Consider the following 72,089-nt stretch of genomic DNA (forward strand, 5'->3'; position numbering starts at 1 on the left):
TCTTGTTTCTGCAAGATTAGGGAGGTCTCCACCCTTCCCTTGTGGGCCGTGCACATATAAGCTGTCCTCCACAGCGTGTGCACATTATTATTATTATTATGCATTTATATAGCGCCATTTATTCCATGGCGCATTACATGTGAAAAGGGGAAATATAGACAAGTATAATAAACATGTGTAAGACAAAGGACATACAAGTACATAAGGAGAGGGGACCCTGCCCGCGAGGGCTCACAGTCTACAGGGATGGTGAGGATACAGTAGGAGAGGGTAGAGCAGGTCTTGCTGTGGTTCTGTAGACCGAGGATCATTGCAGGCTGTAGGCTTGTCGGAACATGTGGGTCTTCAGGTTCTTCTTGAAGGTTTCCGTTGATGGTGAGAGTCTGATGTGTTGCGGCAGGGAGTTCCAGAGTATGGGGGAAGCACGGGAGAAGTCTTGTATGCGGTTGTGGGAAGAAGAGATAAGGGGGGAGTAGAGAAGGAGATCTTGAGATGATCGAAGGTTGCGTGCGGGTAGCTACCTAGAGACCATGTCACAGTTGTATGGAGGAGACAGGTTGTGGATGGCTTTGTATGTCATGGATAGGGTTTTGAATTGTAGCCTCTGGGCAATAGGAAGCCAGTGAAGGGCCTGGCATAGGGGGGAGGCTGGGGAATAGCGGGGAGACAGGTGGATTAGTCGGGCAGCAGTGTGTAGGATGGACTGGAGCGGAGCCAGAGTGCTAGAGGGGAGGCCAGAGAGTAGGAGGTTACAGTAGTCGAGGCGGGAGATGATAAGAGCATGCACTAGTGTTTTGTGGTTTCGTGGTTGAGGAATGAGCGGATCCGGGAAATATTTTTGAGTTTGAGGCGGCAGGAGGAGGTGAGGGCTTGGATATGTGGTTTGCAAGAGAGCGCAGAGTCGAGGATCACCCCAAGGCACCGAGCGTGCGGGACTGGGGAAAGAGAGCAGCCGTTGACATTGATGGGATAGGTCTGGTGGAGGGGTAGAGTGAGATGGGGATTGATGATGAATTCTGTTTTGTCCATGTTCAGTTTGAGAAAGCGAGCAGAGAAGAAGGCTGAGATAGCAGACAGACATTGTGGGATTTCAGTCAGTAAGGAGGCGAGGTCGGGTCCAGATAGGTAGATCTGCGTGTCATCGGCATAGAGGTGATACTGCAAACCGTGGGATTCTATGAGCTGTCCCAAGCCGAAGGTATAGATGGAGAATAGTAGGGGTCCTAGGACAGAGCCTTGGGGAACACCGACAGACAGGGGGCGAGGTGAGGAGGTGGTGTGTGAGAGGGAGACACTAAATGTTCGGTCTGTTAGGTATGATGAGATCCAGGATAGGGCCAGGTCTGTGATGCCAAGATATGAGAGAGTCTGTAGCAGGAGGGAATGGTCTACGGTGTCGAAGGCAGAGAACAGGTCCAGGAGAAGGAGGACAGAGTAGTGCCGCTTGCTCTTGGCGGTTAGTAAGTCGTTAGTGACTTTAGTTAGGGCAGTTTCAGTTGAGTGATGTGGTCGGAAGCCAGATTGTAACCGGTCAAAGAGGGAACAGGAGGAGAGGTGGGAGGACAGTTCAAGATATACATGCTGTTCCAGTAGTTTTGAGGCGTAAGGGAGAAGAGATATTGGGCGATAGCTAGACACAGAGGATTGGTCAAGGGAGGGCTTTTTGAGGATGGGTGTGATTGAGGCATGTTTGAATGATGAGGGAAAGACACTATTTGTAAGTGAAAGTTTGAAAAGGTGTGTTAGAGATGGGATGAGGACTGTGGCTATGAGATGATGAGGGATGAGGTGAGACGGGAGTGGGTCGAGGGCACAAGTGGTGAGGTGTGATCTTGACAGAAGGGTGGAGAGCTGATCTTCTGTCATGGTGGAGAAGCTGGCTTTTGCAGAACAGGGCAGAGCGGCTAAGATGGGCATTGGGGGCTGCGGGCCAAAGTTTTGTCTGATTGTGTCGATCTTCTGCTTAAAGAAGGAGGCAAAGTCTTCAGCAGAAATGAGAGGAGGGGGAGGAGGTGTTGTGGGACGGAGTAGAGAATTGAAAGAGTTGAAGAGCTGTTTAGGGTTGTGAGACAGGGAAGATATGAGAGATGCATAGTAAGTTTGTTTTGTGGCAGAGAGCATGGACTTGAGGGGGGCAGCCGAATGGAGCGGGGGTTGCGCAGTAGGAGAGGAGAGGGAAGAGAATGTCAGTAGGTTGTGGTCAGACAGGGGGAGGGGTGAGTTATTGAGATTAGTGAGGGAACAGAGACGAGTGAAGATAAGATCCAGTGTGTGACCATCTTTGTGAGTAGCTGCAGAGGACCACTGAGTGAGGCCGAAGGAAGCCGTGAGCGATAGAAGTTTAGAGGCAGCCGGGGTGGAAGTGTCAATGGGGATGTTGAAGTCGCCCATGATGATGGTAGGGATGTCAGCAGAAAGAAAATGGAGTAGCCAGGTGGTGAAGTGGTCGAGAAAGGTGGAGATGGCTAGTTCTGGGGGGCAGTAGATGACAGCCAGTTGGAGGTTGGAGGGGGAATAGATGCAGACGGAGTGCACCTCGAACGAGGGAAGAGTAGCGGAGGGTGGCAGAGGAATTGGGGTAAAGGAGCAGGTATCAGACAGGAGCAAGCCAACTCCTCCACCACGTTTGTTGCTGGGGCGAGGGGTGTGAGAGAGATGGAATCTGCCATAGGAAAGCGCAGTTGGAGAGGCTGTGTCAGAGGGAGTGAGCCAGGTTTCAGTGATGGCGAGGAAGGAGAGTTTGTTGGTGATAAAGAGGTCATGGATAAATGATAGCTTGTTGCAGACAGAGCATACGTTCCATAGGGCTCCAGGTAAGGGGGTTGAGGGAGTGGGGGCTGGATGAATGGGTATGAGGTTATCATGGTTGCGAAGACGTGTAGAGGATCGTGGCAGGGTGGTAGAAGTGAGTGTAGGGATGTGTTGAGGAGGGCCAGGATTTGGGGATACGTCACCAGCAATAAGGAGTAGTAGACAGAGCATTAGAAGGTGAGAGCAGGATAGGACATGATGTGGCCGTGTGTGTCTGGAGAAAAAGGATTGTATGTGGAGGAACAGTTGTGAGGAGAAGGTTAGGTGGCAGGGGAGAATGGATCGGACATTACCTTTCAGATTCCTGCTCATATAGGTACCATGCACATGGTCAGGTTTTTAAATACATCGGTTAAGGACTGCGCTGATATGGGTATACCTTGAGGTTTGGTAGAGCGGCTTAGTATACATTTTTTGCAAAAAACGTATCAACAAAATACCCTGTTTTGTTATCTTTTTATTAGCACTTGCTGTTTACTGTTACTTTTTTACAACAGAGTATTTTTATACATTTGTTATTCTGTGTTTTTCTGTGTTTCAGTCTTTTGGTGGTGTGAACACTGTCCTACAGACTTGTTCACTGTGTGCATGGCCCATGTGTTTATATTCAATTGGTTTCTTGTTTCTGCAAGATTAGGGAGGTCTCCACCACTCCCTTGTGGGCCGTGCACATACAGTGGGGAAAAAAAGTATTTAGTCAGTCAGCAATAGTGCAAGTTCCACCACTTAAAAAGATGAGAGGCGTCTGTAATTTACATCATAGGTAGACCTCAACTATGGGAGACAAACTGAGAAAAAAAAATCCAGAAAATCACATTGTCTGTTTTTTTTTCATTTTATTTGCATATTATGGTGGAAAATAAGTATTTGGTCAGAAACAAAATTTCATCTCAATACTTTGTGATATATCCTTTGTTGGCAATGACAGAGGTCAAATGTTTTCTGTAAGTCTTCACAAGGTTGCCACACACTGTTGTTGGTATGTTGGCCCATTCCTCCATGCAGATCTTCTCTAGAGCAGTGATGTTTTTTGCTTTTCGCTTGGCAACACGGACTTTCAACTCCCTCCAAAGGTTTTCTATAGGGTTGAGATCTGGAGACTGGCTAGGCCACTCCAGGACCTTGAAATGCTTCTTACGAAGCCACTCCTTCGTTGCCCTGGCGGTGTGCTTTGGATCATTGTCATGTTGAAAGACCCAGCCACGTTTCATCTTCAATGCCCTTGCTGATGGAAGGAGGTTTGCACTCAAAATCTCACGATACATGGCCCCATTCATTCTTTCATGTACCCGGATCAGTCGTCCTGGCCCCTTTACAGAGAAACAGCCCCAAAGCATGATGTTTTCACCACCATGCTTTACAGTAGGTATGGTGTTTGATGGATGCAACTCAGTATTCTTTTTCCTCCAAACACGACAAGTTGTGTTTCTACCAAACAGTTCCAGTTTGGTTTCATCAGACCATAGGACATTCTCCCACAACTCCTCTGGATCATCCAAATGCTCTCTAGCAAACTTCAGACGGGCCCGGACATGTACAGGCTTAAGCAGTGGGACACGTCTGGCACTGCAGGATCTGAGTCCATGGTGGCGTAGTGTGTTACTTATGGTAGGCCTTGTTACATTGGTCCCAGCTCTCTGCAGTTCATTCACTAGGTCCCCCCGCGTGGTTCTGGGATTTTTGCTCACCGTTCTTGTGATCATTCTGACCCCACGGGGTGGGATTTTGCGTGGAGCACCAGATCGAGGGAGATTATCAGTGGTCTTGTATGTCTTCCATTTTCTAATTATTGCTCCCACAGTTGATTTCTTCACTCCAAGCTGGTTGGCTATTGCAGATTCAGTCTTCCCAGCCTGGTGCAGGGCTACAATTTTGTTTCTGGTGTCCTTTGACAGCTCTTTGGTCTTCACCATAGTGGAGTTTGGAGTCAGACTGTTTGAGGGTGTGCACAGGTGTCTTTTTATACTGATAACAAGTTTAAACAGGTGCCATTACTACAGGTAATGAGTGGAGGAAAGAGGAGACTCTTAAAGAAGAAGTTACAGGTCTGTGAGAGCCAGAAATCTTGATTGCTTGTTTCTGACCAAATACTTATTTTCCACCATAATATGCAAATAAAATGAAAAAAAAACACAATGTGATTTTCTGGATTTTTTTTTCTCAGTTTGTCTCCCATAGTTGAGGTCTACCTATGATGTAAATTACAGACGCCTCTCATCTTTTTAAGTGGTGGAACTTGCACTATTGCTGACTGACTAAATACTTTTTTTCCCCACTGTATAAGCTGTCTTCCACAGTGTGTCCACATCGAACATTACCTTTCTGAATCCTGCTCATATAGGTACCATACACATGGTCAGGTTTTTAAATACATCGGTTAGGGACTGCTCTGATATGAGTATACCTTGACTTTTGGTAGAGCGGCTTAGTATACATTTTTTGCAAAAAAAAGTATCTACCAAATATCCTGTTTTGTTATCTTTTTACTAGCACTTGCTATTTACTGTTACTTATTTACAACAGAGTATTTTTTATACGTTTGTTGTACTGTGTTTTTTTGTGTTTCAGTCTTTTGGTGGTGTGAACACTGTCCTACAGACTTGTTCACTGTGTGCATGGCCCATGTGTTTATATTCAATGGATCCGGAGTAGGTGGAGCAGCCCAGACTCGGACTCTGCGTTGATCTGGAGTAGGTGGAGCATCCCGGCTCGGACTCTGCATGGATCTGGAGTAGGTGGAGCATCCCGGCTCGGACTCTGCATGGATCTGGAGTAGGTGGAGCAGCCCAACTCGGACTTTGCGTGGGTCTGGAGTTGGTCAAGCAGCCCCGTACCTGACTCTGTGTAGATCCAGAGTAGGTGGAGCAGTCCCGGCCAGAACTTTGCGTGGATTCAGAATAGGTGGAGCAGCCTGCTCGGACTCTGCGTGGATCTGGAGTAGGTGGAGCATCCCGGCTCGGACTCTGCGTGGATCTGGAGTAGGTGGAGCAGCCCAGTTCGGACTTTGCATGGATCTGGAGCAGGTGGAGCAGCCCGACTCGGACTCTGTGTGGGTCCGGAGTCAGGGCGTTCCTGCTGAAGCTGGAATGTGTCTGAGTCACTTCCTGGAGATGATAGAACATTCCTGACATTCCGGGCTCAATTATACAGAAGCTGCTCCACCTGAGCAGAGACACAGTGAGGGCGTATCCCAGCCTCATGCATACTGTGTGCCCACAAATACATGACCAACACCGGCTGTACCACAGAAGCTTACAACCCAAGTCACCGGCCCAGCACAGACACCCAGATCCTGAACCCTTGAGAGATCTGCAGAGCATCGCTCCTCCTGATCATTGCTGGGTTAGAGTCGGTATATTTGAGGTGGGGGTGCGGTCCTCACCTTGGTCATCTAGTTGTCATGGAGATGAGATAAGAGCCGCAGTGATCACACTGCCCAGGATGTGGTGTCTCTGAATATTGGTGTTTTACTCCTCGCTCTATAAATATTCTCTGTACAATAAGTAGAAGGGTCATATGACCATGGTCTGATATGTACCTGAACACGGGGGTCAGAGGTTGCTGTACCCAAGCACAGAGTCAGAGCTCTCTTTTGGTAACTTTTGTGTCCTAGATGAAAAACAGGTGACAGCTAATGCCTGTTTGTATCTCACTGCCTTCATGAACACCACAGGCTTTGTCCCCTCTGTGCTCCCCCCCGGGCACTGCCATCCTGAGCGCCGTCATGTCTGTCTCCTCTGTTCTCACCCTTGGGCACTGCCATCCTGACCGTAGCCAGGTCTGTCTCCTCTGTATTCACCACAGGGTACTGCCATCATGTCTGTCTCCTCTGTGCTCACCCCCGGACACTGCCATTCTGACCAACGCCAGGTCTGTCTCCTCTGTGCTCAACCCCAGACACTGCCATCCTGACTGATGCCAGGTCTGTCTCCTCTGTGCTCACCCTCGGGCACTTCCATCCTGACCACTGTCAGGTCTGTTTCCTCTGTTGTCACCCTCGGGCACTTCCATCCTGACCGCCGTCAGGTCTTTTTCCTCTGTGCTCACCGCAGGGCACTGCCATCTCAACCGCGGCCAGGTCTGTCTCCTCTGTGCTCAGCCCCGGGCACTGCCATGCTGACCGCCGCCAGGTCTGTCTCCTCTGTGCTCACCGCAGGGCACTGCCATGCTGACCGCTGCCAGGTCTGTCTCCTCTGTGCTCTCCACAGGGTACTGCCATCCTGACTGCCGTGATGTCTGTCTTCTCTCTGCTCACCCTTGGGCACTGCCATCCTTATCTCCGCCAGGTCTCTCTCCTCTGTGCTCACCCCGGGCACTGCCATCCTGACCACCGCCAGGCCTGTCTCCTCTGTGCTCACCTATGGGCAGTGCCATCCAGTCCGCTGCCGGGTCCGTCTCTTCTGTGTTGGGGCTCACCCTAAACCAAATGCATAAGACACACATACTTTCCTGCTCCACTGCCACCAAAATCGGAATCCCAGAGGTGCTAGTAGCTACTTGGGCCTGCAGGTGGCACACTCCGCTCTCTAGAGACCCCCGTCCTGGCAGAGATTTCTTTATCTGGCAGATTTTCATTTTGCCCATTGTGTTTTATGGCTGCATCAGAGGGTGGCACCTGAAGAAGAATCTGAAACCGCCTGCGCCTGCGGCAGAGATATGAAGATGGTGGCATAAGCTCACTGTGGATCCACTGGGTGCTGAGAGCGAGAAACGAGACGACATTAAACAGTATCACACAGGAAGAGATACATATCAGTATCACACAGAAGAGGATTAGATACACTGCTCAGAACAGAGTATCACACAGGATAGGATTAGATGCTCAGCAGACGGTATTACACAGGATAGGATTAGATACTTGGCTCAGAACACAGTATCACACAGGAAAGGATTATATACATAGCTCAGGACACAGTATCACACAGGATATGATTAGATACATGGCTCAGGATACAGTATCACAGGATAGGATTAGATATACGACTCAGTAGACAGTATCACACAGGAAAGGATTAGATACACAGCTTAGGACAGTATCACACAGGATAAGATTAGATACACGGCTCAGCAGACAGTATCACACAGGATAGGATTAGATATACAGCTCAGCAGACAGTATCACACAGGATAGAGGATTAGATATACAGCTCAGCAGACAGTATTACACAGGATAGGATTAGATACACAGCTCAGCAGACAGTACCATACAGGATAGGATTAGATACACAGCTCAGCAGACAGTATCACACAGGATAGGATTAGATACACAGCTTAGGACAGTATCGCACAGAATAGGATTAGATGCACGGCTCAGCAGACAGTATCACATAGGAGAGGATTAGACACACGGCTCAGCATACAGTACCACACAGGAGATTAGATACACGGCTCAGCAGACAGTATCACACAGTATAGGATTAGATACACTGCTTAGGACAGTATCGCACAGAATAGGATTAGATACATGGCTCAGCAAACTACCACACAGGAGAGGATTAGACACACGGCTCAGCATACAGTACCACACAGGAGAAGCTTAGATACATGGCTCAGCAGACAGTATCACACAGGATAGGATTAGATACACGGCTCAGCAGATGGTATCACACAGAGGATTAGATACATAGCACAGGACACAGTATCCCATAGGATAGGGTTAGATACATAGCTCAGAACACAGTATCATGGAGGAGAGGATTAGATACATAGTTCAGAACACAGTATCACACAGGAGAGGATTAGGTACATAGCTCAGGACACAGTATCACACAGAGGATTAGATATATAGCACAGGACACAGTATCACACAGGATAGGATTAGAGATAGGATTAGATACATTTCTCACGACATAGTATCACACAGTATATATAGGATTAGATACATAGCTCAGACCACAGTATCACACAGGATAAAATTAGATGTATAGGGTCCTCTCTGGGTCAGTTCTATTGCAGTAATCTCGCCATCATTGAAATAATATTGCTCTGATCCACAAGACTGAATTAACTTCTACGGGTCCATCTACTCTACCTGAACAGATTCACAACCGACCTATCATCACCTATTACCACCAGGGACATAAAGAATTTATGAATATTATTTGCAAATATTGGTTTATCCTACAGGGTGATAAGACAGGAGGTGACCTTTTGCCTGAACATCCAAGATTTGTGTTCAGGAGAGCCCAAACTGTGGGAAATTTGATAGCCCCCACTATCAAACCTACTTTACTCCCATTATCAGGTGCACCCCCTAGGGGTTTCATACCCTGTGGCACATGCTCTTGCTGCATTCGTACCAATTTCAAGAAAACAGTACAAACCTCATTTAATGATTTTCATAATAAATTCTGGTTCAGGATCAGAGATTCCATTACATGTTTTACTACCGGTGTTATTTATCTAATCGGGTGTCCGTGCAACAAAATTTATGTTGGCTGCACCAAACGTAAATTAATGGATCGAGTAAAGGAACATTATAACAATATCGAAAAAGGCTTCAATGGCCATCCTCTTTCCAGACATTTTAAAGATTATCATAAAAAATCCACAAGAGGAATATTGCTCTGTGGTATCCAGGTAGTACGCAATAACAAAAGGGGCGGTGACTATCTCAAACGTATGTCCCAGGTGGAATCCCAGTGGATTTTCACCTTGGATAGTTTAGCCCCTTGGGGCCTCAATCATGAGATAGAACTTTTAGCCTTCTCATGATGGGTGAAAAAAATTACTCTTATCTACATATTCTTATTAATCTACTGTATTTTTATTCCCATTCCTTATCTAATAAAGGTCAGTCCCATATATTTATTGATTGATTGAATTTAATAACTTTTAAAATAATTTATTATTTTTTTTAACGTGATCATCTTTTTTGTTTTTTCCCCTTTAACTTTTATATTTTTTACATATGCCTCCATAATTTTGGGCAAGTGACACCATGCTGTATAGCTATCTCTTACTTTTAATCAACTTCAAATATTAAATCATAATTACCGTATTACATCCTTTTTCCCATTACCATGTTCCCCCTTTTTATTACCATTCTAACTACGTACATGCTTTAAGCTTCACCATGCATACTCTCACATTCATATACCAGCATGAAGCACTTTTATCATTCACCTTTTAAAATTGCACTTTTTATGGTGGCGCTAGGTGGGGGGAGGTGCGTTTCAAGTTATATAAAGGGTTGGATGCAACCGGGGCTGATAGCCCTGACGAAGAAGGTCCGTGAACCTTGGAAACGCGCTGGCAGTTTTGGCCCACTCGCACTCCCTTCCACAGCCGCGGTGACATCACCCGGACTCCGCTCCCTCATCCCTGCTGGCTACCGATGGCGTCTCTCGGCCGGAGCACGCCGCCACTTCTTACCCACTCCAGCATCTAGCAGCACCGGAGGCACCGCCGCACCAGCAAGTGGGGACATTCCCTTGGTGCGGCGCTACCACTTCTACTACCCCCCTTCAGTGATTCCAGCCATCACTCCACATGCCAGATGAACGCCATCTGCCTGCAGCCACCGCACTTCTTCACTAGAGTAAGTGTACTGCAATCTATGTTTTTACTCTAATTACTCCTAATTGGTGGATTTATTATTCATTGTTTATAGCTATCACTGCACACTTAACTGATCTCTCTATATGTATACATCACATTTGGTTCTGGCACCAGTTGTTTAACCAGTGATTTATTTTACTAATTTTGTAATATTTATCAGGCGGACCTCTCTAGGGGGATCTTTGTGGTACATCACCGTTATTTTAACAAATAGCTAGCACAGGTTTTTCATATATTTACATAACTTTACCTTTTATTGCACAGACTCTGTCTTGATACCAGCAGCTGCTATTTTGTTTTATCCTTCTTTATTTGATTCCCTCTTTTCCCTCCTCTGTTGTACCCAGGAGCGCCAGTTTTTGTTATATTTATATCATTGAAATATTGTCTCTTCTTGTTTTTGATGCATTTATGTCATTTTTTTTATTTAAGAAATTATCTAAAGATAAAGTGTTTTTCTTCATTCTTGTGGCTCAGTATTTGTCCGGTATCTTACTACGGGTTGAGGGGTTGTGGTATTAATTGATCAGGGGGCATGACGCATCTCATATCATATATAGGTTTATTTAAGAAATGTTGATGGTTTTATTATTTCAAGCAACTTGTAAATCTTCAGAGTCAGCAGATTATATGCAGGTCACAGACAGAGCCACAGTGGAAGGATCCACCAGCAGCACAGAGTATTTCAGAAGAGGGGTGTGCTGATATTGTGGGAGGTCACAATATACGCGGCAGTCTCGTTGTGGTGGTCTTTATGCAGCGGTCTCTTTCCTGGTATCTCTGTGTTAGGCTCTATGGTGGACTTTCTGTGGTGGTCTCTTTGTGGCGGTCTCTTGGTCATCGCTGAGGTCTGTGGCTTTCACTGGTCACAGAACATTCAGCGGACATCTGGAGAGGGCTGACCTCAGCTGGCATCACCATTAAGGCTGTGTGCCCACGTTGCGTTTTTGTAAGCGTTTCCGCAGCGTTTGTGCCGGCTCAGACGCTGCAGAAATGCTTACAAGATGCTTCGAATTCATTTGCATGCGTTTTTGGCTTTTTGTGCCAATGCATGCGTTTTTAACCGCTCAGGAATCGCTTAGCGGCTAAAACCGCAGCATGCACATTATTTTCCGCATAGCTGAGCGTTTTTAGCCATCCCCAATGTTCCTAGAAATCGCGTGTCAAAAAACGCGCAAGAAACGCGCGTCTTTTTCCACGCGTTTTCTGGGAAAGGGGATCTTTTTCCTGAGCGTTTAAAAACGCTAGCGTGGGCACATAGCCCAACGCTGCTTCCAGTGCGTCCAGGCCTCACCATCCTCATACACCGCTGTGAAACATCTTACAGGGGCAGTCCTGAAATAAAGCGGAATTATATAACATGAGCACTTATTGCAGATGTCGCTATCGTAACGCTCGGACACCATCGTAGGTGCTGGTAAGTAATGCGTTAACAAAGAGTTGCTTCTCTGGTTGGGAGCCGTATGTGGGGGGATTCCTGAGTCCTCAGAGATGTGTTCAGACACATTGACATCTGGGGTAGGTAGGCTGCAGGAAGGTCATGGACAGACCCCCGGAGGTGGTGCCTTCACAGGAGCTGCAGGTGGGGGCGCTATCACAATCCGCACTTACAGATCTGTTGTTCCCCAAAAGCATAAGGCTGAACCGGACTCACATCCTCCATATTTACAATCCTTTGATTGGACCCCAAATGTGTGTTTACATAAACTAACTGCCAAAAGTAATCTGTAAGTGATCTACTCACAGGGACTCAACTGTACCTCATTGATCCCCCATTCCTCAGTGATCCGCCTGCAGCAATCCCCTCCCCACCATCCCTTTGTGATCCTCCATCAGTGATCCCCCTGTTGTCCTTCAGTGATCCCCCCACCATCCCTCAGTGATCCTCCAGCAGTAAATGTCCTGCTGTTATTTGTAATCACCCAGCAGTGATTCCCCCACAATCCCTCAGTGATCCCCCACCATCCCTCTGTAATCCTCCAGTAGTGATCCCCAAGCAGTAATGCCCCGTCCCTCAGTGATCCTCCTGCTGTCCCTCAGTGATTCCCCCAGCAGTGATCCCACCACCATCCCTACGTAATCTTCCAGCAGTGATCCCCCCAGCAGTAATACCCCCTGCCCCTCAGTGATCCTCCAGCAATGATCCCCTGCTGTCTGTCAGTGATTCATTTGCATATCCCACTTTCCAGTTCCAGTTCGGAACTTGCAGCTCTCTGGCGCCTCCTTACCCTCAGTTCAGTCAGGGAACTACACCTAGGATAAGTAGTCACCAGAAAGGCTGCCTTGCCGTGTACTGGCTATTGGGCACTCTGCAGTGAGGGTGGTATGTATATCCCCAGTCTCAGGCCAGAAATACACACATAAGCCTCCGTTCCGTCACTGCCAGGGTCTCTCAAATCCCCCAGAACACTTTGCTGCCACCAGCTCCTCGTTTGAATGAAAACCAATATCGGGTCAGGAGCCCACCCCCTAGGTAGCGTAATTTAGCTCGGAGGACCTGGTAGTCCATTCATAGAGCAAAGAAAACGAAGCTAGTAAATTTTATAGATTTACTCCAGAAAATAAAGGCAGTGTTTACAAAAATACAAAAGATGTTACAAAAGAGACAAAATACAGTATACAGCTCTGGCAAAAATTAAGAGACCACTGCAGTTTTATACAAATCAGCTTCTCTACATGTCTGACAGCCATTCCATTCCAGTGTCAGTTGAATTCCAACCAGAGTACACCTCATTCTACTTAATGTGCTCCTGATTAGGTGACCACCTGAACCAAATCTTATTTATCAAAGGAAAGTTTAAAAAACCCTGCTGTGGTGTTCAAAATCCTCTTGCAATAGGACAAGCTGGATGGCAAAACAAGTGCTAGTAATATCCCAAAAGTAATAGGAATGAAAAAAGAACTTTTAACCATGCCCAAAGAGTTGAAAAGTCTTGAGTGAGCAGCACAAGCACTGGACGTGTACATAGAATTTTAGGGATTAGTCATATTTTCCTGACACTGTCCCTCAGTGATCCCACAGCAGTGATCCACCACCATCCCTCAGTGATTCTCCAGCAGTGATCCCCAGCCATTACTCAGTGATCCCCACCATCTCTCAGCGATCTTCCAGAAGTGAACCCCCAGCCATCACGCATTGATCCTCCAGCAGTGATCCCCTGCCATCACTCAGTAATCTCCCCCTGCTGTCCCTCAGTGATCCTCCATCAGTGATCCCCCACCATAACTCAGTGATGTCCCCCTACTGTCCCTAAATAATCCTCCAACAGTGATACCCCCACCATCACTCAGTGATTCTCCAGCAGTGATCTCCCCCTACTGTCCCTCAGGGATCCTCCATTGATCCCACCCACTATCCCTCAGTGATCCTCCAGCAATGATCCCCGCCATAACTCAGTGATCACCCCTACTGTCCCTCAGTTATTCTCCAGCAGTGATCACCCCGCCATCACTCAGTGATCTTCCCGCTGTCCCTAAGTGATCCCACCACCTTTACTCAGTGATCATCCAGCAGTGATCCCCCCATCATCACTCAGTGATCCTCCATCAGTGATCACCCCACCATCACTCAGTGATGTCCCTCGCTGACCCTCAGTGATCCTCTATCATCCCTCAGTGATCCTCCAGCAGTAACATATTAACATAGTTAGCAAGGCCAAAAAAGAGATTTGTCCATCCAGTTCAGCCTATATTCCATCAGAATAAATCCCCAGATCTTTGTCCTAAAGAACCTAATAACTGTAAGATACAATATTGTTACGCTCCAGGAAGACATCTAGGCCTCTCTTGAACCCCTCGACTGAGTTCACCATCACCACCTCCTCAGGCAAGAAATTCCAGATTCTCACTGCCCTAACAGTAAAGAATCCTCTTCTATGTTGGTGGAAAAACCTTCTCTCCTCCAGACACAGAGAATGCCCCCTTGTGACCGTCAGCTTCCTTGATATAAACAAATCCTCGGAGAGATAATTGTATTGTCCCCTTATAAACTTCTACATGGTTATTAGATCGCCCCTCAGTTGTCTTTTTTCTAGACTAAATAATCCTAATTTTGCTAATCTCTCTGGGTATTGTAGTTCCCCCATCCCCTTTGTTAATTTTGTTGCCCTCCTTTGTATTTATATTAGCTTTTTCCTCGTAATCTACAACCATTATTTCCTTACAATTTTTTAACAGGGCCTACACTTTCACTTTTGATTCTTTTACTATTGATGTAGTTGAAGAACAGTTTGGGATTAGTTTTACTCTCCTTAGCAATGTGCTTTTCTGTTTCCTTTTTGGCAGCTTTAATTAGTTTTTTAGATAAAGTATTTTTCTCCTTATTTTGTAGAGCTTCAACGGTGCCACCCTGCTTTAGTAGTTCAAATGCTTTATTTTACTGTTAATTCCCCCTCTTACTTCTTTGTTTAGCCACATTGGGTTTTACCTATTTCTTGTCCTTTTATTCCCACAAGGTATAAACCGCTTACAGTGCCTATTTAGGATGTCCTTAAACATTTCCCATTTATTATCTGCATCCTTATTTCTGAGGACATTGTCCCAGTCAACCAGATTAAGGGCATCTCTAGCGGGTCAAACTTTGCCTTCCTAAAGTTCAGTGTTTTTGTGACTCCCTGACAAGTCCCCCTAGCGAAAGACAAGTGAAACTGTACAATATTGTGGTCGCTATTTCCTAGATGCCCAACAACCTGCAGATTTGTTATTCTGTCAGGTCTGTTAGATAGTATTAGATCTAAAAGTGCTGCTCCTCTGGTTGGATTCTGCACCAATTGTGAAAGATCATTTTTCTTGGTTAATAACAGAAACCTGTTGCCTTTATGGGTTTTGCAGGTCTCTGTTTCCCAGTTAATATCCGGGTAGTTAAAGTCCCCCATAACAAGGACCTGATTAAGGATTGCAGCTTCATCTATCTGCCTTAGTAGTAAACTTTCCATGATTTCTGATATATTGGGGGTTTGTGACAGACCCCAATGAGAATTTTGTTACTAATTTTTCCCTACATTTATTTTGACCCATATGGACTCGACATCCTCATTCCCTTCGCTAATATCTTCCCTTAAAGTGGACTTTAGACAAGGCTTTACATAAAAACAAACCCCTCCTCCACTCCGATTTTTACGATCCTTTCTAAACAGATTGTAACCCTGTAAGTTAACTGCCCAGTCATAGCTTTCATCTAACCATGTCTCGGTTATTCCCACTATGTCATAGTTACCTGTAGACATTTCTGCTTCTAGTTCTTCTGTCTTGTTTGTCAGGCTTCTGGCGTTTGCGAGCATGCAGTTTAGAGGATTTTGTTTTGTTCCAATCTCCTCCCTGTGGATTGTTTAAGAAATTTTCTTATCTCCCTTTTGAGTATGTTGTCTTGAGTCTTCTTTGCTGCACCTAATATCTTTTACCAGTATATTTTCTGGCTTCATGTTCGTGTCTAACGTTTTTCTTCCCATTCCCTCTTCTTCTAGTTTAACGCTCTCCTGATGAGTGTAGCGAGTTTTCTGGCGAATGCGTTTTTCCCAGGTTTGTTGAGGTGTAGTCCGTCTCTGGCGAGGAGTCTGTCGTACAGGTAATTAACACCATGGTCCAGGAATCCGAATCCTTGTTGTCTGCACCATCGTCTTAGTCAGTTGTTCGCATAAAGGGCATAGTAAAGTACTGCAGTGCGCAGGCGACGGGAAAAGACAGAGGTCCAGCGCCTGCACACTGCAGTACTTTACTCTGCCCTCAACAGGGCAGATAAAGTACGCTTGCGCAGGAGCCACAACAGAAGTAAGAAGGAGGACGGCATCGTATGAAGATGGGAGGCGCCGGACCGGACGACACCTATCGGACCGGACCCCAGGGTGAGTAGTAACTTGTTTTTCTTATCTTTCAGGTTACATCGGGGGCTTATCTACAGCATTACAGAATGCTGTAGATAAAGCCCCTGATGGCGTTGGCCACAGCTGATAGGGCTAAAATGGGGTGACAGACTCCCTTTAACAACTCTGTCCCTGACTGGTTTGGAGATCTCCTTGTTCATCAGAGTGTTGTTTGGAGATATCCTTGGTCTTCATAGTGATGTGTGGAGATCTTCTAGGTATTCATGGTGTTGTGTAGAGATCTCCAAGGTGGTGTTTGGAGATCTCCTTTGTGGTGTTTGGCAATCGCCTTGGTCTTCATGGTTTTGTGTGGAGATCTCCTTGGTCTTCGTGGTGTTGTGTGGAGATCTCCTCGCTCTTCGTGGTGTTGTTTGGAGATCTCCTCGCTCTTCGTGGTGGTGTTTGAAGATCTCCTCGCTCTTCGTGGTGGTGTTTGAAGATCTCCTCGCTCTTCGTGGTGGTGTTTGAAGATCTCCTCGCTCTTCGTGGTGGTGTTTGAAGATCTCCTCGCTCTTCGTGGTGGTGTTTGAAGATCTCCTCGCTCTTCGTGGTGGTGTTTGAAGATCTCCTCGCTCTTCGTGGTGGTGTTTGAAGATCTCCTCGCTCTTCGTGGTGGTGTTTGAAGATCTCCTCGCTCTTCGTGGTGGTGTTTGAAGATCTCCTCGCTCTTCGTGGTGGTGTTTGAAGATCTCCTCGCTCTTCGTGGTGGTGTTTGAAGATCTCCTCGCTCTTCGTGGTGGTGTTTGAAGATCTCCTCGCTCTTCGTGGTGGTGTTTGGAGATCTCCTTGCTCTTCGTGGTGTTGTGTGGAGATCGCCTTGGTCTTCATGGTGGTGTTTGGCGATCTCCTTGGTCTTCATGGTGGTTTGGTTAGTGGTGCCTCTTGTTAATGGTGTTGCAGCCTCTGTGGCCTTTCAGAGAAGGTAAAGTGTATATACTGACAGATGTGTTAACACTTAGATTGCATACAGCAGGACGTCCTGTCACTAAGCATGGGACTTATGGAAAGAATTGCTTGAACCCAAAATTTTTTAGGTGCTTCTTCGCAATAGGGATGACTACATATGCACATGCCAATTTTTAGTTTTTTGATCCTATAAATTAAATTTATGCCTATGTTTCTCACTTCACTTGCGCAGACTATTTAGTGCTGATGCGTCACAAACAAATCAGATTACAAATACACAGGCTGTAATGTAACAAAACAGGAAAAAAGCCAAGGGGGTGAATACTTGTGCAAACCACTGTATATCCCAGCAGTGATCCCCCATCCCTCAGTGATCCCCCACCAACCCTTGGTGCGGTGTCTGGTTGGACTCCGATCAGAGGAATATTCTGTCCTGTAATTTACATTCCTCGTGTTGTGTGGGGAAGTCACAGCTTCTCGGGGCTGTAATTACCCCGCAATGAGGGCTCCTCCTTGTATGTGGGGGGGGGGGGGGGAGCTCATCCTCACATCTGCAGCCAGCATGAGCGTCAGTTTTTGTGTCTCTTTGGACTATGGAGGTGCTCAATATTGGAGGTTCATGTATCTACCGTCCGGCGCGAGGGGCCTCAGGAGTATTATCTGAACATGTGGAGTTGACTTCAGTGTTGCGACGTTCAAGAAATGATCCGTAATCTGATTATTGTAGCACGGAAACTTCCACCCAGTAGAGAGGCGCACCCCCCACAGACCCAATGGCAGGTGCGCCCTCCCCCCCAGAGACCCGACTGCAGGCGCGCTCCCCCAGAGACCCGATGGCAGGCCTTCCTCCCAGAGACTTGACTGCAGGTGCCACCCCTACAGCAGGCACTCCCCCCTCAGAGACCCGACTGCAGGCATCCCTCCCCACCAACCAGAATGCAGGTGCCAGGGTGAGAGCACTTCAGCCTCTGCTCCCGGTTATCATCTACCATGCAGTCTCTTTCTGGACCATTACCTGTGTGATCAGAGTCCGTGTCCCCACAGACCCAAACTGTGCTCAGCACATTCCTCACATTTTGGGCTACGTTGGCTCAGACTGCCGGAGTCTGTAATTATAATCCATCACGAGGTAGAAGCCGCGATCGGGCGTAACCAGCACCATGGTGGGGAGGGCAGCGGCCCACGCACCCCAGACTTCACGTCCTCAAATTCATTCAAGCAATTAAGGAAAACCTTCCCCATCTGTGGCCCCCAAATCTTCCCACGGCCTCGGGATCACCTTTAGGTAACTCTTTGGGGAGCCCGAAGCATTGTCTGGATCCACTAGTAACAAACCCTCAGCTGTGTGAGCCATACAGCAGGCTGGGCTGACAGCAAGCAGAGATCTAAGGCTTTGTGCACACGGTGCGGATTCTGCTGCGGATCTGCAGGTGATGTACAGTACCATTCTAGCCTATGGAAAATTGAAACCGCTGTGCGGATTTTTCCACGCGGTTTTTGCTGCGGTTTCAAATCCGCAGAAAGAATTGACATGTCATTCTTTTCTGTGGATTCCGCTGCTGTTTGCCATCTCCTCCATTGTGGAGGTGATAAACCGCAGAGCAAATCCGCAGGTCTTTTTACCTGCGGCTTTTGCAAAATCCACGGGTGAATCCGCACCGTATGCACATAGCCTTAGTGTGAATTCAGACATAAGTGACACGATGCAAGTGTGGACTGATGTCGGGTCCACATATCAGGGTCCATACTTGCTGGTGTCTGAACTCGGGCCTAGCAGTAAGGAATTAGACCCACAGTCTGGGAATCCTCTTAATGATGGCGCCTCAGTTCTAGAAATGGTCGATGCTATAAACGAGACCACCATCAGATCTCAGACTTCCCAGGCCGGCTGACCACTGTATAATGTGGATAGTATGCAGCGACGCAGATGATGCAACAAAGAGCACTGCTCCTGAATCCAGAGGAGAAAACAGTATAAAGCGCGCATCAGAAAGCTGATAACAACAAGGAGGAAAAGTCACAGCCGTCCTCCCCGATCCCCGGCCGTCACTACCCAGCTTCACTGCCATTAATAACATCTGTTTCCCACGTATCCGACTGCATCCAACAAATACACTGCTCAATAAAATAAAGGGAACACTTAAACAACAGAATATAACTCCAAGTAAATCAAACTGTCCACTTAGGAAGCAACAATGATTGACAATCAATTTCACATGCTGTTGTGCAAATGGAATAGACAACAGATGGAAATTATTGGCAATTCTCAAGACACCCTCAATAAAGGAGTGGTTCTGCAGGTGGGGACCACAGACCACATCTCAATACCAATGCTTTCTGACTGATATTTTGGTCACTTGAGTGTTGGTTGTGCTTTCACACTCATGGTAGCATGAGACGGACTCTACAACCCACACAAGTGGCTCAGGTAGTGCAGCTCATCCAGGATGGCACATCAATGCGAGCTGTAGCAAGAAGGTTTGCTGTGTCTGTCAGCGTAGTGTCCAGAGGCTGGAGGCGCTACCAGGAGACAGACCAGTACACCAGGAGATATGGAGGGGGTCGTAGGAGGGCAACAACCCAGCAGCAGGACCGCTACCTCAGCCTTTGTGCAAGGAGGAACAGGAGGAGCACTGTCAGAGCCCTGCAAAATGACCTCCAGAAGGCCACAAATGTGCATGTGTCTGCACAAACGGTTAGAAAAACTCCATGAGGATGGTCTGAGTGCCTGCCGTCCACAGATGGGGGCTGTGCTCACAGCCCAACACCGTGCTGCCCTCCAAAGAAATGCCACCCCACACCATTACTGACCCACTGCCAAACCGGTCATGCTGATGGATGTTGCAGGCAGCAGATCGCTCTCCACGGCGTCTCCAGACTCTGTCACGTCTGTCACATGTGCTCAGTGTGAACCCGCTTTCATCTGTGAAGAGCACAGAGCGCCAGTGGCGAATTTGCCAATCCTGGTGTTCTGTGGCAAATGCCAAGCGTCCTGCACAGTGTTGGGCTGTGAGCACAACCCCCATCTGTGGACGTCGGGCACTCAGACCATCCTCATGGAGTCGGTTTCTAACAGTTTGTGCAGACACATGCACATTTGTGGCCTGCTGGAGGTCATTTTGCAGGGCTCTGACAGTGCTCCTCCTTGCACAAAGGCTGAGGTAGCGGTCCTCATGCTGGGTTGTTGCTCTCCTATGGCCCCCTCCACGTCTCTTGGTGTACTGGCCTGTCTCCTGGTAGCACCTCCAGCCTCTGGACACTACGCAGACACAGCAAACCTTCTTGCCACAGCTTGCATTGATGTTTCATCCTGGATGAACTGCATTACCTGAGCCACTTGTGTGGGTTGTAGAGTCTGTCTCATGGTTCCACGAGTGTGAAAGCACAACCAACATTCAAAAGTGACCAAAACATCAGCCAGAAAGCATTGGTACTGAGATGTGGTCTGTGGTCCCCACCTGCAGAACCGCTCCTTTATTGAGGGTGTCTTGATAATTGACAATAATTTCCATCTGTTGTCTATTCCATTTGCACAACAGCATGTGAAATTAATTGTCAATCATTGTTGCTTCCTAAGTGGACAGTTTGATTTCACTGAAGTTTGATTTACTTGGAGTTATATTGTGTTGTTTAAGTGTTCCCTTTATTTTTTTGAGCAGTGTATAAAGCCTGTCTGTGGTATCCCACTGTGGGACTACAAGAATCAACAGGATGGCACAGCAAAGTCCTGTATCCAATCCTCTCCTGTGATACTGACTGCTGAGCTCTGTATGTAATCCTCTGTGTGATGCTGACTGCTGAGCAGTGTATCTAATCCTCTCCTGTGTGATACAGTGTGCTGAGTCATGTAGTTTACATGAGGACCCCAGAGATACTTGGCCCCTGAGAGTCACTCGCTCTCCATGGGGAGCCGTTCTCTGGTTGTCATTATTCGCCACCATGCAGAATAAAAACGGCACAAGGACTAGAACTTTTTGGAAAACTATTTGCAGGTTTATTTCTGAGAATCTTATAATCGTCCAGAAAACCCATAATAAATATAAAAAAATAAATAATTGTGAAACAAACGTACAGCGATAATACTGGGGAGTGTTGCAAGTACAAAAAGGCACAAGAATAAGTTAGAAAACAAAAAATCTCCCTCGTCAGGCACTTAGAGAGGTGGCCGGACGGGCTGTCACCCGGAGGTCACAGCAGAGAAAAAAAAAAAATATGGGCGAGCGACTCGTGCAATATCCTGCACAAGATCCAGGGTCGGAGGTTGGTGCAGTCACATCGCCCGGCAGTCTTTAGGAGGAAAGGGGGGGATGGGCCTAAATGCCCAGGGGCCGAGCCACACCGCAAACCTCACATCTGTGCCCCGAAATGTGGCTCCTGGCCTGTACCGTGTCACAGAACTGCACAACTACAAGGATCACTTCTCCTCAGACACCAACGTTGGGCAGTCCTTTACCCACGATGCCTAAAGGGGCAGATGTCTGCGTCTCAGGGAGAGCGGGGGCTGCAGAACACCAGGAATTATTCCATACTTATGTCTATATAGAAAGTGCTGTCATGTCCAGAAACTGCAGAATCCCTATCAGCAGGGGTCCCGATGTCAGGTGTCTGCAAGACGCTGCGTGACCCCCGCAGAAGAAAAGTAAGAAGCGGGGGCCCTCCGAGCAGCACACACGGTCCTGGTCCAGTGCCATGTCGGGCCCTGCCGTCTGACAATGGGGTGGTCACCAGTAATGAGTGGGCACCACTTCTTAGATAGGGATGCCCATTTGGCTCGCCTGTTCCTTCAGCCCCAGGATGCTGAAGGCGATGCGTTTCTGGTGGCCCGGGAGGCGGATGCCCAGCTGCTTGACATCACTGTAGAAAAAACACAGGAAAGGGTTAAAGGACCTGGATATTACATGTCCCCCCCAGACACCTGAGGTCCTGTGTTCTCCACTGTCAATATCTCTGCTTGCTGGCAGTGATTGATACATGCAGAGGCTGAAGACTGGCCCTGACCTAATATTTCTCACACCAGGGGGTTGGTTGTAATGTGTCAGAGCTGGCAGATGGGTGGTCCCTACCCTTGGGCGGGCAACACTCACTCTTGGTGCATCAGGATGATCTTGTCCATGGTATTGAACTGCGAGGACATGAAGCTCTCGGTGTACTGCTGCATCTTGATGGACTCCAGCCACTCGGCGATGCTTCTGAACGGCATACCCTCGGACCCGCTGGTGCTGGGCAGGCGGATGGAGATCCTGAGGTAGAGTAATCTTGGTTTACTGGGGGCACAGCTCTAGTATTCAGGCTCAGTGGAGCATGGAAGTGGTAGCACTTACCTTGGGTCAAAGTCAGCCAATGTCTTAAGCGAGTCTGGGGCTCGGATCAGCTTGTCCAGAATGCTGACGATGTCGGCGAACTTGGGCCGTCGGTTGCGTTCTTGCTGCCAGCATTGCATCATTAGCTGGTAAATGGCGGAAGGGCAGTCCATTGGGGCCGGCAGGCGGAAACCTTCATTTATAGCCTTCATGACCTGGGGGGGGTGGTAAGACATCAGTGACTGGTCTGGATTACATCTGCAGTCTTTGAGATCCAGCGGTGCAGACGGCACCTACCTCCTGGTTGGACATCTCCCAGTAGGGCCGTTCACCGAAGGACATCACTTCCCACATGACGATGCCGTAGCTCCACACGTCACTGGCCGATGTGAACTTCCTGTAGGAGATTGCCTCAGGAGCCGTCCAGCGGATTGGGATCTTGCCACCCTATGAGAGAACTTCGAAGTGAGTCTCGGTGAACATCTCCAAGATGCGACGTCCCCGTGACCACAAGGAGGATGGTCTCCACCCAAGAAAAACAGGCTGATCCCAAGACAAGCAGTGTCCTAATCCTAGGAGAGCCCAAAACATCCACCTGTTTGCTTAAAGGATCTGCTTCATGGACTACAAAGCTGTAACAACCCTCCCCACGGACTGACGACAGGTTACAACATTCAGGATACAATTTCCCATTGGATCAGTGCCTTGTGGTTTCCCTGAGCCCTGGATTTGGACCCTCTTGACACCCAGCTTGCTTTGTGTGATCCAGATTGAACCTCTCCAAATCCTGAAACTCACACTGGTTGTATACGTTGCCTCGGGGTCATCCTCCAGGACCCTCGACAGTCCGAAGTCAGAGACCTTGCACACCAGCTGGCTGTTCACCAGGATATTCCGAGCCGCCAGGTCCCGGTGAACATAGTTCATCTCAGAGAGATATTTCATGCCGGCGGCGATACCTCGCAGCATGCCCACCAGTTGGATGGCACTGAACTCCGCATCGTTATCCTGTAGAAACCAAGGAGAAAGCGTCAAACCCAACCAGGACAATGTCTCCGGCAGCTCGGGGTACTGGTCTCACAATCAAGTGCTTGTTATAATACAGCCCGGGCTATAGGGGAGACTGACCACTGGTGTGACAATGACGTCCTACCGTGTATACCATCTACATTCTCTACAGCAGTGATGACGAACCGAGGGCACGCAGAGCCCTCTCAGCTGGCACGCGGCCTCACCTCACTGCTCCGGAGCTGCAGCGTCCTCCTTCCTCCCACTTATTGAGCGGCGCGGCCGCGGAGCTGAATGATGATGTCACGCGGCCGCGCCGCTCATTGTCTGAGAGGAAGGAAGCTGCCGATGCGCGGAGAGGTGAGTCTGGCCGCTGGTGTGTGTGTGTGGCCGCTGAGGAGAAGGATGGGGAGAGGGCCAATGAAGGGGAGAGGGCCAATGAAGGGGAGAGGGCCAATGAAGGGGAGAGGGCCAATGAAGGGGAGGAGGAAATGATGGAGGTGGTGGAATGCACAATTTCTACATGAAGTGATCATGATGGGGCATATTTCTGCATGAAGGGGGATCATGATGGGGCATATTTCTGCATGAAGGGGATCATGATGGGGCATATTTCTGCATGAAGGGGATCATGATGGGGCATATTTCTGCATGAAGGGGATCATGATGGGGCATATTTCTGCATGAAGGGGATCATGATGGGGCATATTTCTGCATGAAGGGGATCATGATGGGGCATATTTCTGCATGAAGGGGATCATGATGGGGCATATTTCTACATGAAGGGGATCATGATGGGGCATATTTCTACATGAAGGGGATCGTGATGGGGCATTTGGCACATGTTGGCACTTCGTCATAAATAATTGGGTTTTAGGTTGCAGTTTGGGCACTCGGTCTCAGAAAGGTTCGCCATCACTGCCCTACAGTAACGTGTTAGTAGCCACTGATCTCAGTCACTGTGCCCACTCATATCACAGCCCATCCCAGCACTGGGCCCAATCCCTCTCACCTTCAGGAACTTGTCCAGCGCTCCATTCTCCATGTGCTCTGTGATTATCATCATGGGTTTATCTGCAGGAACAAAGCGTCTGTGAGTCGTAATGCCAACATCTAGCCACCGAGAAGCCAGGAGCGACGGACTAAGTCGTCTTACACTTGGACACGACTCCTTCCAGGCGGATGATGTTGTGGTGACAGAACTGCCCCATGATGCTGGCTTCACTCAGGAAATCTCTGCGCTGCTTCTCTGTATAGCCTGCCTTCAGGGTTTTAATGGCCACTGGAGTCTCCTTCTTTCCAGGCAGCTTGAGAATCCCTTTGTAAACTTCTCCAAACTCCCCTGCAAAGACAGGGTCTGCAAATTAATCTCAGCTCAACCAGAATATCAGCTATGCAGAAACCCCTGAGACATAAGGGCACCGCTCCTGTCCATGTGATCTTCAGAATCGCCTCCGGAGCTGCGCTGACAGTTCTGCCCCCCGTCATCAGTCACCGCAGGTCTACTAAGACACTCGTAATGCACGGCACAGAATTATATGTTGGCACACGTCATCTACCCCCACCCCTGTAATCTTGCCGTAATGACCCCCGCAGCTGAGCCCGCTGTGCTGGTCCTCGGTTTGACTAGTATTGTACTCTGCAGAGCCGTACCTGCTCCAATGACTTTTTGACGGGTGACTGCATTAGGAGAGATCTCAGTGGTAAACTTCAACACGGCCTTGTTAGGGTCTTCATACGTGTGGGGGTCCACATAGGTCTTCAGAGGTTTCAGTTGTTCTGTAGAGAAATATGAAAAATGCAGAAAAGGAGAGCGAGAAGACAAAACAATAAACCAAAAAGGAAAGAAACTCGCAACGCACCGGATTTGGAGAAGTAGACGTCCTCAGCGGATTGGCGACTGCGACTATTTCTCCTACTGCAATATGCAAAAGAGAGGTCAGCACAAGAAGTGGAGGCCAGAGAGGAAGCAGGAGAAGGAGGCCAGAGAGGGAGGAGGAGGTGGCCAGACAGGAGGGGGATAGAGAGGAGACAGGAGAAGGTGGCAGAAGGGGCCATCCTGCGTACCTTCGATGGAGAAATATCACAATGATTATCACAATGATGATGACTACGACACCAGTCGCTGCCCCTGCGATAATGGCCGTCTGATTCGCACCTTCGGGCTCTAAATGTGAAAGGACCAAAAAAAAAAAAAAAAAAAAATCATGAGACCCGTGATCTGAAATCAATAAGGTGAATGGGGAAATCACGCCTCCATTCATACTAATGGGACTCATTCATCAGACTCACCTTCAGGGAGGGTATCAAATTCGTACTCCATGCTGTAGGTCCCGGCAGCTTCTGGGGTTTGGGCCTGGACTCGCACAACGTACGTCGTGCTGGAGGAGAGTTTTCCGAGCGTTACCGAGTTGCCCTCACAGCGATGGACGGTGTAACTTTTCTCATCATGCTGGAGAAGAATGAAAATCAATGAAGGAGTGTCAGGACAGGGAGTGGGCCGGTGTCCCCCCCCCCCAATACCCGGGACGTACAGGGCACTTTACCTTTTTATTATAGGCCACTTCGTAGCGCAAGATCCGGTTCTGCTGCCGTGGAGATACGGACCAGGACAGGCTGAGCGAGTTTTTGCTGCGATTATCCAGGTTCACAGAGGTCACTTTGGGGGGTTCTAGAAGAGATAAGAAGTTAGTACACCCCATAGACTTCACAGTTACATTCATCACACATCGGACACCGGAAGCTACTTACCGGTTTGGTTGACACTGACACGCAGAGTGGTGTAGCTGCGGCCAGATTTGGGGCTGGACACGCCATTTCGGGCCTCTACAGTGAAGGAGTAGTTTAGGTGCGGCTCCAGGTCGCTGACAGTCAGCGAGGTTCCTATGAGGTGGAGTGGGTCTTCGGAGTACCGTAAGCTGGCATCACAAGGTTGGCAGTCTCCTTGGTCAGGCAAGCACTGTTCACAGGTGACCACATAGATGACATCTTCACGGCCTCCATTATTACTGGGAGGCAACCAGTGCAGCATGATCTTAGACCCAGAGCCGACAGCCGTGAGGTCACGAGGAGCCGATGGGGAACCTACAACACAGCAAACAATTAGAAGGTAGGCGAAGAAGTCCATATGTCCCCACGCTAAAGACAGCCTCCATGACGTACTTGTGCACGGTGAGGAGAAAGCATCCGTAGTCGCTCGAAAGAAGCCATCTTGGCACAGACAGGAAGTAGCGCCTTCAGCGGATGGATCGGTGTGGTCGGGGCAGGGACGGCAGGGGCTGTTGGAGGCCTCATCCTTGAAGTACCCGGCTTTACAGGCTGCAGAGAAAAGATAAATTTTATTTCTATAGCGCCGACATAGTCCGCAGCACTTTACATTTCAGAGGGGATTTGTACAGACAATAGACATTACAGCATAACAATAATCACATAGATGATAACAAATAACAAGAGGAATGAGGGCCCTGCTCGCAAGCTTACAGTCTATGAGGAAAGAGGTAGACAAGAAAGGTGGGTGGTAACAGTTGCCCTGATTGTATGGACCAGCCATAATGTTAAGTGTGTAACAGTACAGACACAGAGGGCTAATGGATGCATAAAGCATGTGGGAACATGATGCGGGGAACCTGGTTATGGTAAAACTTTTGGCTGTGCCACACAGGGATAGATTTGGTTAATGTGTTGAGGCGATAGGCCAGTCTGAATAAATGCATTTTCAGGGCACGCTTAAAATTGTGGGGCTTGGGGACTAATCGTATTGACCTGGGAAGTGCATTCCAAAGAATTGGCGCAATACGTGTATAGTCTTGGAGATGGGAGTGGGAGGTTCTGATTATTGAGGATGCTAACCTCAGGTCATCGGCAGAACGGAGGGCGCGGGTAGGGTGGTATACTGAAACAAGGGAGGAGACGTAGGGTGGTGCCGAGCCATGGAGGGCTTTGTGGGTAAGGGTAATAAGTTTATACTGAATTCTGGAGTGGATGGGTAGCCAGTGTAATGACTGGCACAAGGTAGAGGCATCGGTGTAAAGATTGGTGAGGAATATGATTCTGGCTGCAGCATTCAAAACAGATTGGAGAGGGGAGAGTTTGGTAAGAGGGAGACCGATTAGAAGAGAGTTACAATAGTTGAGACGAGAATGAATAAGAGAAACAGTAAGAGTTTTTGCAGAGTCAAAAGTAAGAAAAGGTCGAATTCTAGAAATGTTTTTAAGGTGCAGATGACAAGAGCAAGCCAGTGATCGAATGTGGGGGGCAAAGGAAAGCTCGGAGTCAAGTATGACCCCAAGACAGCGGGCATGTTGCTGGGGAGTAATAGTGGAACCACACACAGAAATGGAAACACAAGGAGTTCAGTCTTTGACAGGTTCAGTTTCAGATATAGTGAGGACATGATGTTAGACGCAGCGTTTAGACAATCGCCGGTGTTTTCTAGAAAGGCTGGCGTGATGTCAGGAGAAGAAGCATATAATTGGGTGTCATCAGCATAGAGATGGTACTGGAAACCAAATCTACTGATTGTTTGACCAATAGGGGCAGTGTACAAGGAGAAGAGGAGGGGGCCTAGAACCGATCCTTGAGGAACCCCAACAGTAAGGGGAAGGTGAGAGGAGGAGGAACAACCGGCAAAAGATACAGTAAAGGAGCGGTCAGAGAGATAGGAGGAGAACCAGGAGAGAACGGTGTCCTTGAGGCCAATGGAACGGAGCATAGTGAGGAGGAGCTGATGATCCACAGTGTTGAATGCTGCAGAGAGATCCAAGAGAATTAGCATGGAGTAATGACCATTTGATTTAGCTGTTAGTAGATCATTAGAGACTTTAGTGAAAAGATTGAAATGGGTAAATAGAAGCTGTGGATGAAGACCTCAGGCCAACTCCCAGATACCATCTACACACGGTATATGGCGGGAAAACGTAGATGAGGCGCAGACCACCCGACCTGCTTGTTATACAGCGAGATATAGCACAAGGATTTGTGGTCATGTTACCATGGCGGCTGAGCGGGTCAGTAGATGGAGGCTCGTCCAGCGTTTCGTAGGAGGCGCAGCTCTGACACCAGTTATCCTGCCAAACCAGTTCCCCGACCCAAGACCTCACGGCTGCGGAGCAGCCCTCCCACATCACGGCTCATAGGCTCATAAAACATAGATGTGACAGCGGCACTCTGTGCTGGATTTGACAAGGGGTTTTATGGCTGGAGTATAGTGCGAGGGCCAGACGGGGAAACGAAAGTCACAGATTTCACAGCACCTTATAGGAGCACGACGGCGGAGAAAAGATGCCGAAATCCATCACATTGCAAATAGGAGACAGATGTGAAGCTGCAGAGTCCTGAGCCCAGAACACAATTCAGCTTCTCTATGTATGTGCCCCCCTTCCCGGACGAGGATTCCCCCCCCCCCAACCCAGATCACAACAATACGGTCTATCACCTAAAATACCTGCATGTCCTCACGACCTGCAGCTGATGGGGCAGATCACAGGCAGAGGATCACAACCCTCCCCCATTCTTTTGAACAACCGGTGAGGAGGAGCAGAGCAACAAGTGGTTAAATCCTAAAATAACTGCAGGTTTCCTGCCTGGAGCAAAACGCTTATATCACAAGAAAAGTGGCAGAAGAGCGAGAGCCGTGATGACAGCACAACGATAGAAAGTGGCAATGCACTGAGCACTTCTGAAACGTCCTGGGGACGAGGGTCTATCTCCCCATGAGAGCAGCAGAGACTAGAACGACGACGGATGACTCCAGGACACAGAGGAAGAGTGGATGGTTGCCCATAGCAACCAGAATCCAGCCAAAGGCACCTTACAGCTGCTCGGTTGCTACGGGCAGTTACTCTACTTTTCATTATTCTTGAGAACGAATTGGAGAAAATGAGGCAGCGAGAGAAGAAACACAGAGATACGCGATGGAGGGACCCCAGCCGCACGCCCCCTCTCCGGATCCCGCACCCGTCACTCAGCTCTCCCAGCAGATTGATGGAGGTCAAATGGAAACTCTTGACCCATCTTGTCGGCAGCACAAACATAAAGGACGATCTCCACACCAGACCGAGCCATTGTAAGCCGTGAATGGGCTGGGGGACAATGGAGAGGATAAGTGAGGAGGGGCCGAAGCATCTGCCAGCTGCGGGGGGGGCTTCCCCAGGACTCGGGCGGGGGCATGACACGGCCTCAAAAGGAAGCATTCATTCTGATTGCAAGACGGCAGCGTCCGTGGGAAATGGCCGAGAGAGACAGCGGCATTGTCCTCCAGAAATCAAAGGATGGAGGGTTTCGCTCCACTGCGAAGGGGGTGGGACACCCGGACGAGCCACACACCGAGCACCCAACAGCAGGCATCCTCCCTGGCAACCGTCCCAAGTCATCAGGCACGGGCTGTGGACAAACAGTGCCAGGGCTAAGCCCACAGAGCCACCATATAACACCCCAATCAGCACCGTCACATCCAGGCCCACAGAGCCGCCATATAACACCCCAATCAGCACCGCCATATAACACCCCACTCAGCGCCGTCACACCTGAGCCCACAGAGCCGCCATAGATCACCCCAATCAGCACCATCACAAAGGCCCACAGACCAGCCACATAACACCCCAAACAGCATCGTCACATCTGAGCCACCATACAACACTCCACTCAGCGCCGTCACACCGAGCCCACAGAGCTGTCATATAACACCCCAATCACTGTCGTCACACCCAAGCCCACAGAGCCAGCACCGTCAAACCTGAGCCCACAGAGCCGCCATACAACACCCCACTCAGCGCCGTCACACCTGAGCCCACAGAGCCGCCATATAACACCCCAATCACTGTCGTCACACCCAAGCCCACAGAGCCAGCACCGTCACACCTGAGCCCACAGAGCCGCCATATAACACCCCACTCAGCGCCGTCACACCTGAGCCCACAGAGCTGTCATATAACACCCCAATCACTGTCGTCACACCCAAGCCCACAGAGCCAGCACCGTCAAACTTGAGCACACAGAGCCGCCATATAACACCCCACTCAGCGCCGTCACACCTGAGCCCATAGAGCCGCCATATAACACCCCAATCACTGTCGTCACACCTGAGCCCACAGAGCCAGCACCGTCACACCGGAGCCCACAGAGCCGCCATATAACACCTCAATCAGCACCGTCACATCTGAACCTGGAGAGACGACAACGATGTGAGGCGATCACATGACAGCAGTACAGAATCTCCCCATAAAGAGAGAGTTCCGTGCATAGGCAAAAAAAAAAAAAAAAAGTATGGAGACCAGACCCTGAACTGTCATCTCAGGATTAGAGCGTTAGCTCTGTGCACAAGCCATGCTCTGATAATCGCCAGTGACAGGTACACGTGACCCCGGTGGAGACCTCTCCTTCCAAGGAGCTGTACAGGATGGCGCCCTGGGCCCTTGCTCCCTACCCCCACGTCACTCTCCCATTTTGACCTCTGACTTCAATTTGTTAGAAAGACACAAACGCCAAGGTCGATAATGCCGATAATAAAGCCCTTGTCTGTGGGTCCCTGGAGCTGGTACCTGCCCTGGACTGCCCGCTGCCAGTGCCCTGCCACAATGAACGCCTGTCAGGAGGCCTCGTACGTAAGCAGTGGGTAAAGGCACAATCATCCCACGTGCAGCTGGAACAGGACTGTGTGGAGGGACAACGCCACTTACAGCCCAAGGAAGACACATGGGCTCCTTGTACTAATGAGTGGGCACCAGGCACCTGGCATGGGCGGGCAGGCCGCACTCTGGGGGAGTGTGGGCTTCTGGCAATGGGCAGATACGGAGCAGCCATCAGGGTCAGGACTATCACCCCACCTTCCTGCAGATATCCTGTCCCACGCTCACAGCTGGAGGAGACGAGTTTACGGCCAGCCGGCTCAGCCCAGAACAAGCACAATCTTGATTGGAATCCTAGACATCAGGACAAGTCTCCTTGTGCGAGAACACGCGACAGAGGTTGAGATAACGTCCCAAGCCCAGTGTATGATGCCCCCGCACCCCTCGGCAAAGTACCAACATAAACCGAAGCTGCCTGTATATAGGATACCTGCAGGATTAAAGGGGGATTACCCAAAATCTCCAGTGCACCCCCACATCAATGCAGACACTCAGCTTAAGAATGAAGCCAAGATGTCAGGAGCCTCCCTAACAGCGGCGGAGGGGCTTCCCATAAATCTTATGAAGTTTACAGACACGTTTGTCACTTGCAGTACAACCTGTCACCATGTGCAAAGCGCAACATTCCCTATACACTCCAATACAATAGCGCCTCCTCCCCAACAATCCAATCCACAGAAAGGTCAATGCTTTCCACCATTTTGGAAGAAGCTTGCAGCCCCCCCCCCCCCCCCCCCATCAAGTAGAATAAGCCCATAGCCCGCTCTACACCCGGCCATGATAAAATCTGCTAAAGTTGTTGACAAAGGAGCGGTCAAAAGTCAATTTCCGCATTTACCAAAGCTCCATGTTCCAGAATATTTATACTGCAGGAAACTAAGATTAACCCTTTTCACTCCTGCAGAATTGAGGAGCAGCTAGATGATGCAGGATCGCGTCCGTGACTATATAATGAATGTGGATCCGCGCCTTTAACCTGTGGGATCGCAGAGTCTCGACGTCGGATATCCCGCACAATCACCGCTTCCTGTTTGCTGGCGGTTCAGGGGGCTCCCGACCTCAGGATGTGAGGAGGAAGCAGCGCTTCCTTCTGCGATTATCGCTGCTAAATGCAACATTTCATCCAGGAACAACCCCCCGGACCGGGCCGAGCGGCTGCCAACGGAAACCGTGAGAAGTCACTACCCCCGATGAAGGACAGCTATGCCAGACAATCACTGTGACCCCATGGCCGATAACCAGGGGCCATATCTGATGTCTGTGTACACCCTCTATAACCATAACTGGATCCCTACAGGTAACCGCGCCCAGAACAGGGCCTTGTGGCAGACATACACATGGCTGACAAGATGGCCGAGCCCTGGAAGTAGCGGATACCAGGGAGAACACCACTGCTGGCGAGCGGCCAGGCTCCTACGTAAACACATCCGTAAATTCTCGGAAGTGAAACCCAACACGGCCGATGTGAGGACGCGGCCTCCAAATCTCATTTCCTGGAGGTCTGACACCTGCCGACACTTCATGAGGGGCGAGGACTCGGGTGACCTGTGGAGACGTGCGACTCACTTACGGCACCGCCCTGTTCCCACGGATCAGAAGAGATTAATGGAGGCCTGGAGGATCACCTGTGCGCTGAATAAGACGGTGACACATCCAGAACAATCGCTTCCCGGCCGCGTCCTCATCACACGCCTCGAAGAGGGCGCAAAACACCAGGTCACAGTGGGGGAGGGGGATCCATAAGGACTGACGCTGCGGCCACATCCATGTCATGGCTTCTAATATTGACAGAAACCACAGAGCGGCAGATCAGACCCGAGACTGGCACCCACAAGGTCCATAACTTACAACCAGGTCCACCTCACTTCAAACATGGTGACCTGCCTCAGATGAGATCTATGAGGGGCCACATCCTGATGTAAGGAGGGCTTTTATCCTCACAATATGTGGACACATGAGACACACATTTCCCAGGGCGATCATACAAGGAGCGACCAGTCAAAAACAAAGCCTAAAATTTACCCCAGAATGGCCAATCTGCCCTCCGATGAGAACGTGCTGGGAACTTGTACTGAGTGACTACAGAAAGACAAACACCAACATGGCTGCAGATCTGTGTTCCCAGAACCCGGGGTCACATCCCTGCACAGTGTGCCAGCACGTCCGGCCTCAGCGAGGAGGGGACAGTGGACTCCAGGGGCCTCGCAGGACATTGCCTGTATTCAGACCCAGACAGCGGAGAGAATGGGGCTGAATACAGAGAGCGGCAGAGAGAGGAAAGGGGCTGAATACAGAGAGCGGCAGAGAGAGGAAAGGGGCTGAATACAGAGAGCGGCAGAGAGAGGAAAGGGGCTGAATACAGAGAGCGGCAGAGAGAGGAAAGGGGCTGAATACAGAGAGCGGCAGAGAGAGGAAAGGGGCTGAATACAGAGAGCAGCAGAGAGAGGAAAGGGGCTGAATACAGAGAGCAGCAGAGAGAGGAAAGGGGCTGAATACAGAGAGCGGCAGAGAGAGGAAAGGGGCTGAAAACAGAGTGCGGCAGAGAGAAATCAGGCTGAATACAGAGAGGAATGGAGCTGAATATACAGAGCAGCAGAGAGAAATGGGGCTGAATACAGAGAGCAGTAGCAGAGGAGGGATTGGGCAGAATACAGAGAGAGGAATGGAGTTGAATGAAGAGAGCAGCAGAGAGAGAGTGGAATGGGGTTGAATAAAGAGAGCAGCAGAGAGGAATAGGGCTGAACACAGAGAGTGGCAGTGACGCGCACAGTACAGATGCACATGCTCCATTTACAGCTCAAGACCCCAGACGTGGAGGTCTCATACTGCAGACCCCACCTCTCCTCATTCCTGACATATCGGAGCATAAATCCTGCGGTGCTGGGTGCAGACACCTGCGGCTCCCGTCTGCTCCTCCTGTGCTGAATTCAGACACACAACCTGGTTCTAATAAAAGTCTCATTATCTGGAGGCTCCTGACAAATCTCGGGCGGAGGCCCCCTCCCGCATGTGGAGCTGGGGGGACGGCTGGTCTCCTCCTCCGCTCCAGGACCATACAAGGACATGGCGAGACTCCTAACATAGGAAGCTTAGGAAATGGCAGACTGACCGGCTGTGGGTACGGGGTTAATAATGGCACTGCCAGTCCTGTTGATCTCTACGGCTGTGTCCTCTGCACGTTACTATGGATCATGTACTGTCCGTGGGATAAGTGATCGGCAATGACTGCGTCCGCTCAGCGTCACCCGCACCGTGCACCATCAGACAATCTACATGCAATGCCACCTCAGACATGTCACACAGCTGGTGTCACATATTCCCTGCAGCAGACGAGATCGCTGTCCGGCAAATGGCTGAAGTCGGCAACATGGAAGCCGGGATCAGAGAGATGACAGAAATCCCAGGAGAAGGTCCCAACCGTCATCGCATACCTCAGACCTGAAGCTGCAAGAGCGTCCATGTGTGCCAGGAACAGGACCAGATGAGGAAAGCAAGGATCATTAATTTATGTACACAGTGACTGCACCAGCAGAATAGTGAGAGTGAGTGCAGCTCTGGAGTAATGTATGGTATGTATGTACACAGACTCCACTGTTTCGGTAATCTGTTATTGGGCACAGACATTCAGGCCGATATGATCAGACTATAATATTATTTACCTTGACATTCGTCCCCCACTTTCTCGTATCCGGCGTTGCAGACGCATTGTCCAATGAGAACCAGCCATTCTCCATCTGTGTTGCAATGCATGCTGGGATCATCCCCAACCGACACGGAGTTCTCCACACACTTCCCCGTAACCTTTGCCAGGGTCTGCGAGTCAGCGCCAGCAACGGTCTCTGGGAACAACGCCATTCCTTGTACAGCAGCTGGGCACTTTTTGTAGTATATCCGGACGGAGAGCAGCGCCACGCAGGCGCCGATGTCCTGGAAAGCCAGGTAGAAGCCCTTCTTGGTCAGTTTCCCCACAGATCGGATCTCAATGTTTAGCTTCAAATTGCGGGAATCTATGTCGTCCTGCAGAGTGATTTCATCGGGTGCAATGGTGTCGATCTTGCGGAAGAGTCGCTTCTGGAAGTTGATGCCGATGTCCATGTCTGACTCCATATAGTACAGGTTGAACGTCTCCTTACAAGACCCTGAGACGCCTGAGAAGCTGTTGCAGTCGCGAACGGTGAAGTGCAGCTCGATGAAGATGCGCTGCGCCTCGCTGCGGTAGATCCAGCTGGTGCGGAGCCAGTTGTCCTGCTCGCCTTCCTGCACATTGCAGACAGTATACATGAAGATGGCGCTGCCGTTTTTCCAGTCCGGAAGGAGATCCCACTGCAAGAGACATATGACAATGTAAGACGTTCGCAGCCCCAGTCTGGGGTCACAAGTTGTGGCTGCAGGGCGTGCCAGGCTGAACACTGCAAATCCTAACCAGCTGCTGCCATAGACGCCTGCTCCCTGCCTTAGAGATCCACGGCCAGCGGCTTTGCCACAGGCAGCGGCTTTCCCACGTCCGGTGCCCAATGACTACAACAATTATCCTCCAGGATCAGCGCCTCATGTTGGGGCGACCACTTCACTCTGAAGGTCAGCGTCAAGTGGCAGCTGATTAGGACGAGTCGCTAGGATTAGCACTGTCATCACAATAATTAACCCTTCCATCTCTGTTCCCCAGAGGAATGGAGCAGGTGCTCTGCTTTTTTCTAGGGATGTCAGGAGGATCCTGGGTAAAGAGGGCCACAGACCTACACGACTAAATTAATGAGAGCTCCCTGTGGCCGTCATCACCTGCGCCAAACCTGTACCCTCTCCAAATAGGAGGGGAGATGGTACTAACCGACTAATTATTAAACTCCGCAAATAGCCGCCATCGGAAAGACAAACAGCGTCCCTCGTGCGTGGAGGAGGGTGACGCAGGGTCACTGGCCGGGTGTTAACAGGGAGAGCTTCTACTTACCCCTTTACCAAATGGGTTAGGGAGCCAGCCGGTCTCTCCCTTCATCTTCTCAAAATCCAGCAGCATGACTGAAAGAGAAGAGAAGAGGGATGTCAGTGACAGCAGTGGAAGACGCCATCCATGGCAGCTCGGTCACTCTATACAGTCAGATGTAGTGTCCTGTGTATGCATTCAGGCCTGACACAAGTACTAGCATGCCGCCTGCCTGTATGCAGGACAGGGGATTTAATGGAAGCCAGCTGTGCGGTTATGTAACGACGATGTAGGGCGCATTCCTCCACCATTAATAACACCTAATCACAAGCCCAGACGAGCACCCGACACCGAGCCAAAACCATATCCACGGGCAGCGAGTCAGCACGGGAATATCGGGCAGGAAAAAGCTGACTCACGGAAGCATCGCCCCATACAACGGCAGCTCTGGCCTAAAGTCTACTACTCCCCCCACCAGAGCAGACGCAATGAAACCAAAACCTACCCTCACGTCCTCATCTGGACACATCGAGTCCAGGAGCAGCGCTGATGGGGAAACGGTCAGCCATGGAGTACGGACATCTGTGTACCCACCCGGCTGTAGCAGCCATTACTGGAGGTATTCTGTGGGTAGAGGCGCTCGGCAGAGCCGGCATTTACATTACTGTGCATAGAGGCGCTCGGCAGAGCCGGCATTTACATTACTGTGCATAGAGGCGCTCGGCAGAGCCGGCATTTACATTACTGTGCATAGAGGCGCTCGGCAGAGCCGGCATTTACATTACTGTGCATAGAGGCGCTCGGCAGAGCCGGCATTTACATTACTGTGCATAGAGGCGCTCGGCAGAGCCGGCATTTACATTACGGTGCATAGAGGCGCTCGGCAGAGCCGGGATTTACATTCCTGTGCATAGAGGCGCTCGGCAGAGCCGGCATTTACATTCCTGTGCATAGAGGCGCTCGGCAGAGCCGGCATTTACATTACTGTGCATAGAGGCGCTCGGCAGAGCCGGCATTTACATTACTGTGCATAGAGGCGCTCGGCAGAGCCGGCATTTACATTACTGTGCATGGAGGTGCTCGGCAGAGCCGGGATTTACATTACTGTGCATAGAGGCGCTCGGCAGAGCCGGGATTTACATTACTCCCACGTACATCATAGATAAATGCCCCTTACTGGGGAAGGAGGGGGGGGGGGGGTGATCAGGGACATGGGCTTAAGACACAAGTGCACCCTAATATCAGGAGAAGCCATCTCACCCCCAGGGAGAGGAAGCACCACAGGCCCCAATTACAGATGCAGATTTCCGGTATGGCCTTGGCCCGAAGCCTGGGAATGTGGAGGTGCGCGCCCCGTCCTCATGCCAGCTCCCCCTCCCTGAACAAACAGTGGCAAAGCAAACAGTGCAGCTGGCAGTGGGGATGTGCCATTCACTGGCGAGGCTCAGCGACACCCCACAGGCACCACACTGTACGGATCGCCGACAGCATCCCCCCCATCATAGGAACTCACTGTCATTCCTGGAGACCACAGAAAGCAGGTGAATGACAGGATCTCACAGGACGTCTGTGGGGTCCCTCTCCCCACCGGCATGTATGCGGAGGATGGGGGCAAAGGGTGAGACGGGGGCACACTCTCTGCAATGTAGTCTCCCACTGATGTGAAGACTCTGAAGTGGGACCCCCCCCATACAGGACACTGCCCAAGACACTGTCCAGTGCGGGACCACCGAAGACATCACGAGGTCTTCGTAAATGACTCAGCCCCACCAGTCATCATGGGCCTATGTCACCTGGACTTCCCCTTTAAGCTCTGCTGTAATGGACGATATTACTGGTTATCACCCTGTGGACGCACCAGACACAGATTTTCGAGGCGAATGTGTTCTTGCACGACACCATCACCCTGTCATCTTCACTTCACAGTTTCCATCCGCCATGACCCCCCCCTACACACACATCCTCATACTGATCCCAAAAAAAACAAATCTGTCCCTGCAGGAAGCGCTCTCTTCTCCCCTTACATGTGGTGACGACCACAATCATGTAACACAATGCAGCGAATGCGCGCCAGGCACGGGCAGGAAGAGTGGAGCGTCGGCTCCATGCACAAGCCCCTACATGTCGCATCCACAATCGCACATTTATCTCACACGTTACATACCACCTCAGAGCCGCCACCGGGTGGGGTGGATCGCACTCCAAATCACTGAGGTCACCTTTACCCCTTTCACCTGATATGACACCTATGACCTGTGGTCCAGCGGGTCCAATCATATCCATGATCCCCACATGACCCAGACCATACTCCTGGGGTCCAATCACTGCCACTTTGCCATTGAGACCCCCACAAGTCTGTATTCAGGGGGAGGAAGAGACGCACTTTTAGGCTATTTGCACACGTTGCGGATCCACAGCATTTTTTGCCACATGGATTTGCACCAAATCCGCAAAGGGTACCTCAAGCAATGTTAAACAATGGGAATCCAGAATTGGTGTGCACATGCTGCAGAAAATTCCGCACCGATTCTCAGCGTTTTATTTTCCGCAGCATGTCAATTCTTTTTGCAGATCTGCAGCGTTTCTGCACCCATTGACTTCCATTAACCCCTTCGCACCCGAGCCTGTTTTTGCCTTTGTGACCGGGCCAATTTTTTCAATTCTGACCAGTGTCACTTTATGAGGTCATAACTCTAGAACGCTTCAACGGATCCTACTGATTCTGACATTGTTTTCTCATGACATATTGTACTTCATGATGGTGGTAAAAATTTTTAGATATGATCTGCACTTATTTGTTAAAAAAAAAAAATCAAAATTTGGCAAAAATTTAGAAAATTTTGCAATTTTCAAACTTAATTTTTATGCCCTTAAATCAGAGAGTGATATCGCACAAAATAGTTAATAAATAACATTTCCCACATGTCTACTTTACATCTGCACAATTTTGGAAATTTTTTTTTTTTTTTTTAGGAAGTTATAAGGGTTAAAAGTTGACCAGCGATTTCCCATTTTTACAACAAAATTTGCAACACCATTTTTTTTAGGGACCACCTCACATTTGAAGTGAGTTTGGGGGGTCAATATGACAGAAAATACCCAAAATTGACACCATTCTAAAAACTGCACCTCTCAATGTACTCAAAACCACATTCAAGAAGTTTATTAACCCTTCAGGTGCTTCACATGAATGAATGGAATATGGAAGGAAAAAATAAACATTTAACTTTTTTTCACAAACATTTTACTTCAAAACCATTTTTTTTTATTTTCACAAGTGTAAAGAGAGAAAATGAACCACTAAATTTTTTGTGCAATTTCTCCCGAATACGCCAATACCCCGTATGTGGGGCTAAACCACTGTTTGAGCACACGGCAGAGCTCAGAACGGAAGGAGTGCCGTTTGACTTTTTCAATGCAGAATTGGCTGGAATTGAGATCGGATGCCATGTTGCATTTGGAGCCCCTGATGTACCTAAACAGTGGAAACCCCCCACAAGTGACCCCATTTTGGAAATTAGACTCCCCCAAGGGACTTATCTAGATGTGTGGTGAGCACTTTGAACCCCCAAGTGTTTCACTAAAGTTTATAATGTAGAGCCGTGAAAATAAAAAAAAATCATTTTTTTTTCCACAAAAATGATCTTTTAGCCCCCAATTTTTATTTTCACAAGGGTAACGGGAGAAATTGGACCCTAAGAGTTGTTGTCCAATTTGTCCTGAGTACGCTGGTACCCCATATGTGGGAGAAAACTACTGTTTGGGTACACGGTGGGGCTCGGAAGGGAAGTAGTGACGTTCTGAAATGCAGACTTTGATGGAATGGTCTGCGGCGTCATATTGCATTTACAGAGCCCCTGATGTACCTAAACAGTGGAAACCCCCAATTCTAATTCCAACCCTAACCCCAACACACCCCTAACCCTAATCTCAGCCCTAACCATAACCCTAACCACAAACCTAACACCAACACACCCATAACCTTAATCCCAGCCCTAGCCCTAACCCTAGCATTTTTTTTTTTTTTTACTTTTTTTTTTATTTTTGTCACAAGATCGCTGCCCTGCGATCTGACTCATAGTAACGCCACTTCACCTCTGATCATCTGTCAGTGTGAGATCAGAGGAGAAGCAGCGTTACTATGTGACAAGATCGCTGCCTGGCACATAATAACGCGACTTCTCCTCTGATCTTACAATGACAGATGATCAGAGGTGAAGCAGCGTTACTGTGTGACAAGATCGCTGCCTGGCACAGCTGTGCCAGGCAGCGATCAGCTGTGCCAGGCAGCGATCTAGTCACACAATAACGCTGCTTCACCTCTGATCAGCTGTCAGTGTTAGATCAGAGGGAGAAGCCGCGTTACAATGAGGGAGATCGCCGGGAAACAAGCAGCTTTCCCAGCGATCGCTCCCATTGGCTGCTGTGACGCTGACGTCATCGGGACCTGAACCAATCAGGTCTCGATGACGTCGGGGGTCCCAGCATGCATTGCGCACCGGGATCCCCACGTTGTAAGGTATGTGGGGGTCCCGGGGGGCACAAAACCGCCGACAGTAGATAAACGTCGGCGCTGCACAAAGCCCAGCAAGCGCCAACGTTTATCTACTGTGGGCGGTCGTGAAGAGGTTAAGTCAGTCAAATCTGGAGCTAAACCACAGGTGTAAAAAGGTCTGCGGATTAGCGTGCCAAAAACGTTGCGGAAAGGAAGGAGGAAGAGTGTGTGAGTGAAGAATATGTGGGTGTCTGTCTGTAGCCAGGCATCGTCTAATGGGACTACTATGCCCAAATGGCTATGTCTGCTGTCACATATAACAGTGACAGCATGAGCCGATGATGGGACAGTAGTAGTCCCATCATCCGGCGACTGCGTTCAATTGTAAAAAAAAACAAACAAAAAAAAACAAAACGCATTATTCATCACCGGAGTTCGTGCTGTCACTTGCGGCACCGCTGCGTGAGAAAACTCTCAGACAGCGGAAGTGCTGTGAGAGCACGAGTTTCGGTGAACTCTCAGTGATGCACTGCAGGAGCGATTATCTCCTGTCAGTGTATCACCGGAGCCGTGCAGTGCGGTCACATCTCCAGATGTGACTGTTCTATATATGAGATCGTCGTGGGACACTTGGTAATTGGACGTTGGACAGGGAGTATTTGTGTTGGTTTACCATTTCATTTTTGTTGCAGGAGATCAAGGGAGTCGGGGATTAGGAGATGCATTAAGTATGGTAAATTGAGATTCAATAAAGGAGTCTGTGTGATTATTTCAAATAGAGGACTTTATTCTGGCTGTGTCTTTATTTACCATATAACTATAAGCTTAGTAATGGATGGGTATCTTATTGATGCTTCTCCATTACTAATCCGTGGACTTGATGTCACCGGACAATACAAAGGTGACATCAACCCCACAAATATTACCCCACTTGCAACCGCTACAGGGCAAGAGTGAGGCTAAGTGCCAGAATTGGCGCATCTATATGATGTACCATTTCTGGGGCGGCTGAGAGATGATGTTTTTAGCCTCGGGGGGTGCCAATATACATGGCCCCTTCCCAGGCTATTAATATCAGCCCGCAGTTGTCTGCCTAGCCTTTGCTGGTTTGATTTTATAGGGAAACCCCAAGTCAATTTTTTTCTGCTGTTCCCTTGTAAACTAGCTAGTAAAGGTTAAACAAACATCTGTGACCTGATAGTAATAGCCTGGGAACCTTTATGGCTATTGGTTCCTTACCAGAATATTAACATAAGCCCTCAGCCGTCGGCTTTCCCTCTGCTGGTTACGAATAAAACAAAATAAACAGATATTGAGTGTCACTCAAATTTCGTATGTGTGTCTTTCATTTAACTTTTTATGTACCATTTTATTAATGAGGGTATACACTATATTCACTTATATTTGTTTTGTGTGTAAACATATTTGAACATGGTATGTAATGGAGAATGGAAAAGAAGAGGTTGGACAAGGAAATTACATCACAGTTTTTTTTTTAGTTAAATATATCTTTATTTAGCTTGCAAATCTGCACAAAAACATGCAGAATTTCAACTGCGTTTTCTGCCAAGAGTGGCAGAATCCACACAGAGTTTTACAAAGGCAAATTCACCACTCATCCTAATTATTATTAAAGAGGCAAAGAACAAAAAGGTTACACCCACGAAGTAGTAACATGGTGTTCCCCACCCCAGGAGAGGTGGCCTGACACCCGCTGATTATATAGCAGCGTCAGGAATGGGAATGAATGAGACTCATCCATAAGAATGAAAACCGGAACCTGTCTACTCCCATCGTCCTCACCAAAGCACTGGCAATGACCCCCAATCTACAGACTATCACAAAGACACGCGGTCGGGCCCTATGTCGTTTGTGAGAAGCGTCATAGCACCTGTAATCCCGACACCACCACCGCTCGGAGAACACGTGCGATTTACAATATCTACACAAAGCTTTTATGTCCGGCCAACACCAAAGACATCCTGCCAAAAAATGTAAAGTGCGGGAAGAACAGTTCATCTGCAATCTGAGCGCCTCCGCCATCAGATTGTCAGTGCAGGAGATTATCTCCCCTGGACGGGTGAGCGACCCGCGGTCTCCGACATATACCCCACTGCTGATCAGACCTAAATGCTATTCACCAAAACCACTGGAAGGCGCCATCGAGCCACAATCCACTGCAGTAAATGGGGCCCCCCTAGTGGGCACATCAACATGAACCACAGCTTTACATGACACTATATCACAAGCGCCATGAAATCCTCCCCGGTGATGCACATCCAGTCAGGATATGGGAAAGCTCGGTGACAGTATATGCTGCGGTTACAGTCCCACAGGCAGCTCATGCAGCTTTCCCAGCCCCCCAAACAGCAGCCCTCAGTGTACACATGGCGTCCAGTCCACGCCTGTATGTGAGGATTCCCAGTGTCCGGTAACAAATGTGTTTTATGGCGCTGGGAATACAAAGGTGAGATGTGCACCTATAACCAGGGGGTGAGACGTCACCAGGAGGCCAAGGCCGGCATTCCTCAGCGTGAATCAGGGCCGCACCCCATCTCTACGGCGACTTCAGAAACATTTCCGGGCTGAATACCACACAAACTGTCTCATGGAGCCGGCGCCCAGGCGGAGATTATAATATATATATATATATATATATATATATATATATATATATATATATATATATATCCCCCATCCTATTTGGGGAAAGAATGAAGGGTCACTTCCTGCTCCAGCACAATGTACGGTCCCTGACAGCTACCCTGACCATCACACACCTGTACATGATGGGGGGCGACGGGGACCGTCACACATCTGTACACGATGGGGGGGGAGAGGGACTATCATTCACCTGTACATGATTCGGGGCAGCGCAGGACGGAGCTTGCCCTTATGTAACCAGAGGTGGTCTTACTATCAGAGGTCCGGTCACATGCTCGCTCCTACGCAGAATTAGTAAAGGGACCAAGTAAAAATTGTAAAACCGCAGCACGAAACTCTGAACACAAGAGACTATTGTGTGCGGAGAGGATGGAACGGAGTGCTAGTAACAGCAGATTGAGGATTTACTGTATGGGACCCCCGCAAGGAGACGCCCCCCCCAGCTCACATCGCTACCTATAAACTGTGTATAGCCACTAACCAACAGCTCTACAGCTCCCCCTACAGGGTCTCTCTTATACCACCCCTGGAGTGACGACTGTGCAAGGCTTGCAGCTTGGCACCGACACCCAGTACAGTAGGCAGCGCCTGCTCCCCGTGGGGCCAGAGTTCTATATTTGATCGCATAGTTCCAAAATTCACCATTAATCACTTCACACGCCTGATGTCATCGTTGCCACCGACTCCTCATTAACAATAGGTGCAGAAATCAGCCGCTAAAAGGAATGATGCCACCTCCGCCCACAGCACCAGTGCGGATGGGGGGAGATAGAGAGATATATATATATATATATATATATATATATATATATATATATATATATATATATATATATATATATATTTTCACACATCAGAGCCACTGCTCCCATCAAATACTCCATTCAGGCAGTGTCTGTGAGACTACAACTTCCAGTCCACATCAGGAGGGGTGACAGGCTCAGCCATGGCACGCACCTGACGAGCGACTGCAGGAGCACCCAATCATAGAATCGTAGAGTTGGAAGGGACCTCCTGGGCCATCTGGTCCAACCCCCTGCTCAAAGCAGGATTCGCTAAATCAACAATCCATACACCCGACTGACAGGGGCACCCCACTGCAGTGGACCCACCGCTTGCTCAGCCCACCCAGGGAATCAGGCCATTGCTTGGGTTTGGCTTCAGCAACTACTGAGTCACTTAATGTAGAAGGAGTTAAGGAGGCGAGGATTAACCCTGTCACCAGTGCATGGGAAAGTAAACACGTCAACATGTGTGCATGCACCCAAAGCCAGCTCCCCGGAGGCCACCAGCACCCTGCGCCAGCTCCCCAGAGGCCACCAGCACCCTGCGCCAGCTCCCCAGAGGCCACCAGCACCCTGCGCCAGCTCCCCAGAGGCCACCAGCACCCTGCGCCAGCTCCCCAGAGGCCACCAGCACCCTGCGCCAGCTCCCCAGAGGCCACCAGCACCCTGCGCCAGCTCCCCAGAGGCCACCAGCACCCTGCGCCAGCTCCCCAGAGGCCACCAGCACCCTGCGCCAGCTCCCCAGAGGCCACCAGCACCCTGCGCCAGCTCCCCAGAGGCCACCAGCACCCTGCGCCAGCTCCCCAGAGGCCACCAGCACCCTGCGCCAGCTCCCCAGAGGCCACCAGCACCCTGCGCCAGCTCCCCAGAGGCCACCAGCACCCTGCGCCAGCTCCCCAGAGGCCACCAGCACCCTGCGCCAGCTCCCCAGAGGCCACCAGCACCCTGCGCCAGCTCCCCAGAGGCCACCAGCACCCTGCGCCAGCTCCCCAGAGGCCACCAGCACCCTGCGCCAGCTCCCCAGAGGCCACCAGCACCCTGCGCCAGCTCCCCAGAGGCCACCAGCACCCTGCGCCAGCTCCCCAGAGGCCACCAGCACCCTGCGCCAGCTCCCCAGAGGCCACCAGCACCCTGCGCCAGCTCCCCAGAGGCCACCAGCACCCTGCGCCAGCTCCCCAGAGGCCACCAGCACCCTGCGCCAGCTCCCCAGAGGCCACCAGCACCCTGCGCCAGCTCCCCAGAGGCCACCAGCACCCTGCGCCAGCTCCCCAGAGGCCACCAGCACCCTGCGCCAGCTCCCCAGAGGCCACCAGCACCCTGCGCCAGCTCCCCAGAGGCCACCAGCACCCTGCGCCAGCTCCCCAGAGGCCACCAGCACCCTGCGCCAGCTCCCCAGAGGCCACCAGCACCCTGCGCCAGCTCCCCAGAGGCCACCAGCACCCTGCGCCAGCTCCCCAGAGGCCACCAGCACCCTGCGCCAGCTCCCCAGAGGCCACCAGCACCCTGCGCCAGCTCCCCAGAGGCCACCAGCACCCTGCGCCAGCTCCCCAGAGGCCACCAGCACCCTGCGCCAGCTCCCCAGAGGCCACCAGCACCCTGCGCCAGCTCCCCAGAGGCCACCAGCACCCTGCGCCAGCTCCCCAGAGGCCACCAGCACCCTGCGCCAGCTCCCCAGAGGCCACCAGCACCCTGCGCCAGCTCCCCAGAGGCCACCAGCACCCTGCGCCAGCTCCCCAGAGGCCACCAGCACCCTGCGCCAGCTCCCCAGAGGCCACCAGCACCCTGCGCCAGCTCCCCAGAGGCCACCAGCACCCTGCGCCAGCTCCCCAGAGGCCACCAGCACCCTGCGCCAGCTCCCCAGAGGCCACCAGCACCCTGCGCCAGCTCCCCAGAGGCCACCAGCACCCTGCGCCAGCTCCCCAGAGGCCACCAGCACCCTGCGCCAGCTCCCCAGAGGCCACCAGCACCCTGCGCCAGCTCCCCAGAGGCCACCAGCACCCTGCGCCAGCTCCCCAGAGGCCACCAGCACCCTGCGCCAGCTCCCCAGAGGCCACCAGCACCCTGCGCCAGCTCCCCAGAGGCCACCAGCACCCTGCGCCAGCTCCCCAGAGGCCACCAGCACCCTGCGCCAGCTCCCCAGAGGCCACCAGCACCCTGCGCCAGCTCCCCAGAGGCCACCAGCACCCTGCGCCAGCTCCCCAGAGGCCATGATCCTGAGCAAGCTCCCCAGAGGCCACCAGCACCCTGCGCCAGCTCCCCAGAGACCACCAGCACCCGGCGGCAGCTCCCCAGAGACCACCAGCACCCGGCGGCAGCTCCCCAGAGACCACCAGCACCCGGCGGCAGCTCCCCAGAGACCACCAGCACCCGGCGGCAGCTCCCCAGAGGCCACCAGCACCCGGCGGCAGCTCCCCAGAGGCCACCAGCACCCCGCGCCAGCTCCCCAGAGGCCACCAGCACCCCGCGCCAGCTCCCCAGAGGCCACCAGCACCCCGCGCCAGCTCCCCAGAGGCCACCAGCACCCTGCGCCAGCTCCCCAGAGGCCACCAGCACCCTGCGCCAGCTCCCCAGAGGCCACCAGCACCCTGCGCCAGCTCCCCAGAGGCCACCAGCACCCTGCGCCAGCTCCCCAGAGGCCACCAGCACCCTGCGCCAGCTCCCCAGAGACCACCAGCACCCTGCGCCAGCTCCCCAGAGACCACCAGCACCCTGCGCCAGCTCCCCAGAGACCACCAGCACCCTGCGCCAGCTCCCCAGAGACCACCAGCACCCTGCGCCAGCTCCCCAGAGGCCATGATCCTGAGCAAGCTCCCCAAAGACCACCATCCTGCACCCTGCCAGAGACCATGATCCTCTGCCAGCTCCCCAGAGACCACCACTCTGCGCCAACGCCGGAGACCATGATCCTGAGCCAGCTCCCCAGAGACCACCACCCTGCACCAGAGACCATGATCCTGAGCAAGCTCATCGGAGACCACCACCCTGCGTCAGCTCCCCAGAGACCACCACCCTGTGCCAGCTCATCGGACACCACACGCTGCCCCCCATAGTAATGTCACCAGCCTGCCACAGCTCACCAGAGAATAAAACACCCCGTCCTGCAAGTGTCACGAGTGACCACCACATGCTGCCCTCCAATAATGTCAGAGACCACCACACGCTGCCCCCCTAATGTCACCAGCCTGCCACAGCTCACCAGGGAATAAAACACACCGTCCTGTGTCACAAGTGACCACCACACGCTGCCCCCCCATAATAATGTCAGAGACCACCATAAGATGTCCCCCCAAAATTAAAGCTTGGACCGGAGCCGTCCCACAAACACGTCCTGACACCTCACCTGCGCCCCCCCCTCCTCCCGGGCACTCACCCTCGGTGGTCGGCAGGGACATCTGGCCGTGGCCGCACAGCAGGAGCAGCAGGCAGATGCCGGCGGTGCGGGGGCTCATGTCCGGGCTGCGGCTGCCGCGCTCTTCCCTTAACTTCCAGGACTTGTTTCTGCCGTCCGCTCTACGGATCCAAAGTACCCCGTGCCTGACCCCGCCCCCTGCACGCCTGGTTACGCCCTCTCTCATTCATACCTCTGTCCGGCACCGCCCCACGCGCTCTTAAAGGCACAATGCATCCGGTTCTTATGGCAGCTTTGATCTCCAGGCTGAATGCTGCCCATTGTCCTGCAATAAAGCAACAATCACCGTGATCAGAGGTTGTAATAACCTGAACCCAACCAATCATCTGCCCATTACCACTGATAACCAGGACAATCACCCCATCATACCTGATGAATGTCCCATGTGATTACAAACAAATATTCAAGACGCCAATAAAACATTCACGCCATGGGCAGCAGTCTGACGGCTGCCACACTGGTTGTCAGGCCCTGCTGCAGCGATTGCTCTGGATTTTCCATTTAGGAAAATGGTGGACTCTCCTTGCAGTGAAACTGCGACACCGGCCGTCTCTACCTGCCAAGCATACTGTCACCGTCTCCTGAGCCCAGGTCACTCCGGAGCCTGGCAGGCTGACAACCCAAACAGCTTAATGTCAGAGGTTGGCAATTTTCAGTAACAGAAGACTAGGATATTTGAGGGACAGCCCTTCTGGACTTAATTTTAAGCAACAGGCCAGATAGAGTAACAGAAGTACGAGTCGATGGGCACCAAGGGAGGAGTGACCACTATATAATACAATTCCACTTGTCCTTCAGTAAGGTGCCCTGGAAGGGGGTTACGAAAACGCTGAATTTCAGGAAAGCAAAGTTTGATCAGCTTAGAGAGGACCTTCGCCGAATTGATTGGGACAATGTCCTCAAAAATAGGAGCACAGAAAATAAATGGGAAATATTTAAATCAGTTTTACACCCCCACTGCGAGCTAGCCATACCGTACTGAAATAAAAGGGCTAGGAACAGGAGAACACCAATGTGGCTAAATAAGGATGTATAAAGGGCAATAAATAACAAGAACAAGGCATTTAGGAAGCTAAAACAAGAAGGCAATGAAGAAGCATTAAAAAGTTATAGAAAAAAATAAAATGTGTAAAAAACAAATACATTTAGCAAAAGTAGAAACTGAGAGACTCATTGCTAAGGAAAGTAAAACAAACCCCAAACTATTCTTTAATTATATAAACAGTAAAAAGATTAAACTTGATGGTGTCGGCCCTTTAAAGAACAATGAGGGTGAAATCACAGAGAGCGATGTGGGAAAAGCAAATGTTTTAAATACTTTTTTCTCAACAGTGTTCACACAGGAAAAGGATTTGCCAGGGGAAATGCAGAGTGATAATGTAAACTCCCCAATAAGTATTACCTGCCTAACCCAGGAAGAAGTGCAGAACCGCCTTAGTAAGATTAAAATTGACAAATCACCAGGCCCTGATGGCATTCACCCTCGGGTATTAAGGGAGTTAAGTAATGTGATAGACAGGCCTCTATTCCTTATATTTAAAGACTCTATAGAAACAGGGTCTGTTCCTTATGATTGGCGGCAAGCAAATGTGGTACCAATATTCAAAAAGGGGTGTAAAAGGGAACCTGGAAACTATAGGACAGTAAGCTTTAACATCTGTTGTGGGTAAAATTTTTGAAGGGTTTCTAAGGGATACCATTATGGAATATCTCAATGTTAATAAATGCTTAACTCCATATCAACATGGATTTATGAAGGATCGCTCCTGTCAAACTAACCTGATCAGCTTCTATGAGGATGTAAGCTCTCAAATGGACCAAGGAGAATCATTGGATGTCATTTATCTCGACTTCTCTAAAGCATTTGACACTGTCCCACATAAAAGATTGGTAAGTAAGATGAGAAAGCTTGGGCTAGGGGAAAATGTGTGTAGATGGGTAGGTAGCTGGCTTAGTGATAGAAAACAGAGTGGTTATTAATGGGGCATACTCAGATTGGGCCAGGGTTACTAGTGGGGTACCACAGGGTTCTGTATTGGGCCCCCTACTATTTAATATATTAATGATCTAGTGGATGGCTTACACTGTAAAATATCAGCATTTGCAGATGATACAAAACTATGTAAGGTAGTTAACACAAAGGAGGACAGTTTGCAACTACAGACAGATTTGAGTAAATTGGGAATTGGGCTGAAAAATGGCAAATGAGGTTTAACACAGATAAGTGTAAGGTTATGCACATGGGAAGGAGAAACAGATGCTACAATTACTTACTAAATGGGAAACTGCTGGGGAAATCAGACATGGAAAAAGACTTAGGCATCTTAGTCAATAAGAAGCTAAATTGGAGTGCCCAGTGTCAGGCAGCTGCCACCAAAGCAAACAGGGTCATGGGATGCATTAGAAGAGGTCTGGAGACACGAGATGAAAACATAATTCTCCCTCTGTACAAATCACTCGTCAGACCACACTTGGAGTATTGTGTGCAATTTTGGACGCCAGTGCCCAAGAAAGACATTACTGAACTTGAAAGGGTTCAAAGGCGGGCTACTAAAATAAAAAATGGAGATGGTTCACTACAATACCCAGAAAGGTTATCAAAATTAGGTCTATTTATTCTAGAAAAGAGAAGACTTAGGGGAGACTTAATATATATGTACAAGTATATCAGAGGGCAATACAGAGATCTCTCCAATGAACTGTTTGTACCAAGGACTGTGACAAGAACAAGGGGGCATTCTCTTCGTTTGGAGGAAAGAATTTCTGCACCAGCATAGAAGAGGGTTCTTCACGGTAAGAACAGTGAGGCTCTGGAATTCTCTTCCTGAGGAAGTGGTGATGGCCAACTCACTGAATGAATTTAAGAAAGGAATGGATGCTTTTCTTGTGAGTAACAGTATAGAAGGTTACAAATAACATAATACTATAGGTAGATGGTTGACCCAGCTTAGGGGAAGGAATTTTTTTCCCTATGGAGAAAATTGGCTTCTACTCTGTGGGTTTTTTGCCTTCCTCAGGATCAACAATGCAGAACAGCTGCACTAAAAATAGGCTGAACTAGATGGACATAAGGTCTTCCTTCAGCCTTCAAAACTATGTTACTATGGTGGAGCCATGGGGCCCAACATCCCCAGGCCGCATGTTCCTCATCCTACTGTGAGCCTCCTGCGTGGCCTGAACCTGCTCCCTTGGCTGCAGCGTCTCTAGACTTGCCTCCATCAGGGATGTCACTGGTCGGTGATCACACAGGAGCTGCCGCAGTGGATCCTGATTTGTACAATCAGCGGCAGAACTTTCCTCAGGCGACCATTAATAACCTCAGTGACAGAGTCCGGAGGTGACAGGACTTTTGTATGAGGCTCAGACTCTGGCCTGGAGACAGGGTCGGACTGGGGTGTCTGGGGTCCACCAGGGGAATGGACTCTAGGTGCCCACCCTACAGCTATATGCAAATATCTGTCAGTCGTTATTCCCATTATAGTGGAGCATCGGCTGTAAAACACAGGCGTCTCCTGCACATCTACTGTGTGCCATCACAACTGGGATGTATAATTACAGTAGTTTACATTAATGGGGTTCTTTGGTTAGAACAAGTTATCACCGATCCATGGGCTCCACAGGATAGGTGATCGCTTAGGTCCGACCATTAGAAACTGTACTGATAGGAAGAATGGCAAAGTTTTATCGTTGATAGGACACTTATCCCCATTTTAAAATGGAGTGGCAGGTGGGATATCTGACCGCAGCTCCATTCATTCTCTTTGGAGCTTCTAGAAAAAAAAACAAACATGTGCAGTCACTGAGGGAAAGAATAGATCAGTGGTCAAGTCAGACATGCCACTCCAGTCTAATGGAGATAAAAAGTTCCACATTTTGCTGAATGGGTCCAAGCAGTCAGACCCCCCCCAATCAATACGTTATCACATATCCTGTGGAGAGATGATGATTACTTTTTTCCACAGGAAACCCCTGTAAGTGCATCTCTGACGCTGTGTACAAAGTATTTAATCTCTAGTTGAAATAAAGAATCTTCTAAATAATATCAGAGAGAACAAATGACCGCCATACACAACAGAATCCACTATACCAAGACCAATACCACCACATACAGGAAGAAATACCGCCACACCATGACCAGACAACATAGTGACTGAATAATACTACAAACAATGGACAAATACCGCCACACTATCACCAGACCACAAATTACCACCACATAGTGCCCAAATACTACAATACTGATTATGAATACAAAACCACAATACTAACACTGTTATTACCACCAGTGACATTATACACAGTACCTCTGTATCAAGTGTCAGCGTACAGGTAATACAGTGATCACCAGTGACATTATACATAGGAGCTCTGTATATAGTGTCAGTGTACAGGTAATGCAGTAAACACTGCTTACATTATACACAGGAACTCTATATATAGTGTCAGTGTACAGGTAATACCAGTGACATTATACACAGGAGCTCTGTATATAGTGTCGGTGTGCAGGTAATACAGGGATCGCCAGTGACATTATACACAGGAGCTCTTTATATAGTGTCAGCGTACAGGTAATACAGTGATCACCAGTGACATTATACACAGGAGCTCTGTACTCTGTGTATAGTGTCAGTGTACAGGTAACACAGTAATATCACTGGTGACATTATACACAGGAACTCTTTATATAGCATATAGTGTACAGGTAATACAGTGATCACCAGTGACATTATACACAGGAGCTCTGTACTCTGTATAAAGTGTCAGTGTACAGGTAATGCAGTAATCACTGGTGACATTATACACAGGACCTCTGTATATTGTAGCATATAGTGTGCAGGTAATACAGTGATCACCAGTAACATTATACACAGGAGATCTGTATATAATGACAGGGTACAGGTAATACAGTGATCACCAGTCACATTATGCACAGGAGCTCTGTATATAGTGTATAGTGTACAGGTAATACAGTGATCACCAATGACATTATGCACAGGAGCTCTGTATATAGTGTATAGTGTACAGGTAATACAGTGATCACCAGTCACATTATGCACAGGAGCTCTGTATATAGTGTATAGTGTACAGGTAATACAGTGATCACCAGTCACATTATGCACAGGAGCTCTGTATATAGTGTATAGTGTACAGGTAATACAGTGATCACCAGTGACATTATGCACAGGAGCTCTGTATATAGTGTATAGGTAATACAGTGATCACCAGTAACATTATACACAGGAGCTCTGTACACAGTATATAATGTGTGTGCATGTAATACACTGACACCAGTGACGTCTGTAGTTGAAGTCCTTCATCTTTGCTTTTCATCCATCCATCCATCCAGGCCCCCTCATCCCCTGTATGGGCATCCATCCAGGCCCCCCATCCCCTGTATGGGCATCCATCCAGACCCCCTCCCCCCGTTATGGGCATCCATCCAGACCCCCTCCCCCCCCGTTATGGGCATCCATCCAGACCCCCTCCCCCCCCCGTTATGGGCATCCATCCAGGCCCCCCCTCCCCCTCCCGTTATGTGCATCCATCCAGGCCCCCCCTCCCCCTCCCGTTATGTGCATCCATCCAGGCCCCCCCTCCCCTTCCCGTTATGTGCATCCATCCAGGCCCCCCCTCCCCCTCCCGTTATGTGCATCCATCCAGGCCCCCCCTCCCCCTATGTGCATCCATCCAGGCCCCCCTCCCCCTCCCGTTATGTGCATCCATCCAGGCCCCCCCTCCCCCTCCCGTTATGTGCATCCATCCAGGCCCCCCCTCCCCCTCCCGTTATGTGCATCCATCCAGGCCCCCCCTCCCGTTATGTGCATCCATCCAGGCTCCCCCCCCCCCCCCGTTATGTGCATCCATCCAGGCTCCCCCCCCCCCCCCCCCGTTATGTGCATCCATCCAGGCTCCCCCCCCCCCCCCCCCGTTATGTGCATCCATCCAGTCTCCCCCCCCCCCCCCGTTATGTGCATCCATCCAGTCTCCCCCCCCCGTTATGTGCATCCATCCAGGCCCCCCCGTTATGTGCATCCATCCAGACCCCCCCGTTATGTGCATCCATCCAGACCCCCCCACCCCCGTCCCAGGAGAGAGAGAAGAAAAAAAAAAAAAAACTTTTACTCTTACCTGCCTGCGCTCCCGGCGTCCTCCTCATCTGCAGGTCGGCGGCGCGCTCATTGCAAAATGGCCACCGACATAGCAGAGGCCAGCGGTGGATGTGTGCGCCCGTCGCATGACACTGGCGTCATATGCTGGGAGCACACATGCCAGTATCAATCGTGTGCCGCAGCGGTTCAGGTAATGAATGCTGCGTGTGCGCGCCCCCTGCGCTTTTAAAGGGCCCGCGCCCCTTAATACCGCACTCCCTTCTCCTCCTCTGGCTGGCTCCTTCCCACAGCCAAGGGGAGGGCCCACCAGGGGAATCCCCGGTACACCGCCAGGCCAGACCGAGCCTTCCTGGAGACATCGGAAAGTTTCCATTATTCATCATTTTCAGATCAGCAACATCTCTGTCTGGTGATCTCCATCATTCCCCACTTTCCCTTCTGACATCACAATTTCAATGCTGAGGATTCTGTCTCCAATAAAAGATCCATGATGTGCAGTCCTATAAATCCACGGGGACACAAGAAAACCAAGACAGAAACACGGCACAGGAAGCCAGCACAGATGACCGGCATGTCCCCCTCCACCACCATAGAAAACACCCGACACGTCCCCCTCCCCCACCATAGAAAACACCCGACACGTCCCCCTCCTCCACCATAGAAAACACCCGGCACGTCCCCCTCCTCCACCATATAATACACCCGGCACGTCCCCCTCCTCCACCATATAATACACCCGGCACGTCCCCCTCCTCCACCATATAATACACCCGGCACGTCCCCCTCCTCCACCATATAATACACCCGGCACGTCCCCCTCCTCCACCATATAATACACCCGGCACGTCCCCCTCCCCCTCCTCCACCATAGAAAACACCCGACACGTCCCCCTCCTCCACCATAGAAAACACCCGACACGTCCCCTTCCTCCACCATATAAAACACCCGACACGTCCCCTTCCTCCACCATATAAAACACCCGACACGTCCCCTTCCTCCACCATATAAAACACCCGACACGTCCCCTTCCTCCACCATATAAAACACCCGACACGTCCCCTTCCTCCACCATATAAAACACCCGACACGTCCCCTTCCTCCACCTTATAATACACCCGACACGTCCCCTTCCTCCACCTTATAATACACCCGACATGTCCCCCTCCTCCACCATAGAAAACACCCGACACGTCCCCCTCCTCCACCATAGAAAACACCCGACACGTCCCCTTCCTCCACCATATAAAACACCCGACACGTCCCCTTCCTCCACCTTATAATACACCCGACACGTCCCCCTCCCCCACCATAGAAAACACCCGACACGTCCCCCTCCTCCACCATAGAAAACACCCGACACGTCCCCCTCCTCCACCATAGAAAACACCCGACACGTCCCCCTCCTCCACCATAGAAAACACCCGACACGTCCCCCTCCTCCACCATAGAAAACACCCGACACGTCCCCTTCCTCCACCATAGAAAACACCCGACACGTCCCCTTCCTCCACCATAGAAAACACCCGACACGTCCCCTTCCTCCACCATAGAAAACACCCGACACGTCCCCTTCCTCCACCTTATAATACACCCGACACGTCCCCCTCCTCCACCATAGAAAACACCCGACACGTCCCCCTCCTCCACCATAGAAAACACCCGACACGTCCCCTTCCTCCACCATATAAAACACCCGACACGTCCCCTTCCTCCACCATAGAAAACACCCGACACGTCCCCCTCCTCCACCATATAAAACACCCGGCACGTCCCCCTCCTCCACCATATAAAACACCCGACACGTCCCCCTCCTCCACCTTATAATACACCCGACACGTCCCCCTCCTCCACCTTATAATACACCCGACACGTCCCCCTCCTCCACCTTATAATACACCCGGCACGTCCCCCTCCTCCACCACCATACAACACCCAGCACTCCTCCATATATTAGCCATCATGCTCTGATTGTTCCTGCACATTTTCCAGGCGTCTGCCCCCTATCAGGTGATGTCTCCCCACTGAGCATGCTGGGTAATAACCTGACTAAAGTCTGTTAGGTAAGGTCGCGACCACTCCGCGTTTGTACTGTCAAAACAAAAGCAGAGCTACAAGTCCCAGTAGTCTCAGGACATCCTGGGCCTTGTAGTACAGCAGACAATAGCCCTGAGTACATACTGCGCATAGGTGTCTCCTCACAGAGCCCGCGGCCGTGTCTGCATCAACTGCCAATCAGATCCCGGTTTCAATTCTATCTGTAAACGACGCTATACAGGTGAATCCAGGTCTCTGATTGGCTAGTGTGGATGAACAACAGTTGACAAGCGGGTGGTTGAAGTGGACTAGACATCTGTTAGGCCTCCTCATCCGGCCGCTGAGGCGGGAAATAACGGTAACCGGGACGGATCACATCATTTCAGGTTTTAGCAGACTATCAAATCCGGTGTGATACTGTCTGCTGAGCAGTGTATCTAATCCTTTCCTATGTGATACTGCTGAGCCGTGTATCTATCCTGTCTGATACTGTCTGCTGAGCCGTGTATCTAATCCTATCCTGTGTGATACTGTCTGCTGAGCTGTGTATCTAATCCTCTCCTGTGTGATACTGTCTGCTGAGCTGTGTACCTAATCCTCTCCTGTGTGATACTGTCTGCTGAGCCGTGTATCTAATCCTCTCCTATGTAATACTGACTGCTGAACCGTGCATCTAATCCTCTCCTGTGTGATACTGTCTGCTGAGCCATGGAACTAATCCTATCCTGTCTGATACTGTCTGCTGAGCTGTGTATCTAATCCTTTCCTATGTGATACTGCTGAGCTGTGTATCTAATTCTTTCCTATGTGATACTGCTGAGCTGTGTATCTAATCCTATCCTATGTGATACTGTGTGCTGAACCGTGTATCTAATCCTATCCTGTCTGATAATGTCTGCTGAGCCGCGTATCTAATCCTATCCTGTGTGATACTATCTGCTGAGCCGCGTATCTAATCCTTTCCTATGTGATACCTCTGAGCTGCGTATCTAATCCTATCCTGTGTGATACTGTCTGCTGAACCGTGTATCTAATCCTCTCCTGTGTGATACTGACTGCTGAGCCGTGTATCTAATCCTCTCCTATGTGATACTGACTGCTGAGATGTGTATCTAATCCTATCCTGTGTGATACTGTCTGCTGAGCCGCGTATCTAATCCTATCCTGTGATACTGTCTGCTGAGCCGCGTATCTAATCCTATCCTGTGTGATACTGTCTGCTGAGCTGTGTATCTAATCCTATCCTGTGATACTGACTGCTGAGCCGCGTATCTAATCCTGTCCTGTGTGATACTGTGTGCTGAGCTGTGTATCTAATCCTTTCCTATGTGATACCTCTGAGCTGCGTATCTAATCCTATCCTGTGTGATACTGTTTGCTGAGCTGTGTATCTAATCCTCTCCTGTGTGATACTGACTGCTGAGCTGTGTATCTAATCCTATCCTGTGTTATACTGTCTGCTGAGCCGTGTCTCTAATCCTCTCCTGTGTGATACTGACTGTTGAGCTGTGTATCTAATCCGCTCCTGTTTAATACGGTTAGCTTTGCAGTTAGTATTACACAGGCGAGGATTAGATACATGGCTCAGCAAACAGTATCACACAGGAGAGGATTAGATACAGTGTCAGTGTTTCTGATTTTTCTTTCCCTTTTGATGAATTTTGTGCATTGTTGGTGTCCTGTAGGTAAATAGGGGGTCAGTGGTACATAGATATAGGGGATGCAGTGTGAGGTGTATAACTGGGTCCACTGGCCGCTACTTAGGGTTGTGATCCTGGTATATGGGGGGTCAGTGTCAGGTATATGGGGGTGGCGGTCTAAGTATAATAAGTAAGATGTGATGCCTGGCATATGCAGTGGCTGGTTTATAGGGGGCTCCATTGGCAGATGTATAGGGGTCCAGTGACTGGTATATAGGGGTCAATTTGCAGGTATATACAGTGGCTACGGAAAGTATTCAGACCCCTTTAAATTTTTCACTCTTTGTTTCATTGCAGCCGTTTGGTAAATTCAAAAAAAGTTCATTTTTTCCCAGTAATGTACACTCTGCACCCATCTTGACTGAAAAAAATGTAGAAATTTTTGCAAATTTATTAATAAAGAAAACCTGAACTATCACTTGGCCATAAGTATTCAGACCCTTTGCTCAGTATTGAGTAGAAGCACCCTTTTGAGCTAGTACAGCCATGAGTCTTCTTGGGAATGATGCAACAAGTTTTTCATACCTGGATTTGGGGATCCTCTGCCATTCTTCCTCTCCAGTTCCGTCAGGTTGGATAGTGAATGTTGGTGGACAGCCATTTTCAGCTCTCTAGAGATGCTCAATTGGGTTTAGGTCAGGGCTCTGGCTGGGCCAGTCAGGAATGGTCACAGAGTTATTCTGAGGCCACTCCTTTGTTATTTTAGCTGTGTGCTTAGGGTCATCGTCTTGTTAGAAGGTGAACCTTCGGCCAAGTCTGAGGTCCAGAGCACTCTAGAAGAGGTTTTCATCCAGGATACCTCTGTACTTGGCCGCATTCATGTTTCCTTCAATTGCAACCAGTCGTCCTGTCCCTGCAGCTGAGAAACACCCCCATAGCATGATGCTGCCACCACCACCACCATGTTTCACTGTTGGGATTGTATTGGGCAGGTGATGAGCAGTGCCTGGTTTCTCCACACATACCGCTTATAATTATCACCAAACAGTTCTATCTTTGTCTCATCAGCCCAGAGAATCTTATTTCTCATAGTCTGGAAGTCCTATGCGGGCTTTCATATGTCTGGCACTGAGGAGAGGCTTCCGTCGGGACACTCTGCCATAAAGGTCCGATTGGTGGAGGGCTGCAGTGATAGTGGACTTTGTGGAACTTTCTCCCATCTCCCTACTGCATCTGTGGAGCTCAGCCACAGTGATCTTGGGGTTCTTCTTTACCTCTCTCACCAAGACTCTTCTCCCACGATTGCTCAGTTTGGCTGGATGGCCAGGTCTAGGAAGACTTCTGGTGGTCCCAAACTTCTTCCATTTAAGGATTACGGAGGCCACTGTACTCTTAGGATCCTTGAGTACTGCAGAAATTCTTTTGTAACCTTGGCCAGATCTGTGCCTTGCCACAATTCTGTAGCTAAAGAGGAAAAAAAAAGCACTACTGGAATAATGCACACCACATTATTGTGGTGTGCTCTATTCCAGTAGTGTTTTTTTCCTCTTTAGTTATAGTCTCGGTTGACTACTTGGTTGCACCCCTATATTATACATATATTTATATAATGCGGTGCGCCAAAATACCTTTTCTCTTTGCCACAATTCTGTCTCTGAGCTCCTTGGCCAGTTCCTTTGACCTCATGATTCTCATTTGGTCTGATATGCGCTGTGAGGTCTTATATAGACAGGTGTGTGCCTTTACAAATCAAGTCCTATCACTTTAATTAAACACAGATGGACTCCAATGAAGGAGTCGAACCATCTCAAGGAGGATCACAAGGAAATGGACAGCATGTGACTTAAATATGAGTGTCTGAGCAAAGGGACTGAATACTTATGACCATGTGATATTTCAGTTTTTCTTTTTTAATACATTTACAAAAATTTCTACATTTCTGTTTTTTTCTTCAGTCAAGAGGTCAGCAACTAACAGAATGGTTTTTAACAGGGAAAAATGCAAAGTACTACATCTGGGCAATAAAAATGAAAAAAGCATATACAGAATGGGAGGAATAGGGCTAAGCAACAGCACATGTGGAAAAGACGGGTATACTAATAGATCACAGATTGAACATGAGTCAACAGTGTGATGCAGCAGCAAAAAAGGCAAATGCAGTTCTAGGATGTATTAACAGAAGCATACAGTCTAGATCACGTGAAGTCATTATTGCCCTCTACTCCTCTTTGGTCAGACCTCATCTGGAATACTGTGTCCAGTTTTGGGCGCCACATTTTAAAAAAGACATCAACAAACTGGAGCAAGTTCAGAAAAGAGCGACCAGAATGGTGACCGGTCTGCAAACCCTGTCTTATGAGGAAAGGTTGCATGATTTGGGTATGTTTAGCTTGCAAAAGAGAAGACTGAGAGGAGACTTAATAGCTGTCTACAAATATCTGAAGGGCTGTCACAATTGTAGAAGGATCATCTTTATTCTCATTTGCACAAGAAAAGACTAGAAGCAATGGGATGAAACTGAATGGGAGCAGACACAGATTAAGATATTAGAAAAAACTTTTTGACTGTTAGAGTGATCAATGAGTGGAACTGGCTGCCACGGGAGGTGGTGAGTTCTCCTCTTCAGTAGAAGTCATCAAACAGAGGCTGGACAGACATCTGTCTGGGATGATTTAGCAAATCCTGCTTTGAACAGGGGGATGGACCAGATGACCCAGGAGGTCCCTTCCAACTATACAATTCTATGATTCTAAGATCGGGTGCAGAGTGTACATTAATGAGAAAAAAATTGAACTTTTTTGAATTTACCAAATGGCTGCAATGGTGACCCAGGTATATGGGGAGGGTCCATTGGTATGTTTATAGGGGGGTGCGGTGGAAGGTATATAGGAATCCATTGGTAGGTATATAGAAGTCCATTGGCAGGTATATAGGGGTCCATTGGCAGATGTATAGGGGGTACGGTATCAGGTATATAGGGGTCCATTGGTATTATAGGGGCTGTGGTCCAGGTATATAGGGGTACATTGGCACATATGTAGGGGCTGCCATGGTATGTATATAGGGGTCCATTCATTTGTTTATAGGGGGGTGATGTGGCAGGTACTTAAGGGTCAATTTGCAGGCATATAGGGGTGCGATCCAGGTATGCAGGGGGTCCATTGGTAGGTCCATTTTCATGTACACTGTTCAAAAAAATAAAGGGAACACTAAAATATCACATCCTAGATTTATCTGAATGAAATATTCCAGTTGCAGATTTTTATTCATTGCATAGTAGAATGTGTTCAGAACAATAAAACATAACAATTATCAATGTAAATCAAAATGAATATCTCATGGAGGTCTGGATTTTGGAATGATACTCAAAATCTAAGTGGAAAATCAAATTACAGGCTGATTCAACTACAGTGGAAATGCCTCATTACAAGGAAAAGATGCTCAGTAGTGTGTGTGGCCTCCATTCCTGTATGACCTCCCTACAATGCCTGGGCATGCTCCTGATGAGGCGGCGGATGGTCTTCTGAGGGATCTCCTCCCAGACCTGGACTAAAGCATCCGCCAACTCCTGGACAGTCTGTGGTGCAACGTGACATTGGTGGATGGAGCAAAACATGATGTCTCAGATGTGCTCAATCGGATTCAGGTCTGGGAAACGGGCGGGCCAGTCCATAGCTTCAATGCCTTCATCTTGCAGGAACTGCTGACACACTCCAGCCACAAGAGGTCTGGCATTGTCCTGCATTAGGAGGAACCCAGGGCCAACTGCACCAGCATATGGTCTCACAAGGGGTCTGAGGATCTCATCTTGGTACCTAATGGCAGTCAGGCTACCTCTGGCGAGCACGTGGAGGGCTGTGCGGCCCTCCAAAGAAATGCCACCCCACACCATTACTGATCCACTGCCAAACCGGTCATGTCATGCTGAAGGATGTTGCAGGCAGCAGATCGCTCTCCACGGCATCTCCAGACTCTGTCACGTCTGTCTCATGTGCTCAGTGTGAACCTGCTTTCATCGGTGAAGAGCACAGGGCGCCAGTGGCGAATTTGCCAATCCTGGTGTTCTGTGGCAAATGCCAAGCGTCCTGCACGGTATTGGGCTGTGAGCACAACCCCCATCTGTGGACGTCTGGCCCTCAGACCATCCTCATGGAGTCGGTTTCTAACCGTTTGTGCAGACACATGCACATTTGTGGCCTGCTAGAGGTCAATTTGCAGGGCTCTGGAAGTGCTCCTCCTGTTCCTCCTTGCACAAAGGCGGAGGTAGCAGTCCTGCTGCTGGGTTGTTGCCCTCCTACGGCCCCCTCCATGTCTCCTGGTGTACTGGCCTGTCTCCTGGTGTACTGGCCTGTCTCCTGATAGCGCCTCTGGACACTACGCTGATAGACACAGCAAACCTTCTTGCCACAGCTCGCATTGATGTGCCATCCTGGATGAGCTGCACTACCTGAGCCACTTGTGTGGGTTGTAGAGTCCGTCTCATGCTACCACGAGTGTGAAAGCACGACCAACATTCAAAAGTGACCAAAACATCAGCCAGAAAGCATTGATACTGAGATGTGGTCTGTGGTCCCCACCTGCAGAACCACTCCTTTATTGAGGGTGCCTTGATAATTGCCAATATAATTTCCGTCTGTTGTCTATTCCATTTGCACAACAGCATGTGAAATTGATTGTCAATCAGTGTTGCTTCCTAAGTGGATAGTTTGATTTCACAGAATTTTGATTTACTTGGAGTTATATTCTGTTGTTTAAGTGTTCCCTTTATTTTTTTTGAGCAATGTATAAAGCTTGTCTGTGGTATCCCACTGTGGGACTACAAGAATCAACAGGACGGCACAGTAAAGTCCTGTATTTAATCCTCTCCTGTGATACTGTCTGCTGAGCCATGTATCTAATCCTCTCCTGTGTGATACTGACTGTTGCGCTCTGTATTTTTTTGAGCAGTGTGTATAGGTGATGTGGTCCAGATGTATAGGGGGTTCCTTTGGCAGGTATATAGGGGATGTGGTCCTTGTATATAGGGGTCCATTGGCAGATGTATAGGGGTGGCGTATTAGGTATATAGGGTCCATTTGCACGTATATAGGGGTTGCGGTGGCATTTATATAGGGAGTGTTGTGGCATGTAAGGTACATAGGGGTCCATTGGCAGGTATGTAGGGTGTGTGTTCCAGGTATATAGAGGCTCCAATTGCTGGTTTATCGGGTGTGCGGTGGCATGATTTAGGGGTGCAATCCAGGTATAAAAGGGGTCCAGTAGCTGGTATATAGGGGGTTTGGTATATAGAGGCTGCAATGTGTATAGGGCATGTGGTGCCAGGAATATGGGGGATGCAGTGGCAGATATATAGAGGCTGCAGTGTGTATAGGGGATGTGGTACCAGGTATATGCAGTGGCTGGTTTATAGGGATGCATTGGCAGATAAATAGGGGTCCAGTGACTGGTATATAGGGGTCAATTTGAAGGTATATAGAGGGTCCGTTGGTATGTATATAGGGGGTGCAGTGGAAGGTATATAGGAGTCCATTGACAGGTATAAAGGGAATGTGGGGCAGTTATATAGGGGTCCATTGGCAGATGTATAGGGGGGCGGTAGCAGGTATATAGAGGTCAATTGTCACATATATAGGGACTGTGGTTTAGATATTTAGGGGATTTGGTAGCATGTATATAAGTCTATTGACTGGTTTATAGGGGGTGTGGTCCAGGTATGTAGGGGGTCCATTGGCAGGTATATAGGGGATGTGGTCCAGGTATATACCGTTGTGGCCAAAAGTATTGACACCCCTGCAATTTTGTCAGATAATGCTCAGTTTCTTCTTGAAAATGATTGCAAACACAAATTCTTTATTATTATCTTCATTTAATTTGTCTTAAATGAAAAAACACAAAAAGAATTGGCCTAAAGCCAAATTGGATATAATTCCACACCAAACATAAAAAAGAGGGTGGACAAAAGTATTGGCACTGTTCGAAAAATCATGTGATACTTCTCTAATTTGTGTAATTAACAGCACCTGTGACTTACCTGTGGCACCGAACAGGTGTTGGAAATAAGTAAATCACACTTGCAGCCAGTTGACATGGATTAAAGTTGACTCAACCTCTGTCCTGTGTCCTTGTGTGTACCACATTGAGCATGGAGAAAAGAAAGAAGACCAAAGAACCGTCTGAGGACTTGAGAAACCAAATTGTGAGGAAGCATGAGCAATCTCAAGGCTACAGTCCATCTCCAAAAACCTGAATGTTCCTGTGTCTACTGTGCGCAGTGTCATCAAGAAGTTTAAAGCCCATGGCACTGTGGCTAACCTCCCTAGATGTGAAAGGAAAAGAAAAATTGACAAGAGATTTCAACGCAAGTTTGTGCGGATGTTGGATAAAGAACCTCGACTAACATCCAAACAAGTTCAAGCTGCCCTGCAGTCCGAGGGTACAAGAGTGTCAACCCGTACAATCCGTCGGCGTCTGAATGAAAAGGGACTGTATGGTAGGAGACCCAGGAAGACCCCACTTCTTACCCTGAGACATAAAAAAGCCAGGCTGGAGTTTGCCAAAACTTACCTGAAAAAGCCTAAAACGTTTTGGAAGAATGTTCTCTGGTCAGATGAGACAATAGTAGAGCTTTTTGGGCAAAGGCATCAACATAGAGTTTACAGAAGAAAAAAAGAGGCATTCAAAGAAAAAAAACACGGTCCCTACAGTCAAACATGGCAGAGGTTCCCTGATGTTTTGGGGTTGCTTTGCTGCCTCTGGCACTGGACTGCTTGACCGTGTGCATGGCATTATGAAGTCTGAAGACTACCAACAAATTTTGCAGCATAATGTAGGGTCCAGTGTGAGAAAGCTGGGTCTCCCTCAGAGGTCATGGGTCTTCCAGCAGGACAATGACCCAAAACACACTTCAAAAAGCACTAGAAAATGGTTTGAGAGAAAGCACTGGAGACTTCTAAGGTGGCCCAAAATGAGTCCAGACCTGAATCCCATAGGACACCTGTGGAGAGATCTAAAAATGGCAGTTTGGAGAAGGCACCCTTCACATATCAGGGACCTGGAGCAGTTTGCCAAAGAAGAATGGTCTAAAATTCCAACAGAGCATTGTAAGAAACTCATTGATGGTTACCGGAAGCGGTTGGTCGCAGTTATTTTGGCTAAAGGTTGTGCAACCAAGTATTAGGCTGAGGGTGCCAATACTTTTGTCTGGCCCATTTTTGGAGTTTTGTGTGAAAGGATCAATGTTTTGCTTTTTGCTTCATTTTCTTTTGTGTTTTTTCATTTAAGACAAATTAAATGAAGATGATAATACCAAAGAATTTGTGTTTGCAATCATTTTCAGGAAGAAACTGAGTATTATCTGACAAAATTGCAGGGGTGTCAATACTTTTGGCCACAACTGTAGGTATAGGGGCCCATTGGCAGATGTATGGGGGGTGTGGTAGCAGGTATATAGGGGTCCATTGACAGGTAATTAGGGGATGTGGTCCAGTTCATATAGGGATCCATTGTCATGTTTATTGTGGGTGTGGTAGCAGGTATATAGGGTCCATTGGCATGTATATAGTGGCTTCAGTCCAGGTATATAGGGGCTGTGGTGACATGTATAGAGGGGTCCATTGGCAGGTTTATAGGGGATGCTGTGGCAGGAATATAGGTTGTGCGTTCCAGGTATATAGGGGGCTCCATTAGCAAATATATAGGGGGTACAGTTGCTGGTTTATAGGGGGGTGCAGTGGCAGGTATATAGGCATCCATTGTCAGGTATTTAGGAGGTATGGTCCAGGTATATAGGGGAGCTCCATTGGCAGGTATAAATGGGGTGCAGTGGCAGGTATATAGGGGTGCGGTGGCATTTATATATGAGATGCAGTGTCAGGTATATAAGGGGGTCCATTTGCAGGTCTATAGGTGGTGCGGTGGCATGTACATAGGGGTCCATTGGCAGGTATATAGGGGGTGCGGTGGTATATATAAAGGGGGCTCCTTTGGCGGTTATATAAGGGGTCCAGAGGCTGGTTTATAAGGGTGCAATGGCAGTTATATAGGGATGCAATCCAGGTATAGAGGGGGTTCAGTGGATGGTTTATAGGGGGTGCACTGGCAGGTATATAGGGGTCCATTGTCGGGTATTTAGGAGGTGCGGTTCAGGTATATAATGGTAAAGTGTTTGGTTTATAGGTGGTCCAGTGACAAGTATAGGGGTGTGCTGCAGGTATATAGGGGTGCAGTGGCAGGTATATAAGTGGAACGGTGGCTTGTATATAGGGGGCTCCATTGGCAGGTACATAAGGGTTCCTGTGGGTACGGTCGTAGGTATTTAGGGGTCCTGTGGCTGATTTATAGGGTGTGTGTAGCAGGTATATAGGGGTCCATTGGCAGGTATAGGGGTGGCTTGTATATAGGGGTCCATTGTCAGGTATATAGGGGGTTGATTTATAGGGGTGTGTGGCAGGTATATAAGGTTTGCGGTGTCAGGTATCTAGTGGGTGTGGTCCAGGTATATAAGGGGTCTCCAGTGGCCGGTATATGTGGGTGAGGTGTCAGGTATATAGGGGTTTGTCAGTTATAGTGGGTGCGGTCCAGGTATATAGAGGTCCAGTGGCTGATTTATAGGGGTGTGTGGCAGGTATACAGGGTTTGCGTTGTCAGGTATATAGGGGACCATTGTCAGATATATAGTGGGTGCGGTCCTGGTATATAAGGGGGCTCCATTGGCAGGTATATAGGGGACCATTATCGGGTATTTAGGGGTTGCGCTCCAGGTATATATGGAGCTCCATTGGCAGGTAGATAGGGGTCAATTACAGGTATAGGGGGTGCGGAGGCAGGTATCTAGGGGTCCATTGGCTGGTTTGTACAGTTTGCGGTGGCAGGTATCCAGTGGCTGGTTTATAGGAGTCCATTGGCAGGTGTTTGGGGGGTCCTATCTAGGTATATGGGGGTGTGGTGGCAGGTAGTTACAGGTTCTGCACAGTGACCTTGTTTCTCTCACTCTTGTTGTGACAGGCAGGACTCCGCCATCATCTCGTGGGCCAGAGTTCTGTGTACTCGATTCCTGTCCCCTGTGGTCTGGCGCTGATGACACAGGAAATGTTCGGAGCAGATAGAGGTAAGTGCTGCCATTCCCACACTGAGGACTGGAGAGGCTCCGCAGCTGCCATTGTCCGCCTGTCACTTCTATACAAGTCTATACAATGAAAACACAATTAAGTGCTTAAACTGAGAGGGACGGGGGAGGCAAGGGAGGGGGTTCTTGTATGTTCAAAGGGGGTATTATCTTGCCTTCCATTAAAGGTGCATTTACTCCTGCATATCCTGGAACCACATTCCCTGCTGCTGTATTCAGCTACAATTGGCCCCCGGCCCCTGCATGGGAAATAATCTGATAATCGTACGTGAAAAGGGATGATTGACAGCTTCACCGACTGACGATTTATCACAGCAATTACACTTCTTTTTGGTTTTGGATACAGTTTTGATCTCAGAAATGAGTCGTTCACGTCCTCATCAGTGTAAGTGGGGAGCGTGTAGCTAAAATCTCACATGCAGAATTATTTTGGTCAAGGACAAAAAAGAGGTGGGAAATCGTCCAGTGATGGAGTTTTGAGGTTTTTTCCCAAAGTCTTTTTTGACATATCAATAGGGTAATGGCTCTTCCCCATATCCTGAGAACGGAGCAGGTCAGGCCGCATTTTATCCACACCGCTATTCCTTTCTAACCCCCTTCTGCTCTCTTGTTCAAAATCTGTCCCGTCCTCAGGATCCTGTACCAGGACCATCACATCAGCACCTATAAACTTGTCATAAACACTTGGGTAGTGGAGACCAGTAAGAGCGTCATTGTGACCCTGCAGCCATTGGTCACATCCACGAGTGGGAATCACAGGAATAATGTATTTTATTCATCCTGATCCTCTGATGCACTGAGCTGACACACAGGCGGGATAGTGAAACTGCCATACACATGAGATGGATGTTGACCATCATTTTACAAACATCTATGTCTCTGGACTCCCCAATGCCCTCTCTCAGGATTTGCTGACTCCTGCCCCTGTATACGGCTCCCTGTCTCCGAACCCCACCCTCATATACAGCGCCCTCGCCGGACTCCCGTTCCCCCACCTCCCGCCACATACGGGGTGCCCTCTCTATGGACTCCTCCTTCACCCTCTCTCGTGATTAGCCCTCCCATGTATGGCTCCCTGTCTCCAAACCCCCCACCCCATATACAGCGCCCTCACACCGGACAACCCCCCTACCCGCATAAGATGCTATCTCTCCGGACTTTCCCCATATATGACACACTCTCTATGGACTTCACCTCCGCACTCACCTCCTCTGTATACGGCCCCCCCCCCCCATATATGGTTCCCTGACTCCAAAACCCCCACTCCCATATGTAGCGCCTTCACGCTGGACTCCCGTCCCCCCACCTACCCCCGTATATGGCGGCGCCCTCTCTCTATATTCATCCCCGTATACGACTCCCTGTCATCAAATCCCCCCACCCCCATATGCAGCGCCCTCATGCTGGACTCCCGTCCCCCCACCTCCCCCCCGTATATGGCGGTGCCCTCTCACTATATTCATCCCCATATACGACTCCCTGTCTCCAAATCCGCCCCCACCCCATATGCAGCGCCTTCACGCTGAACTCCCGTCCCCCCACCTCCCCCGTATATGGCGGTGCCCTCTCTCCATATTCTTCCCCGTATACGACTCCCTGTCTCCAAATCTCCCCCCACATGCAGCGGCCTCACGCTGGACTCCCATCCCCCCACCTCCCCCCTTATATGGTGGCGCCCTCTCTCCATATTCATCACCGTATACGACTCCCTGTCTCCAAATCCCCCCCACCCCATATGCAGCACCCTCACACTGAACTCCCATCCCCCCACCTCCCCCATATATAGCTGCACCCTCTCTCCATATTCATCCCCGTATACGCAGAGCCAAAAACGCTGCGGAAACGCAGCAGAAACCGCAAAGTGTGCACATACCCTTAGGATCCAGCAAGGATGAGTCTACCCACATGTTTGGGCCTATCACTTGCGTCCCTCTGACCTTCTGATTTCAGTACCGATCATTATGGACGGACTTTTTCTCTCTTCCCCACTCATCCATTTGCTGTCATTGAAGTGAGCCCGGCCGCCCGTCTGTAGTGAATGGTGTCTCCAGAGTTCGGGCGACCACGACGTTAGTTAGCAGGAGCACCATAGATAGATGTTTTCCTACTTGTTCTGGTTTGGATTTGCCCTTATTGTGATATTCTGCTTTCCCTCTGGCTCGGTGCACACTGGATCTCAGCTGTTCATTTAATGGAAATTCAGGAATCGTATTAAACAAATTCCTATCAACTCTTTTGTACACTAGCTGAAGAGCTCGGCATTGCCTGGGCATAGTAACCAACTGTGGTTAGAGATAACAAATTATAATGATTATATTGCACAAAAATTGTCGCTGTTGAACATAGCAATGCTCCCACACTGGTACATGGAACGCAACCGGCGCTATTTTGTTGAAGCATTAATTTTTTTTAGAGCACATTATTAACCCCTTAACGACTGCCGATACGACTTTTAAGAGTCCTTATTCCTCCTGCACCTCATGCTACTTCCTTTTACACAGCCTCCTCCTGCACCTCACACTCCTCCTTTATACACAGCATTTTTCTGCAGCACATCGTTTCTCCTTTATAGTCCCCTCCTCCGGCAGCAGCTCATACTCCTCTTCCATATACAACTGGAAACACTTGATCGCGAGAGAAATTGCACTAATTGCAATAAAGCACTTTTCTCCTTTAAACCTAGTTCACATGTTATTTGGTCAGTATTTTTACCTCAGTATTTGTAAGCTAAAACTTGGAATAAAACAATCAGAGGAAAAGTATATTAGAAACACGTCACCACTCCTGTGTTTTTCTCCCACTCGTGGTTTTGGCTTATAAATACTGAGGTAAAAATACTGACCAAATACTGAACGTGTGAATGTGGCCTCATACACAGACTCCACCTGCAGCGCCTCACTTTTCTCTATACACAGCCTTATACTGCAGCAGAACCTCACGCCTCTCATTTTCCCCTTCACGCCTCTCTTCCCCTCACATGTGCACAGCAACTTCCTGTTATGAGCACAGCGATGTAATCCATGAGGCTCCTTGTGAGATATGGGAAAATGATATCATTTTGATTTCTGATGGGATTCCTCTTCAAGATAAAGTTTGGCCCAAAAATACTTGCTTCAGACCACTCAGCCCCCCTCCTTTGGCATGCATTCCCCAAGGCCATAAAAAGCAATGCAATGTTTTTCTTTATTTAAAACTCAAGGAACAAGCTCTTTGAAGCTCTGGTGACTAGCAATTAGCACAAGGGTGTGAGTTCTAGTGCAGCTACAGACGAGCTATATTCCTTTTGTGTAACTCAGGCACTACAGGTCACAGCAAGGCTCAGAGGTATTGAACTTGGAAAATTACCTATAATAACAATGCAATATCGCTGAGTCTAGCCGAGCACATAATTGGAACCAGCATTCCTTCCCCCACACGCCCGTGCCCAGCAGCCACCTGTAGCATTCTGCGTTATGGAGTTACAAAGCATAGCTGCCAGGAATTACATACGGTAGGCATATTTAGTCTCTATGCGCAGATAAAATCCAGCAGAATCCAGTGGCACCGCTGCCATTGCATTTAGAGCTTTGGGCGGAAAGTTATGAGCCTCCACGATTCTGGACAGAAAATCATACTCTCACATGGGAGGAGAGAGGCTGCACAAGCCCAGGGGTGGGCACAAAGTGTGGGAGGGAACAGCCTAGGAGATAAGAGACAGCTGCTCATTTTGAGCTTAGTATTTCTACTGGTAGGAGGATCAGTTAGCTGACGCAGCCAGGAAAACCACGTAACTAAGATTTGGACCTGTGGTCACGGGCTACATAACATGGTAATTGCAACCTATCTATACCCTATCCTTGTACTACACTCCTGACTGTATACCTGTATATTGTTCTTGTAAATACTGTATATACCTGTATATTTCTAGCGCGCCTTTTCGGTGATTAAATATAAAATTAATCTTGGGTTGCTCTTTTATGTTGATACACGAATCCCCACATCCACACACTTGGTTGGTTGTGCTAATACGCTACCCGGGTTGGTTTCTGACCTGATATAAGCCTGTTGCTGGACGGGGCTTATGTCGAACGAGGAACTGGTGGCAGAATACTGTATTGTTTTAGTGAGGAACTCTGATAGTGATGGCCGGGAGGTGTGTGTGTGTATGTATGTATGTATGTATGTGTGTGTATGTATATATATATATATATATATATATATATATATATATATATATACATACATACATACACACACACTGTATATCCCCAGCCTGGACTGATGATGTATATCACCCCTCACTGGGAGCGCCTCAATAACCCGTACCTATAGGGGAAGCCTTTCTGGTAACTATTTTCCCTCGGTGCAGTTCCCTGACTGACCTGGGGCAAGTGGTGGCGCCAGAGAGACGATCCCTGCTGGGTCCTTCTCTCCCCTCCCCCCGAGGTGAGCGAAGTCAACACCCCCTTCTCCTGTGCAATCCGTCACACTCCTCCCTTTCCCTTGACGTCATGCCTCACAGGAGCAACTCCATTCTAGACACGATGGAGCTATAAATGGCCTGTGCCTGCCGCGCATTGATACTCTGAAGGCAGTGGCCCTAATTGTAGCTCGCAGCGGCTGGGACGTCGCAGCCGGTGAGTTTCGCAGGGTGGCTTTAGAGGTGAATTTGTCTCCGCCGTGTGCGCTAACGACATGAGACGTGTGGCCGGGGCTTTGCATACGGAGTGGGTGGGGCTATGTGAAGTGGGCGTGGCTTGATACATACATTCACACACACACTCTGCTTTATCTATATAGATTATGCATAACAATAATATATATTGATACCATGAAATACTGAAAATCTCTTTATTCTACTGATCTCTTCTTGTAAAAATGTTATTGTGCAATTTTCTTAATAAAAATGATCTGTTTAAAAAAAACAAAAAACAAACATATTTCTAGAGCTACATTCATAGGGGACAATAGAGGGAGCTTGCAGCCTCTATCAGGCCGCTACTTCTCTCTGTATCTTATGTCCATCTGTACAGGTAAGTCCTGCAGACTGTGCTTTCCTGTACGCTGGGTCAGCGCCGAGAACCTGAACTAAGATACATGCTTTACTTTATGGGCGATGGGTCACTGTATGCGGACATAGTGGCTTATGTCAGGAGATAGACCTCTGATGCAATGCTCTGACGTCTGCACATAAGCTAAAGCAAAAGATCTTTGTGGTCCCTGGTGGAGGGGTTAATGACCTTTGCTCCATCTTGGTTTCCCACCTTGTCTCTGATAATGCTGGAGACTTTCAGCCCACAACGCTCATCTGTAGACTCAACACTGTGGGGAATTCCTGAGCACGTTCCATCCTGTCACCGGAGATACGTTACCTGACTGTGTCCAGCACACCCTGATCGCATCATCCTGAGGCTGAAGATGAGAGTCACGGCGTGGTATATACAGACGGTGTGTATCGTATACCGAGGGCGCGCGGCGGTGTGGCGAATCCCGAGGGCACACGGCAGCGATGTGCAGTCAGGATATGCTATCAGGACATGCGATGATGGATTTGATGCCTCCTGTTCAGTAGATTTCAGACCACTTGTGTTATTTTAGTGTCTCTTTATCACTTTGTTGCTTTGTCCATTGATACCGTCCTGACACGGCCCAGGATTGATGGCCGCTCATCCATCTATCCTGTGTGAAGCTCCAAGTGAAATGACAGATGGATAATGGATGGGATGTAGCTTTCATGTCAGTCCCTCACCAGTGGAGAGAGCTGTAAGGGATGTAATGATAGATATTCTTGTGTCACTCATCATCCTGGGACCCCTGAAGTGTCCAGTCCTCTGTCACTGACACATGAGAGAAAGCTGG

The 72,089-nt window shown here is 49.3% G+C and overlaps 1 protein-coding gene across 1 annotated transcript; it reads right to left on the reverse strand.

Moving 5' to 3' along the window:
- Positions 1-21,106: 21,106 nt before the first annotated feature.
- Positions 21,107-53,944, reverse strand: EPHA2 (EPH receptor A2). Its single transcript, XM_073570231.1, has 18 exons — positions 53,472-53,944; positions 47,515-47,607; positions 36,017-36,084; positions 34,728-35,391; positions 26,606-26,761; positions 26,195-26,527; positions 25,990-26,114; positions 25,736-25,895; positions 25,511-25,610; positions 25,306-25,361; positions 25,097-25,222; positions 24,600-24,785; positions 24,456-24,517; positions 23,234-23,443; positions 22,733-22,882; positions 22,457-22,650; positions 22,220-22,375; positions 21,107-21,989 (listed from the first exon to the last, which is right to left on the reverse strand). Exons 1-18 carry the CDS (start codon positions 53,497-53,499, stop codon positions 21,884-21,886), a joined length of 2,973 nt encoding a protein of 990 aa, XP_073426332.1. The 5' UTR covers positions 53,500-53,944; the 3' UTR covers positions 21,107-21,883.
- Positions 53,945-72,089: the final 18,145 nt, after the last annotated feature.

Source organism: Dendrobates tinctorius, unplaced genomic scaffold (genome assembly GCF_039654945.1).
Source record: "Dendrobates tinctorius isolate UK_male_01 unplaced genomic scaffold, ASM3965494v1 ptg000028l, whole genome shotgun sequence".
Taxonomy (NCBI): domain Eukaryota; kingdom Metazoa; phylum Chordata; class Amphibia; order Anura; family Dendrobatidae; genus Dendrobates; species Dendrobates tinctorius.

Coding starts and splice junctions, on each gene's coding strand:
- EPHA2 (XM_073570231.1), bottom strand. CDS start 53,499: ATGAGGAGGACGCCGGGAGCGCAGGCAG. Junction 35,392..36,016: donor CTAACCCATTTGGTAAAGGG/GTAAGTAGAAGC, acceptor TGTCTCTTGCAG/TGGGATCTCCTTCCGGACTG. Junction 24,786..25,096: donor TCAAAAAGTCATTGGAGCAG/GTACGGCTCTGC, acceptor CTGTCTTTGCAG/GGGAGTTTGGAGAAGTTTAC.